Raw genomic sequence first — 72,089 nt, forward strand, 5'->3', positions numbered from 1 at the left:
AAATGCAGAGAGAAGGAGAAACCTACCTCGCTCTGATGCTAATCACTCGATCCTTGGAGATGGCTTTGAATCTTTCGCTCTAGGCCTCGCTCCTTAGTTTTTCTTCACGTCCAAGTACTTGCAAGGAAGATCAAAGTACTATGCAAGATACAAGAGCATATATGGCATACATCAAACATAAACTACTTAACATATCAAGGAACATTAAGCTAATAGCATAAACATTTACACAATTATGGAAAGTGAACATTAGATGTATGTATTAATAAGCTAAAAAGGGAAGCATACAACCTATGCCTTGATGTTGGAGACCTCCTTTTGGTGGATGTCCAAGTCCAAGAAAAGACTCTTCAAGCACTCCTTCTCCAAGTTAGAATGGGTAGCATGTAAGCATAATCTCAACATAAAAATGCAACAATCAATGACCAACCATTTGGGGATGGAAGGGAATGAATTTATAGGAAGGGAGAGGGATTTAGGGATCCACAAAAGAGGGAGGAAGGTCCACATCTCAAGGGGAAAGCCCATGATTATAAGATCAAGAGGCCCAAATGAGAGAGCTCGACCATATCAACAACAACCAATATCTAGCTCACTGTTTCCGAAGGTTTTAGTGAGCGAAGCTTCTCCTCCAGTTTAGGAAAACCTACCAGAAGAGGTTCAGCACGGGTTTTCCTATGAAAATCCATGCTAACAGTGCAAGCGTATAATTGAGAAACCTTCCATCAACACGTGCAAGCAATGGATCAAAAAATGTTAATGGAAAAAATTAGGGTTATAGGCAACCTTCTCCAGAATCGATTCAGGGCATTTTTCCTTTGATTCTTCAGGGAGGTTTTAGTTTATATATCATGATGGATATGTTGCACATTAGTCAATGTTTTTGAACTTCGGGATATCGTATGGGAAGTGAACAAGAGATGAAAAAATACTGTGTAATAGATGCCCCCTAAAGCATGAAGGCATAACAGAGTGATGGCTGAGATGTTTTACAAGCTAGTGCAAGGACGAGAACAACACCATCGGGAGACCTGCGAATCAAGCATATACAAATACATATACATATCTGACATCTCTGATGATCATGCCTAATTAGACATGAATAAGAATGTAATATTACATGAATATATGGTATGGACGCAACCATCCGAACAAAATGGATGATGTTTATGGATCCTCAGTATGGTCGCAATCATTCGAATAAAAAGGATCATGAATATGGATACACGGTGTGGTCACATCCATCCATCCAGAGGAAACATGTGTACAATCATGAATGACTCATAACTCCACGCAACCTGGACTTTATCAGACAAAATATAGGGTCTTTCGCTCTGTCTTGACTTGATCAATGTACGAATTGTAACATGTGAATAGGTGTGTCGAAGTAGAGCATGATAGAAAACCAGCTGATTTTTGATCAATGATGTAAACTATTAATAGGCATGAAAGAAACCACCAATAATGACAATGGTTCTCAAGGTACTATCAGCACAATCCATGACTATGACGAGTGAAGTTGAAGTCGAACACTCGTGGAATCATCTGACCGAAGGTAGATGATGTAAACCTGTTGTCAAATGTGAAGAACTTGCTATTGAGGAATGCAATCTCTAAGGCATTGAAAGGGACCTTTTAGATAATCTTCCTAGATAATGAGCTAAAGTCAACAAGAAGTGATCCGTCAAAGGAGGGACATAATAAATCCCACACCATCGACATGAAACAAAAGGATATAGTAGAGTAGATAAGTGTGATCCAAGATTGAAGCAGAAAGTCAGACAATGTATAAGGGGTAAATAATTGTAGATTGGACTTCTCTTGAACATATCAACGACACAACTCTGGAGTTTGATAACATTTGACTCAACATAGGATCATAGGTCATGATGACAAAATGATATAATCATATGAGAGGAAAAATGGATTTCTCAAACCTGGGAAGGGAAGTGACTAGGTGAGGATGTCCTAAACCTGACATGAGTAACAGATGAGTGTCATGTTCAGGAACGACATGCTACCTTTACAGGAATACAAGAGATGATCGCTTTCACTTTTTCCCCCACCATTTCTGGCGAGCATCCCATATATTTTTTATCGCAATCTTGAAGGGGATAGCATATGATTGCCATATAAGTTCATCCTTCAGATGAATCCATCCTAGTAAGTTTTACGAGCCCTAGGAAGGATAAAATCGGTCTCGTCATGGTGACAAGTCTTGCGTCATTTATGTTTTAAGAGTCCGATGGAGGTGAAATGCAACATCTTTTTCATGTCTAGAGAGTCTGAAAAAGAAGCAGAAAAAACAAAACTCCAAAGGGCCTTTTTCGTAAATCGTCTCTTGAACCCGAAAAGGTAGAAAACAATATTCAAGAGAACCTCTTAGCCATGTTCAACTAAGGTATTCCTTTTTTGTACAATAGTCTATCTCAGTCCGGAAAAGGGTTAAACTTATACTGAGTAGACACCATTTCATTTATTTTTACGAGTTCATAAAGACAAGTGCTCGACAATATTTTCATAATTTTAGAGTCTGAAAAGAGCTAAAAGAGGACTCCTCCTGGAGGAACACGTGGTATAAAAGGATAGAAACTAGTTCCGGTCATGATGGAACTACTCAAAACATGTCAAGGTCAAGAGGCTAGCTAATAATACCATTCATCGCAGATGTTCCTCAGGCAAGGGTAAAACAACCAAGTGAAAGCGTATGATCAACCAAAGAGATGGTGATGATGGAAAGGAAAAAATGAAGTCTCATCCAGCAAAAATAGGCTGATAAAGATGGAAATCACGAGAGGTAAAGTGGGAATGGTTTCATTTTTACACAAGCTTGAAACATGAGAAACTATGCTTGAGCATACTTGAAGATGGTTTCATTTTTTCACAAGGTTGAGACATGGGAAACTATGTTTGGATTTTGTTTCATTTTTACACAAGATTGAAATGAAGATAAACTATGCTTGAGATAAGTTTGCATGCCCCCAGCATAATGACTCAATTCGAGGCACATGACCCCCAAGCTTCATTTCATTCACCTAAGTAGACTACTGGTTACTAATAGGTGGATGGAATGAAGGTTTACTTACGAGATCAAGTGAAAGTCTCAATCGAGATTTTACGAGATCTAATCAAAGACTCAAATTGGAAGGGGATTTGTTCCATTTTTTAATGATCTTGACACAGGAAAAGAACCATGCTCATGACATCTTCTTTTATTTTTTACGAGCTTGACATAGGTAAAGGAACCATGCTCATAGGGACCTATTTCATTTTTTAATGAGGTTGACATAGTAAAAGAACTATTCTTATGGCCCTTGTTTCATTTTTTTAACGAGCTTGACACAAGACAAGGAACTCTACTCCAAGCTCTTGATCACATACCAAAATATTTCGTGGCTTCCAAGAAGTTCTCATAAGATGGGAGAACAATACTCTGCAAGGGATACATGTCCAGGGATGCAATGGAAAAATCAGGCTCCAATGCCCCCAGTACATGGCGTATTACATCACCTACTAGATCATCAGTAGATGTGGGCATGGAACAGGTGGCCAAGTAATTAACCTATGGTGGGTGTTATCACTCAAATTTACCTTGAAGTTGTTTAGAAGAGGAAAGGGGTCTGAGGTAACCACAAACCAACTTTTAAGTACAGATTCTAGCCAATCTGTACTCAGAGAGGACTCTCTCTTTATGATTTAGCTTTGTTTTTTAATGATATTAGGCTAGTTATGAAGTTTGGGAGTTTTGTTTGAATTTGGGTGGTGAGATTCAATAGCAAAGGGGTAAGACTGAGTAGCTTAGTCCATTGGGATGATGGAGTCAAAGAAAATGGCTTAGTTGAACTTGGTTTCATCACAAAGGATGGTTTAACATAGCAAGGTAGTCAAATAGGGAACAATTAGAAACTTAAAAATGGGATGGACTTAAAGGGTTAAAGGGCAACTAAGAATCCTTTAACATACTTTAATAGAGCAGAATATGACTAGACATCAATAAAGAGCAATTAAGAATTCTTTACTAAATGATTAAGAATAGACTAGGAAACAAGAGAAATTAAGAATTCACTGTTTATACTAGTTCAGAAGAAAACATTGAGAATAATAACGATTGAAAACAGAGTGCAATTAAGCATATTATGAGTTATTCTTTTTCGTTTATCATTCAGATGTGAGACATAGATGATATTCTAAACAAGGAAAACTTTAAAACACAAGGTATAGATGACTTATTGATCCGGTGTTTGATTCAAGAATTCTGAGAAAAATCCTTAGCTCCAATTCTTCATTCAGCAAGCCACAAAGTTGGTCCAAACAACACTTTATTCCAAAATAGTCAATGTTACAGCAATGTCTAAGAATCCACCCTCAATACTCCAATTGAGAGGGTATTTATACAAAAAATACTTACAAAAATATCTCATAATAGAGTGAGATATATTCTAGTGATGACTAATTATTTTTACAGAAAAATAGAGACACTTAGTCTTGAAGATAGGAGGGAAGTGAACTACTGTTGTGTTGTTCCTATTCTCACTGAATGTGCTATAGGCAGGTCCTTTTATTTGGCTTGTTGCTGTCCTCTTTAGTAACTTTGTGCTGGCTGCCCTGTTTTGACCAATACATTTCACCTGTTTTGATATACTTTGACCGGTTTGACCCCTTTTCATCTTTGTTCATCTTGCTATGGTGAAAACCAAAAATTTACATTTTACCAAGAGTAAATTTACAAAATTTCTAACATGTCTTCCCACCATTTTTTCTCTGGCAATTTGTGTTTCTGAAGCTTCCTCAAAGTTTCATCAGTCTCTGTATATCTGAAAAAATTAGGCTGGATTTGGAACAAGTGTTTTACCTCATGCTCAATATAGAAAAAGTTCTCCAAGTTGTCATAGAGAACTCGGCTTGTGGGGAGTGCTTTTATTCCTGATGCACTTGTTGATGAACTCGCTTGACTACCAGCATACTTATTCAATTTGTCTACATAATCAATGTGCTTCATTAACCTGTCATTAATCACTAAAGGACTTGGTAGCCCTTTATCCTGCAAAATGGTAAACTTCTCCATGAAAGAATTGATTTCCACCTGCATATCTTGGCATCTTCTCTCTAGGTTCTGCATTAAAGTCCTCTTGGTTAGCACCCTTTTGATTTCCAGAATGGTGTCTGTTCTGTCTGGGATGCCAAGTTTTTCCAATTGTTCCTTAGTTCTGTTATTCAAAAGATGTATAAGCCTGTTGGCTTGTTCAGGCATCTATCCTAACAAAGCTCTTGTCCTTTGAATTTCTACATGTGTTGCTTTCACTAAATCAATCTGTTCATAAATCACTTGGATAGATGGCCACACATCATTTATAGATTAAATGACGTTGGCCCAAAGGATTTTCTTAATCTCTGCGAGGTGCTTGTCAAAAGTGAGCTCTTGTTCTAAAGTTTTAACTTTACTCTCTAAAGCTTTAATCTCCCTTGTCTTTTCTACAACACTTATTTTGGATTTATCATAATTTATTTCTATCTTCGCCAATTGCTCTCTTACTTGTTTCAATTCTGCGACTTGTAATCTCAGTTCTTCCATGGCCTTTATCAATGCTTCAGTGCTCATATTAGTACTGCTGCCTGTTGTTGTTGTTGATGTACCTATAATCACCTCTGTTGTGGCTGCTGGGACATTTGGAGCTAATGCTATTCCAAGTGTAGAAGGGACTGTTGTTGAGACTGTGGGAATTACATCAGGAGGCTAAGAGGTTGACTCTCCCTACTTGTCCTTCTGTACTTTTTCTAAGGCCTGCTCTGTGTCATTCAATCTTTCATTTAATTTCAAGATGAGATCCATCATATCTTCTTCAGATTTCTGCTTAATAACCTCAACAGTCTGTGGATGCCTTGAGGGAGGCAGCTTTAGCTGCTTCCTCAAGGCGGCGATATCTTCTTCTTTTTTCTTGATTAATGCTTCTACACCTTTTACATCTTTGGGATCATGTCCCAATCCAATGATGATCTCTTCCAATGATTTTATTCTGTTATCCTTGGCCAAAGAGGAGGCTTTCTCCAAGTCTAGCTGGGCAGTAGTATTATCCAAGGAATTTTGTAGTCTGTGAGCCATCAATGCTTTACTAGTTAAAGTGGAATAAACCATTTCTCCAGTTTTCTTGTGAAGTTCAATCTGATCCAAAGGATTAATATCCTTTGCCAAGACTTCTAGATTTGTCCTGATATAGTCTGCTAATGACTGAGGATGTTGCACCTTTGGCTTGAAATAGCTCATTATCATCTTGCCCTCTTGAATGTCATAAGCTGACATCAATCTCTGCTGGTTTGTAGGGGCCATTTTCAAATACTGATTGTAAATTTGCAGTCTTACTGGATCATTCTTGGCTTTTATTTCTATGAATGTCTTCTTGATATCTGAAGTTTCTTTCCTCTGTGGCCTGGTGGAGGATACTTCTGCACTGTGTTGCTTTTCTAGCTCTTGCCTCTGTGAGCTAAGAGATGTTTCTCCCAATGGAGAAGTTTGCTGGCTCACTGCTCTTTCTTATCTGTGACTATCTGCAGTTTTTTCACTAATTTCCTCCTCTGAAAAAGGGTTTAGTCTTTGTCTTTTAGTACCAGGCTGTTCCATGGGTCCACTGGCAAGAGTAGTGGTTTCCCTGTCCCTCTTTTTGCCTCTTTCCTCATTCAGAGGAGTTTGCAAAACTGGAGTTTCTGCTGCTTTAGTTTGAGGTGGAGGAGTTGGTACTTGACCCTGTTCTTTGGACTTTCCAGGCTGATCTGTCATTGTGGGTTGTTCTGTAGTCTCTACTTCCTTACCTTTAGATTTTTCTGTGGCTGGTATGTTGACTTCTGGTGGAGGCTGTTGAGAAGTTCCAGCAATGGATGTCCCCTTTTCTGGCCCTTGAGATAGCTTGAAAAATACCTGCCCAAAAGAATCCAGGTCAAGAGTTTTCTCAAGATCTTTCATTGCATTTTCCATTTTTTCCTGCTCACTAATCTCTTCTATTAGGGTCCCTTCTACCCATTCATCCTGATTTGCAAACTGTTCAATTTCTGGGATCCTATGATGTATATAAACTGATAGCCTGTTTTTTGTCCTTTTGTCACATATGAAACTATTTGGGTCATATGGCACCCACTAAAAGCTTTTCTTCAATCTAAGGTGTTCTTCTAAAATATTTTCAGCTTCTTGCCATGCCTCCCTAGAATTGATGACAAAAGGACCTAACTAGTTCTTGATTCTCAGCTAAGCCTTTTTCTTTGTGCTACAAAAATGGACTAAGTCTGCATTTATGATCTGTCTAAAATATTCTAGTGCAAATAATCTCATGGGCACATATTTAGGTAACTTGAAAGGGCAAAGTTCACACCCATACATTCTGATTTCTGTGTGATTTTTGTATAGGTACTAGTCACCTATCCTGTACTGCTTAGAAAGCTGAAGAATCTTTTTCATGTCACCAGAGATCCTAGGAGGGGAAACTCCTATTAACAGACTGGTTGCTGGATGCACAAATAAGTCAATGAACTCATTATAGTTGTAAGGGGACTCATAGGTATGATGAAAGATTGAACTCCAAAAAATCACAGACCTTCGATTTCCTTTTGAGTCCAATTTCCTGATGGGGAAAGGAAAGTTGTCTGGCTGATGATATAACAAAAGATGGTATATGAAAGATGTGTATTTGAAAACTCCTTCCCTATCCAAATTCAGGAATTGTTCATGGATTTTGTTGGCAATATAAGTGGCATAGTCATATCTGATAGCAGGAGGTTGTCCTAGAGTAAAGATTGATAATAAAACTAGGGTGATATCATCAACGAATTCACTTGAGTTAAATCCCATGATTAGGGATATCATATCAAGAATAAGTTTTCCAGTCTTAGTGAAGAAAGCCTTCAGATAGGGAGGTGGACCTTTAGGCTGATGTTGAGGATCCATGAAGGTTTGAACAATACGAGTCACTTCTAATTTGGACAACTGAGATGCTTTTTCAAGTAAATATCCCATGGAAAGAGGAGCAAGGGGCTGAGTGGAGTGGAACTGTATCATTTCATTGATGGATTTAGCAGTTATGGGAAAAAGGACAGTTTGGGATGGGGACATAACAGCTCTATGGATGGGATCATAATTAGCACAGCAATGATGAATTATCTCTGGGAAAACGTGAACTGAGGGGAGAAAATACATGGGAAGGTTAGACTCCCACAGTCCAAAAATGTCAGATTTATTTAGATAACTGTCTCTGGCTTGGCAGAAGGCTTGAAGATGATTTATATCACCAGATAAGTCTTTTATCTGAAAATCTTTATCGGCCAGAGATAGATAAGCTAAGTCTTTGTGGGGAGCGTTGAGGGGCGCGACATTCAGAGCTACAGGGGTTTCCATATTTGGTTCTTGTGTATTCAAACTGGAATTCAAGATTTATGTGGAAAAAGTAGACTAAACAACAGTTTTGGGTCTTTTATAGTAATTACAGACTATCTTTAACTTGAATTTTGGCTTTCGCTAGTAGAATTCTCAGTGGACAACTGAAATTGCAGGTTTGCAGGGCAAAATGGATAAATACCTGGATTAAGGAGGTAAACTGTGTAATTGCAGGTTGAATGATGAACTGCAGAGCACGATGCTGGAGTTTCTTGGCTGGGTGGCGGGCTGAATGCTCGGACAGTTGACTGAACGTTAGTTTGCATGGAGCACAGTTTGCAGAGAATAATGGTGAAAATGACATTTTATCGTTTATTTAACAAAATTCAGTTTGGTGGGACTTTTTGGCATTTATCGGGCGGATGACATCAGCGTGATGGGACGCTTTGTCATTACGCGGAGGGTGGTAAGCGGTTTGCTCGCACTGCTTTTGGAGTCGGGCGGTTTTAGACGGAGGGCGAGCGAGCATATGGAACGGGCGACGCGTGGCTTTGGTACGGGCGGAAAACCGTCGGGCGATCGCGAGTTAAAGCGAGGTGGGAAGGGTGGTCACGATATCGTCGTCGACCGTCAGATGGGAATGATTTGATCGAATGGTGGACGAATGTGGGGCATGGTGGGGAGTTATGCAACGGGCCCAATATAATTAACGCAGATTTAATCGTATCGGGCGCATTATGATTGGTCAGGGTAATGGTTATTAATTAACCCAGATGGTTAATTAATCCCTTTAGTGTGGCGGTAAGGTTCTTAATAAGTTTCGAATAAACTTATTAATTCCTGTTTAAACTATGAATATGGTCGTATTCGACCGAGGCGGGATATGTATTATTTGGGTATTTTTAATATATTTATATATTACGGGAAGGGTTTTAAAATGTTTGGGATTTATATAATAATGGTGTTAGCTATTAATATGAAATAAAACGAAAGCGCTAAGTGTAAAAACAATTGACTTTGTAGTTAAACTTAGGCTCAGAATGAAAAAAGGGTTTTTATGAGGAATATTATGCATTTCCTAAGTGAAATAGGTTTTTCCACTTAGGCAAACTTTATGAAATGAAATGAATGATGGATGGATGATTTTTGAGTACTTAGGCTTTTAGATCATTGGGCCGAGGGTCCGGTCCCTCCAGAAGTCAGAGAAATGCTCTGAGCCCCTTTGATTTTCAAAGTCCTTAATACTTTTAGGGGGAATTAGTGAAATCTTTAGGGAAAAATGTGAATGGAAATTAGTTATTTAACCTTGTTTTGCTTGAACTGCATCAAGTGTAATGTATGCCTTGCACTAGTGAGAAAAGTAAAGATCAACACATTTAGAAGCATTTTTCATCACAAGTATCATTCTGCAACATCATCTACCTACCCTACCTATTTTAGCCTGACATTGTTTCTTCTTTATTTGGGTGCACTTACACTGACAAACCCTTATCACCCTTTTTCTTTTACATATGGAAATCTATCTAAGTCTAACCTTATTACATCCAAAGGCTCAGATTACACTATTGAGCTCATTTTTATTTACCCTACCTATCTACTTATCTGCCAAGATTAAACAGTTTGGTCAGATTTTTATTCTCTATCTCTGTAGCATGAAATTGAAAGATGAAAGAGCCAAGTTTGAACAATTTGATTCTTCATCATTTGTGGCATAAGATTAACAAGTTGCACACAATTACTTATTACAGAAACTGAAATAGTAGTGGCATTTGGACTTTCCCACTTTCTTGGTCTATTTTTGTTTGGGGTTCATTTCTTCTCATTTTTTGACCATTTTATTCTTTTTACCCTTTGATTTTTCTTTTAGGGTATACCCTCTTTACATTTTTTAAATTTTTTGATTTTTTAACAATATGGAAAACCTTTACAACAAGAAAAGGTATGAACATATTACAGAGCTCATCAAGTCAATCATGAAATATGACACCTATTGGTATAGGAGCATAACAGTGGGGGTGATACCGCCTGCATATAAGAACCATTTAGGGATGATGGTTGATTGAGGGTTGATTTAGGACCAATGAATGTAAGCTAATCAATGATCACAATTTTCCTTCATGCAGGAAGCACATCACACGAAAGAGAGAAGAGACAAGAGCTCCCATGACATAAACATAGTCACAACCAAGCAGAATATTAAAATCTAAAGTGCCTTGGACAACCATCACATCTATATAGATAATATTTCCTCCCAAAATAATAGGTAACTTAGGAAGGATCCGTAACAATTGACTGGTTCTTTTGTTAAAAGCTAACAGATTTTGGGTGACGTGGACAAGCTGAGGAGAACCTAAAGCTTTCCAAGTAGTTGAGGACAGAATGCTAACAGATGCATCTTCATCTATGGCTATGCTTGGTGCAACCATATTATAAGCCTTAACTATAATTTGGAAAGGCACATAGGATGGAAGGCAATATCCTGCCAATTGAATCCAATCAAAAGAAGTGACTAAACTACTTCGAGGGGGTGTCATAGGAAAGTGAAAGATGAAGGCAATATCCTGCCAATTGAATCCAATCAAAAGAAGTGACTAAACTACTTCGAGGGGGTGTCATAGGAAAGTGAAAGATTCCCTCTTGCGCTATGGGAACATGAGAACTGTTGTCATGCACCTCAGGAAAGGGAGGATTTCCCTCCAATTCATTTGAAATTGAAGAAACCAGAAGAACTTGAGCAATATGAGGTTCACTCTCTACCGGAAAGGTACAGTTAACTGAAGGTGGAGTCAAGTCTATTGTTTTCTCAACCAATGGTTGGTCGAGAATGGACTCACGAGACTCACTTTCAAAGAGAGCAAGGTTGACCAAAGATGGATTTTGATCAATCACTTAATCAACTAGAGAAGGATCAGGGGAAAGCTTCTGATAACCAACTGAAAGATGACGCTGGGAAGCTATAAGGTTTTCCAACTCTTTGGAAGCCTCATCTTGAAAAGGACAAAGGTGAATGGGATGATTACCTTCACACAACCTACAGGGAAATTTGAATTTTCCCTTATTATTACTAGTTGAAGGTTTATCACCAGCATCATCTCCAGAGGTTGATGACAAAGGTTGATGTGAACCCATGGACCACACCTCTAAGGCCTTGGGAATACCAAGAAAATTTCTAAGAAGGTGGTCACCCTTACATAACATGCAAGAGAATTTTACTTTTCGGGGATGGTTGGAAGATTTTTCTACATCAGTTGCATCCGTAGCAATGGTTGATTGCTTGCTCCCTTGCTTATTTTTCTTCTTCTTCATCCTCTTCTTCTTCTTCTTAGCTTCCTAGTTACTAAAATCCATACTTTCACCAGGCCAAGGGAAAGAATGAGGTGAAGAAATAGGTGAAGAAGGTGAGGGGTCAACTTTAGGATCAACATGAGGTTGATTTTGTTCAGGTGGAGGATAACTTAGTTGAAAATCAGTTTTGACACTCAGAATCACTGAGGTTGAAAATAACCAAACTGGCAGACCAATGGTCAATCCAAGAAGGGACACCATTGCCATATAGGGAGCACCAATATTTCCAAAAGAAGGAAAATAACTAGGATTTCCATGAGAGGGGTTTCCTTGACTGGTAGAATAAGGAAATGTTGCCATCACTATCAACCTAATATCTTCTACGGAGTATTTCCATAGGAAGGATGTTGTTCCGCGATCAATTAATTGATTTTAAAAATTAACAAAATAAAATAAAAGAGGGGTAAGCTTGGAAAGAGGATTTACCAAGTATTTGTGAACCACAATATACACCTTAGCTGAAACCAAGGACTTAACATACGACGACCAATATTCCTGAATAATGTGTTCGGTGTATCACGTCTACAAGGCAGTTGACTCAGTTACCAGTGGCTAAAGGATAACAACCTAGTGGGGTCTCCCAATATATATGCGACGGTATAGGGAGCACAAGTCTGTGTTAACACTTCCTAATTCATAACCGTTCGGTGAGAGTGTTCCCATATATTTGTCATACTGGAGTGCCTCTGATATACCCCAGAGTAATGGAGAACCTCCTATATACTTCCGTACTAGAACGGATTTCACCCGTGAGAGACAATGCAGGGAATTAACGACAGCAGTTAGGTTTATAGACGACAGAACATGTCTCTAGCCTAGACCTCTAAATGTTTGCTTTAAGTTCCAAATGCTCCTTAGGTCAGTTCAGTAAATTTTAATATTGTTCTTGAATTATGTTTCAATTTTGGGCTCAAACGATGTCCCCTGAATTTAAAATGCAACTATATGAGAAAATGAAAATTGTTTGTTTCAATGAAAGCTAGAATAATCAAAGGAAGAAATTTCAATCAATAATGCATCAAGCAAAATGCCTTTCACTAACTTTCACTTTCGTCTTCCAAGTGCAATGCCAAAAGTAAAAATTATTTTCACTTTTAGTAATATGCACTTATATGATTTTTTGTTTTTTGTTTTTTTGAATGATTTGATGCACCTAATACAGTCTTTAGCTTTCAATCACTAAAAAATGTGATCTATTTTCAATCATGAATCTCAAAAAATAAATTTTCAATGCAACTAATCTAATGCATTTTCACGAAAAGTAAATTTTGAAAGACAAGCTAAAACAAATGAAAAACGATGTTTTCAATGATTTCCACAAAAAAAACATCAATCAGCAAAACCAGCATCTCAATACACCAACAAGCAGCAAGCAATGACCAATTGACTAGAAACCCTAAAACTCAATCGGATTTCACTTCAAAGCCAATGAGACAAAATTTACAAATTAATCAAGACAATCAATAAAAACCACCGATGAATCCAAGTATACAGGATGGAAAATACCTCAGGGGCCAAGACACACTCGATTTTGACAGAGAAACCCTAAAAATTCTCACATTCAAGGATCAATGCTAATTTATATAGAAAAACCCGTGCTGACAGGGTCATCAACGCTACTTTTCATAGCAAAAACATGTGCTGTCAGTGCTACCTTTCATAGCAAAACCCATGGCAGTCTTCAGTGCAGGTAAAGAGTGGAAGACAAGGTTTCTAGCGCGACTGTACAGGTAAAAAAGGGCATTGCCAACACGACTATTACTGATAAAACTCACGCTGAGCAAGGAATATGGAAAAAACAAAAAAGATTTCACAAACACTCCAGACTTCGCACTATAAGGTAGAAATCAATGATTGTGCAAACCTATACAGACTCAAACTAATTGAGAACTTGACGGTCGGTCAAAATAATCATGAGATCAGATCGAAAAAGAGAATGAAAAGGCTATAGATTCCCTAGTCGAGTTTCCATTTTGTCATGAAGGAAAATCCCCTCTGCAGACAGAGGCGATCCCTCTAGCCCAATGAGTTGGCCTAGTAAAAAACTAAACAAACTAACATACACTTTCCTAGCTTATGTTCGACAAATGCAGAGAGAAGGAGAAACCTACGTCACTCTGATGCTAATCACTCAATTCTTGGAGATGCCTTTGAATTTTTCGCTCCAGGCCTCACTCCATAGTTATTCTTCACGTCCAGGTACCTGAAAGGAAGATCAAAGTAATATGCAAGATACAAGAGCATATATGGCATACATCAAATATAAACTACTTAACAAATCAAGGAATATTAAGCTAATGGCATAAAAATTTACACAATTATGGAAAGTGAACATAAGATGTATGTATTAATAAGCTAAAAATGGAAGAATACAAACTAAGCCTTGATGTTGGATACCTACTTTTGGTGGATGTCAAAGTCCAAGAAAAGACTCTTCAAGCACTCCTTATCTAGGTTAGAATGGGTAGCATGTAAGCATAATCTCATAATAGGGATGCATCAATCAATGACTAACCATTTGGGGATGGAAGGAAATGAATTTATAGAAAGGGAGAGGGAGTTAGGGATCCACAAAAGAGGCTGGAAGGTACACATATCAAGGGGAAAGTCCATGATGATAAGATCAAAAGGCCCAAATGAGAGAGCTCGACCATATCAACAACAACTAATATCCAGCTGATGTTCCCGAAGATTCTAGTGAGCAAAGCTTCTCCTCCAGTTTGGGAAAACCTACCAGAAGAGGTTCAATGCAGGTTTTCCTATGAAAACTCAAGCTGGAAGTGCGAGTGTACAACTGAGCAACCTGCCATCAACACGGGCAGGGAGTGGAGCAAAATGCATTCATGGAAAAAAATTAAGGTTTTAGGCAACCTTCTCCAGAATGGATTCAGGGCATTTTTTCTTTGTCAATTTTTCAAAGAGGTTTTGGTCTGTATATCATGATGGATATGCTACACATTAGTCAATTTTTTGGCACTTTGGGATATGGTATGGGAAATGAACATGAGAAATAAAAAAATATTGTGTAACACATACTAACATGTGTACTCTATCCAAAAATAAAACATAATTACATATATTTCTGTCTTTCATTGAAGAATAAAAACACTATTTTTACACTAAATTTATATCAATGCTAGTTATCTTACCATTGCAAAAACTTCAAAGACAACACTAACAACACTTTTTTCACATCAAATACTAACAACACTTTTTTTCACACCAAATTTTATCAATGCTAGTTATGTTAGAGTTGAACAAAGCAGGGAAACTACCAGCAACTGCATCAACTGCGACAAATGTTTTTATTTGCAAGCCAATGGAAAATATGACCAGTTATGAAGCTCCCAAAGCCAGAAATTGCAACGTAGGTCTGCCTACCAATTAGATTTGGTTGCATCAACTAAACTCGGAGTTGCACATGAAGACGACTCATGGGTTTCCACCTATTTCCCCATTCTGATAACCAAATTTAACCATGGTTACTGAGTCAGCCAACCAACGGAACAACAAATAAAACCCACACAATTACACTTCGATGCCCCTGATGGGAAAAACAAGTATGTATGTGGTCGCTACCATGATTTCCATTAGTGGATGTGCAAGTCTCTCTACAAGCTTGGTGGCAAACACCGTTAGTGTTTTGACGTTGAGCCCTCAAACCAAGAATGATGTGAGGCTTCCATGTTGGATCCGGCAATTGCATTAAACCATCCATTAAATGCTGCTTAAAGCCGAACCTCATCCAATGTACATGCCACATCAAGCAACCTGCAATTCGTATGATACACTAAATGAACACAATAATGCACAAGAGCACAATGTTGTCCACCTCTTAGGAATGAGTATAGTAGTCGACATGGCCTAATGCACATATGCCCCAACATTAAATGCTCTTCCATGAAGTTATTTCCACGTTGGGAGGATGGTACAAACCTGTTAATCAGCGAACTACGTTACATAATACATAAGCATCATTGTCAAATAAGACCCAAATTGAATCAACCAATCAAAACTTGAAAAAATAAAACTAAAATATTTATAAACATAAATGTTTTCTGTTTTATAATGTCAACATTATAGTTTACTTTTTATTTTTTGGTCAACCACATGTTTAATAGCCAATCGAGCAATAAATCAAACGCTTATATGTACTGCCAACAACAGGATAATAACATAGTAAAGAAAATGCCTAGAATGTTGAAAATTTTGCTTAGATTTCTTTAGGAGCCTAGGCATAGAGTAATAAAGAGACAACAAATCCAAGAGTTTAAGAACCATGGTTCAAAAGATCATTTTGGTAAGAAATAAAATTAAAAAAAAAAAAGAACCATGGTTCGAAAGATCATTTGGGTAAGAAGTAAAATTAAAAAAAAAATTGCAAATAAAATTGCAATTCAAGACTTCCTCACTTAGCCCTAATTTCTAGGAATAGTAAAATCTAGAGCATAGTGGACTAGCTAGGTTAAAAAAAAGTAGTTTGAAAGAAGTAGCTTAAAACGAAGAACTTAAAAGAAAGAGGTAGCTTCAAAGGAAGAAGAAAGGCATTTAATATCTTTTTGATATAGATTGTAATTCTTTTTAATATTTCAAAATCTGACATGATTGCGGATTCCCTGAATATATGATTGAGGATTCCTTGATATTTTGAAATCTGGGATGATTGTGGACTCTCTGAATATTTTAAATCTAATGAACGATTCTAGAATCTAAAGTACGAATATAAGGGACATGAGCGAATGCGCGAGGTCAAATAGGTCAATTATTTGAGCTATCAATCTGACAGACGACACATATTGACATTGTTGTTATTGATGTATCAGTTGCTATGACTTGCAAATATTCCCAAGTTTAGCAATCAAATTTAATTATAGCTTCACATCTTATTATCATGAAGAGTTGTTATGCATGTGGATAATATTTCTTAGCAAGGCACTATAATCCACCTTGTTTGCGTTGGAAATAATAATCCCAATCACCGCAATAAACAACCTGACAGCAGCCATACTTGTCAGAGGTATTTTTACAGGTTGTGTATCTGTTTGAAGGTGGAAGGATTGAAGCCAGCGTGAACCATTCCAAAACGCAGCAAGGAATTTAAAGCAGTCAATGTACTTTGGTAAATAGATATGGGCAAGCATTCATTCAACGACTATTGCCCACACTCCAGAAACACCTGCGCGATTCTGATCACACTCAACAACAACATCATATTAATTATTTTTGCTCTGTCATGAATTAAATGTAAAATTGTATGTTGAGTTAAATATGAATGTAAAATTCATTTTGATAGGTTAGAGAGTAAGAGAGTTAGAGAGAAAGAGAGCCCAAGTCTCTGGGGAGAAAATGGTGGAGCAAATTTTGGTGGGCGCGTGAAAACAACAGTTACTGTGTTTCACTGTGTGTTATTCCGCGTAAGTGTAAATCACTATAAAACCTTTGTTTTACTTGGTGAATGAGCCGCAGTCTCATGTAAATGTATTTTCATGTTTAAGAACTCAATACTAAGTTTTAGTGTGTTGCTCCAAACCTACTTTGTTATTTTTGCGTGAGTGAATATTATTCATTAAGTCTCTGAAATAGCTCTGCGAGATCCAGGTCCGCGAAATCCAAGTCTATGAAATAGCTTCGCAGTGCGCGAAGGTCGCTGCATGAAATTAGCTTCGCGGTGCGCGAAAGTAGCTTCGCCAGAGTCATAGCTCTCTACCCCTCCGCGAAAATTAAATTTCCTAAATTTTTCTAACATGGTATCAGAGTGGGTTAAATATTGTTAGTGTAAAAACAAGTGTTTTTACTAGCAATAAGAATTGTTTTGAAGGCAGATTGTTTTTAGCATATTTACCAGCAGGTAGAAAGTTTTTTTTTATGCTCAGAAATGGCAACATCAAGCACAAGCTTGACTAATCCTCAAATACCTCAGTTTAATGGCAAAAATTATGATTATTGGGCTATCACAATGAAGACTTGTTTTCTTCTCAAGACATTTGGGATTTGGTGAAGAATGGTTTTCAAGAACCAGCAAATGTAGCAGCATACAATGCCTTATCTCAACAAGAAAAAGATTTGTTAAGGGACAACAGGAAGAAGGATTCAAAAGCCCTGTTTTATATTTTCCAAGAAGTTCATGAAAGTATTTTCCCAAGGGTTGCAACAGCAACGAAGTCCAAGAAAGCATGGAACACCCTCCAGACAGCGTACCAAGGCATGGAAAAAGTCAAGACAACAAAACTACAAATGTTGAGGAGAGATTTTGAAACACTTTGTATGAAAGAGTATGAGAATATAGACTCACTTTTTACACATGTAAGTGGGCTGGTTACTCAAATCAGGTCTCATGGTGAGACACTTGAGGAAAGAAGAATAGTTGAGAAAGTTTTGAGAAGTTTGCCAGCAAGGTTTGAGGCCATTGTTTTGGCCATAGAAGAGACAAAGGATCTCTCACAGTTCTCAGTGGGTGCGCTTAATGCATCACTGATTTCTCATGAACATAGACTGAATACAGTAGCAAGCTCATTAATGGAGCATGCCTTCAAGACACAAGTATCATTTGGTCAAGGTCGAGGCAGAGGAAGATCATATGCTAGAGGAAGAGGAAGAAGCCCACACAGAGGTGGAAGAAGCAGCCCTTCAAGCTCAAATAGAAGAGGTAGCAATCAAAATCCAAGTCAAGGCCCAAGCCAAAATCAAGCACAAGGTCAGAGGTATGATAAATCTCAAGTTCAATGTCATTACTGTAAGAAGTATGGTCATTATGCAAATGAATGTAGAAAGAAGAAATATGATATTAGTAACAAACCAAGTGTAAATTTCACAAGAGAAAATCAGAATCATGATAGCATGTTTTTAGCTTGTAATGTAGCACAAGAAAAACAGAGTGATATATGGTATCTAGATTCAAGGTGTAGCAACCACATGTCAGGAAACATAGAATTTTTTTTTGATCTAGATGAAAGTGTGAAATCTAAAGTGACATTAGGGACTGATAGCAAAGTCTTTGTTATGGGAAAAGGAAGAATTAATATCCTAACAAAGAAAGGGGAGAAGAAATACATCTCAGAGGTTTACTTTGTCCCCGATCTGAAACATAATCTCATGAGCGTTGGACAACTCATGCAGAAAGGCTACAGTGTCTTCTTCAAAAATGATGTGTGCACAATTTTGGATAGGCCACAGCTGATTACAAAGGTTCAGATGGCAAACAATAGAATGTTTCCCCTAAAAATAATATCAGATTTGCAGAAAGAAGGTGCACAAGTACAACTATCTATGAACTCACAAGAAGATGGAAGAAAAGAGGCAGCTGTCACACAAATAAACTTTCAAGCACTGGCTATGGAACTTGATATTTGGACATCTCAACTTTGGAGGTTTGAATTTGCTACATAGGAAAGACATGGTGGAGGGTTTACCACTCATAGAAAAACCAGACAACATATGTGAAAGATATATCTTGGGCAAGCAACATAGAGAGACATTTCCAGCAGGAAAGTCAGTGAGGGCAAACACACCTTTGGAGATTGTCCACTCAAATTTATGTGGATCAATGCAAACATCATCAATTGGTGGTAGCCACTATGTATTGACCTTCATAGATGACTACACAAGGAAGACATGGGTCTATCTCCTAAAACAGAAAAGTGAAGTGTTTGAGCACTTTCGCCAATACAAGTCTCTTGTTGAGAAGCAAAGTGGACACTACATCAAAGTTCTTCAGACTGACAGAGGTAGAGAATACATCTCAAGTGACTTCCTTTGATTTTGCAAGGACCATGGAATTCACAAGCAATTTACAACAAGATATACACCGCAGCAAAATGGTGTGGCAAAAAGGAAGAATGGGACCATTATGGAGATGGCAAGGAGTATGTTGAAGGCAAAGCATTTTCCAAATGAATATTAGGCTGAAGTTGTCGCTTGTGCAACATATATCTTGAATAGATGTCCAATCAAAAGCGTCCAGAACATTGTTTCTAAAGAGGCATGGAGTGGAAGAAAGCAAAATGTCACTCACATGAGAGTTTTTGGATGTGTGGCATATGCACATGTCCTGGATGAGTTAAGGAAGAAGTTGGACAGCAAGGGGGAGAAATGTATATTTGTTGGATACAGTGATGAATCCAAGGAATACAAGCTCTACAATCCATCAACCAAGAAGTTCATAATCAGCAGAGATGTGCAATTCATAGAAGAGGAAGCATAGGATGGAAGTTCAGAGAAGACAATCAATGTCAAATCATGCATACCACATGAGGACAAAGAGGAACTAACAACAGCAAGTAATTCCTCAACAGTGACTCCCTCTACTCCTATTCAAGCACAACAAAGCAGGCAACAAGCAATGCCATCAACAAATAATAGGATAATTTCGCACAGCCAAGCAAGTGCTTCTTAAGAGTGAATTTGAAATGAAGTCATGAAAAGTGAATTTCAAAAGACTAACTTGGGATTGTTAAGATATTTTTTGAGCATAGAAGTGAAGCAAACAGAAAATGACATTTTTATCTCTCAAGGAAAGTATGTGGCAGAAATTTTGGAGAGGTTTAAAATGCAGAACAGCAAGTCCGCATCGACTCCAACTGTCATAGGGTTGAAGTTGAGCAAAGAAGACTGTAGCAGAAATGTCAATCCGACATTATACAAAAGCATGATAGGCAACTTTATGTATTTGATTGCCACTAGGCCGGATATAATGTATGCAGTAAATTTGGTGTCAAGGTTCATGGCGACACCCAAGGAGACACATTGGCAAGCAGCGAAAATGATTCTAAGGTATGTCAATGGGACAAAACGGTATGGCGTTTTGTACATGACAACAAGTGATTTCAAGCTGGTTGGTTACACTGACAGTGATTGGGTAGGCCGTGTCGATGATAGAAAGAGCACGTCAGGATATGTTTTTCATTTGGGTTTCAGAGCCATTTCATGGGCCTCCAAGAAGCAGCCAATAGTGTCATTGTCAACAGCAAAAGCCGAATATGTCGCAGCAACAACAACAATGTGTCAGGAATTTTGGATGAGAAGGATGTTGAGGATCTTTGTCATGACCAAGAGTGTCACGCCCCTACACCTACGGTAGTCTTTCAACCGCTTATAGCGAGGTGCGGCACTACCAATTGTTTTCTTTTCACCAATACTTACGATTGTAGACTACGCCTAACATTCCACTTTTCCTACTTAGTTTGTGTTTCGCAACCAAGTATTATTAATGTGTTCCTTTATACCAATGAATACCCATACACATTCATTATCAACAACATTATACAAGAGAAATGCACAACAGTATAAAGGGAGGGGAAACTCCCTGCAATATGAGTCTGCCCGAATCAATATATTATACAATCTTCACTTTTACAATGTACAAGTTAAATCTTGGGAAACCCCAAATTTACACTTAGCCAATTTTCAACTTCGGCAAACTCGGTTGCCCAGCTTGTCGGCACCTCTGCACGGTCGCCGCACGACTCACCAACCCTTCGTTCACCTCATCGCACGATTGTGTTGTTTGCCCAACTTGGGCGCGCCTCCAAGTCGCCACACACAGGCGCCTCTGCTCGAGACACACCTCCGTTCACAATCTCAACACTTCACCAAGTCAATGTGCACACTTGCACGCCGGGCGGGCGCTCACTCGAGTCGCCAAGACACCCACGCCAAGTCCTTGCACAAAACGGGCGCTCCTTCGTTTCACCGTCGGGCACCTTCGCACATATCGGGCGCCACCCCCGTGTATGCCCCAACCGACCGTCGGGCGCCACACACCTTCGTGCACGCCTTCCACCCAACTACCGGGCGCACCTTCACCCACAACCAAGTTCAGCGTGTCTCCACCGTGTAACTAGCCCAAGAATGGGCGCATCCAAATCTGCGCCTTCTCCTTAGCAATGCGCACTTAGATCTGCGCTTAACTCCTTAGAGCGAAGATGTTCATGCGTTGGATGATTGTTGAAATGCCATCTACGCACTCCCAATATATACACAAGGTTGGAGCGAACTCTCGCTGCCCAACCGACTTCCCCAACATACTTTGCACACCCCTACTTCATTGCAAACTCGCCCAACGCACCGTCGGGTTTTCTTACATTGTAGGTTGGCCTCCATAAGTTATAACGCATGCCACCATGCCTATAAACATGCCAGCTCTCCTCCCTTATGCGCATTATATCGTCGCACTTCAAGAGAACTCGCATATCGTTCAAACCGCAGCTTCGCACTTCGTTCGTTCATTGTTCCAACTGGTCGCTCGAACGCGGTCGCACTTCGGGCGGAACCGCAGGTCGTTACATCCTCCTCCACCTAAAGTCGTTGTCGTCCTCGACAACATATCATCCTGGTAACCATGCACCAAGATCAACAACAACTGTCTCATCCATGATGTCAACTCCTCCACATACTGCAAACATCCCTGCGACATATGTAGAACCACTGTCTCCATCATGTCTCATCCCGGCAACCATCTGTCACCAAGATCACCATGCCAAGGTATACATCCCATCGGTATGTCATACATCGGAGACCATCTCAATCCATGATCATCGACCATCTCGTCGCAATCTCCACATGTTGCTCTCCATCGTGGAAGGTTGGCCCTTCCATTGTAAGCTACATGCTTCCTGCAACATCTCGTGTCGACCTCATCATGTGTCGTCCTCATGTGAACTGCTGCCATGATACTCCAACATAATGCTAACACATCTCTGCACACTGCTAGCCCTCATGTCTAAACTAGTTGGGTAGCTAATCCAACTGTCACGCTCAAACCATGAGAATGCACATCCTCATGCCACCATCAGTTGTTTCTTAGAACATCCTGTCACATCATCAACTCGATCAAGAATCCATCTCCATATAAGCCATGCTCAGGTCCATGAAGTAGTCCTCATCTCATTCGCAACATGCTGTCCATGATGTTTGGTGTCAATGTGCTGCATGAAATCAGCCGCATCTACCCCAACATCATCATCCATATGTGTGCCTCCTCAATATGAAGAGACCATCTCATCAAACTTCGACTCTCGATGTGCCACATCCAGGTCCATGAAGCAACCTTCATCATATCTGCAATGTGCCATCCCTCAAGTCTGCCATAGAAACAAGTATCCACCTGTCTCATCTATCCATGTGCTGCCCATGATCATAGATCAATCAGCGCCCATGTGTCAAAGTGGTTAAGTCTCGGCTCAACCCATGCCCAAGTGTTGCCACCAAGGCATCATCATCGTTGTAACTCCATCACTCCAAAGTGTCTCATATCAATCCTCCACATCAAGTCACTCTTTCAAGCCATTCCCATACATGTACTCGAAAGTATGCACCCCATCCTGCATCAAAGTCTCTGACCTCAGCTCCTCAATGTATCAAATCCTCCAGGTCCACCATATATGAAGTCCCCAAGTCACAACAATCTCATGTCATCATGAGCTCCATGAGTCATCTCCAACTATCACTCTAGCAAGCATACAAGTCTTGGCCCAAAGGTCTTTGCAAGATGCCTCAGCTCTCCATGTAGTAAGAATGCTCCATAGTCTACTCACAACTCCATCCAAGTCCATGGCCTTGTTGTACATAAGTGCACAACCTCTCCATCGGCTCATAAATAATAAGTCTCCATGTCACATCAGCAAATCCACCTGCACAACATCCCTGCCTTGGCACTCCTCATTGGATGCCCATAAGTGACACCTCTACAAGTGCTCCTGCACAATGTCCCTGCATAAGACTGCCATGCTCCATGTCTCCAACCTGATGTCCATGACTAAGCTGCCCATGTAGTCCAACCAAGTAGACCCATCACAACAATCGATCATCCTCATCCAAGTCTGCAATCTTCAGTCTAGTGAACTCGGTCACCCAACCATATCATCATCATCACGAGTCTCTTCCATCATAGCTCCCCACTAAAGGTTCCACCAAGATTTTCTCTTGGTCTCGGCCATGAGAAGTCCACCCAAGTATCATCATACCTCAAACGTGTGCCCTTCAATCTGTCCATGAGTCATGCTGGGCACTTAGCCAATTCTCCATGTGGCTAAAGCATGACCCAATCCTCCGCAATGATCATCATGTTCCTCCCTTGTCACGGGCCTTTGTACCTTCTATCACAAGGTCACAAACAACCCCAACAAGTCCTACAACAATCAACAATCCTTGCTTCTCCATACAAGGTCTCATCCTAGTCATCCATGGTAAGATCCTCCCTAGCATCGGCAAACTGATTTTGCCCTTCCCTGCATACGGTCCATCTACCAAATGCTCAAATGAAACACAAGTATCAATAGTACTTACATCATCATGAGGCTCCTCCATGTGAGTATCCTCATCCATCCATGTCTGCAAACTGCACGATCCTGGTCCAACTTGATCAATCTCAAGTTCATCCTCCATCATTGTCATGTCTGCAACATCCTCAATCATCACGGCTTCCTCTTCCTTGTCAGCACAATCTGCAACTTCATCTTGCTCCATTGTCCAACCAAGTTGAAGAAGTTCGTCTTCAACATTCTTTTCCAAGACTTCAAGTTCCTTTCGAATCCAGGGATTCTCTTCTTTCAACCACTTCAACCTGTATAAGGTAAGCAAGAGCTTCCCTTCGCATTCTTCCAAACCTGCCATGCCTTGTCGTTCAGCTTGGCCCAAGCATTAAGCTTCACCTCTGCTAAACCTATTTCACCATTCACCTGAATCACCCTGATATTCCACTTGTTACCTGCAAAACTTGAACTCCCTGCCAAGTCTTCGGTCTTCGTAGAATCAGCTCCTTGATTCAGTTCACCAGCTCTGATACCAACTGTCACGCCCCTACACCTGCGGTAGTCTTTCAACCGCTTATAGCGAGGTGCGGCACTACCAATCGTTTTCTTTTCACCAATACTTACGATTGTAGACTATGCCTAACATTCCACTTTTCCTACTTAGTTTGTGTTTCGCAACCAAGTATTATTAATGTGTTCCTTTATACCAATGAATACCCATACACATTCATTATCAACAACATTATACAAGAGAAATGCACAACAGTATAAAGGGAGGGGCAACTCCCTGCAATATGAGTCTGCCCGAATCAATATATTATACAATCTTCACTTTTACAATGTACAAGTTAAATCTTGAGAAACCCCAAATTTACACTTAGCCAATTTTCAACTTCGGCAAACTCGGTTGCCCAGCTCGTCGGCACCTCCGCACGGTCGCCGCACGACTCACCAACCCTTCGTTCACCTCATCGCACGATCATGTTGTTTTCCCAACTTGGGCGCGCCTCCAAGTCGCCACACACGAGCGCCTCTGCCTGAGACACACCTCCGTTCACAATCTCAACACTTCACCAAGTCACTGTGTACACTTGCACGCCAGGCGGGCGCCCACCCGAGTCGCCAAGACACCCACGCTAAGTCCTTGCACAAAACGGGCGCTCCTCCGTTTCACCGTCGGGCACCTTCACACATATCGGGCGCCACCCCCGTGTATGCCCCAACCAACCGTCGGGCACCTTCGCACATATCGGGCGCCACCCCCGTGTATGCCACAACCGACCGTCGGGCGCCACACACCTTCGTGCATGCCTTCCACCCAACTACCGGGCGCACCTTCACCCACAACCAAGTTCAGTGTGTCTCCACCGTGCAACTAGCCCAAGAATGGGCGCATCCAAATCTGCGCCTTCTCCTTAGCAATGCGCACTTAGATCTGCACTTAAGTCCTTAGAGCGAAGATGTTCATGCGTTGGATGATTGTTGAAATGCCATCTACGCACTCGCAATATATACACAAGGTTGGAGCGAACTCTGGCTGCCCAGCCGACTTGCCCAACATACTTTGCACACCCCTACTTCATTGCAAACTCGCCCAACGCACCGTCGGCTTGTCTTACATTGTAGGTCGGCCTCCATAAGTTATAACGCATGCCACCACGCCTATAAACATGCCAGCTCTCCTCCCTTATGCGCATTATATCGTCGCACTTCAAGAGAACTCGCATATCGTTCAAACCGCAGCTTCACACTTCGTTCGTTCATCGTTCCAACCGGTCGCTCGTCGCTCGAACGCGGTCGCACTTTGGGCGGAACCGCAGGTCGTTATAAAGAGGGAGCGACAACTATTTTATGTAACAACAACTCAGCCATTGCATCGTCAAAGAATTCTGTCTTCCACAAAAGGACCAAGCATATTGATGCTAAATATCATTTTATTAGAGAGTTGATTAACAATGATGAAATTGTGTTGCAGCACTGCACGTCACAGGGACAATTTGTTGATATTTTCACAAAGCCATTAGCAGGTGAAAGTTTTGTTTATCTCAGAAACTGCTTGAGAATTGTCAATGGCGGCAATTGTTATTAAGGGGAAGTGTTGGAAATAATAATCCCAATCACTGCAATAAACAGCGTGATAGCGACCATACTTGTCAGAGGTATTTTTGCAGGTTGCATCTCTGTTTGAAGATGGAAGGAATGATGCCAAGCGTGAACCATTCCGAAACGCAACAAGGAATTTAAAGCAGTCAATGTACTTTGGTAAATAGATATGGGCAAGCATTCATTCAACCACTATTGCCCACACTCCAGAAACCCCTGTGTATCACACTCAACAACAACATCATATTAATTATTTTTGCTCTCTCATGAATTAAATGTAAAATTGTATGTTGAGTTAAATATGAATGTAAAATTCATTTTGATGGGTTAGAGAGTAAGAGACTTAGAGAGAAAGAAACCCCAAGTCTCTGGGGAGAAAATGGTGGAACAAATTTTGGTGGGCGCGTGAAAACAACAGTTACTATGTTTTACTATATGTTATTCCGCATAAGTGTAAATCACTGTAAAACCTTTGTTTACTTAGTAAAAATCTTAATACTAATTTTTTTAGTATGTGGCTCCAAACCTACTTTGTTATTTTTGGGCTGAGTGAATATTATTAAGTCTCTGAACCTGTGCAAAATCAGCGTCGCCGTGCCCCAAGCTAGCTGCGCCAAAGTAGCTCCGCGAGAGTCATAACTCTCTGCCCCTCCGCGAAAATTAAATTTCCTAAATTTTTAAGAGTTTCTCTCGAGCCATGGACTGTCCAAACACATCTTCCATCGCAATTAAATTTCCTAAATTTTTAAGAGTTTCTCTGGAGCCATGGACTGTCCAAACACATCTTCCATGGCACCCTACGAGGACACAGCGTAGATTGACCTCATAGACCGTTCCATTTAATTGATTGGGCTAACATGCGAGGGTATGGAATACCCCTACTGCCTACTATGACAGAAATACCCAAACCTGGAGACTCGGTATTTTTGGTCGGCCATGGCAGACTACAAAGGGTTTGCTAAACGTGTCAATAAAATTTCGAGAAGAATCGGTAGTTAACAGGACAGTACAATCTTATTCTGTTATTCCATATATAAACTCTGACTATGTTCCTCACAAGGATTCAGAGTCCAAATATAAACTCTAACTGAGCATGCTGCTCACTAGGATTCTGGAATGACTTGCAGTTGCTTGTTAGAGCAAACACCTAATAGAATTTAACAGGTCCTGCAATTCCCACTCATAATAACATACTCAGAAAGGAAATAAAAGCGTTATAATAAATGTTGCAACAATTTATAGAATAGCAAAGCAGCGTATACTAATGCTCTGAAACCGCAATTGCAAATACGCTGACTACTTTCAGCAAATCAAAAGCAAAGAATGCTTTATAAAATATTATAAAATAGCGGGAAAATCTTTTTGACCCTGCCAGACAAGCTATAAGAAATGCAAGAGAGGGTCCCTCCGTGGATTTAGAGTTGAAGTAGGTCACATAGTACCTGACACTCACACAGTACCTGATTTTCTAGCTCATTAATTTGATATTAATTCACTTTGAATAGACTTGGCAAGAATTACAATTAATTGTGACAGAAAGCTGATTTATGAAATATATTTCATTCAATGTCTTATAATTGATTTTAGTGAGGGTTTTTATATATAAGTGCCCCTTTGAGCTAGATTGATCATTATTACTGACAAGCACACAGAGTGCCCAACTTTGTTCAATAAAATGATCTCTAACGTGATATTATGTTAAAATATGCATCTACCTGTTGTTAAACATTTGAGTAGGATTCCGGAATCTAACCTAGGCTATAAGGTAATTTGGTACGACCAAGTTCTACCAAATAAAAGAACAAAAGAAATGGAAAACAAAAAGAAAAATAAAGCAGAAAAATCTGGGAGCATATATCATTTGCCTATTGTTTGCATGTACAGCTTAGTATGTAGTCAAGGTATTGGTTTGTATCCATATAATTTTTCAAGTACTAGTGATGAAGACATAAAACGTTGTGAAGGGGCACATTGTTTCTCCCGTCACTCTTAAAACGTTTAAATTATAAATTATATAAATTTCTCCACTCAGTTTTACAAGTACAACATATTCATTCGTGACAAATTTCATGCAAAATTAAACACACAGATACTTGGAAAAGAATCAAAATTCTTTACATGTACAGGAAGAACCAAAATTACCAGAAAAAATGTATCATAATAATAAATTTTAAAAATATTTTATGAATTTAACACTTTATTCATTAAATGGAATTACCATGTCAACCTGGAAATTTCAAAACCAAATTAGGACTCACCAACTCCCTTATCCAATGGACTGAATCAACTGCTGCATCTGTTGTTCGCGATGTATTCCCCAGCTTCGAGTTGTTCGCTTGCTTGGCGTCGGTGGGTTTGATTCAGTTCGGATGGTGGTAAAGTCTGCATACGCAGTTTACGAAGCAGCAGTTATGGTTCCAAGTGTAGGTAAACGACGCAGTGACCACTCCGGGACACATTGATTTATTTCCCCGTTGACTCATAATCAGCAGGCACTGCTTGATTTAGTTCTCCCGGTACTACTTGATTTATTTCCCCCATTAATTCGTAACCACGAGAGACTGATTCATTCATTTCCCCTGCGCCGGGGACTACTTGATTTATTTCCTCCGCTGATTCAGAACCACGGCGGACTGCTTGATTTATTTTTGCGTGGACCACTTGATTTATTTCTCCAGTTGATTCATAACCACCGTGTGACGAGATCAGTTCGTTCGCCTGCCTGTCAAGAGCTTCAGCCTCCGACCGCAGTAAGTTCGCCCTCCTGCGCAGTGCTTTCGCCCGCTTGTGCTTTAGAACGTTGCCCCGCCTGAATTCATTTTCAGCTTTTAAACGTAGTCTGTTCTCCCGCCCCCAATCCACTCCATGCCCCACCCGCCGATCAAGTCCAGTCCCCAACCACACATCGCTTCCCTTGCTGAAATCCTCACCTTCCATCCACAGATGATTTCCCTCGCTGAAATCTTTACCCTTCACCTGCAGTTCCTCTTTCCACAATTTCAAGTCTTTAAACAATTCCACTTCTTTCAAATCGCTGTGAGGAGCTTCGGAGCTTGATATTCTAAGATTAGTTGCCCGCACCAATCCCCTTATGCTCCGAAGACTGCAACATCCAGAAACCCGGAGATGCACCAAAGATATCAACGTTTCAACACCTGGCAACTCCTTGACTAGTCCACATTTTCTCATGTCCAGTTCTCTAAGTTTTGCTAGACCGCAAAGTCCCGTTATTTTCTTCAATGCAACACACCCATTCAAGCGCAGCGATCCTAGCGTTGTGGGCAATGCTCCAACCTCCACCAGTTCTAAACAATCGCTGATGTCCAGCTGACGAAGGTTGGGGCAAATGCCTTCAGCAAATGACAATGCCTTTATTCTTGTGCCATGCAGGTCTAACTGTTTGAGTCGAAGAAGCATGTACATGTGAACAGAAGAGTCTAACAATCTGTGCCCACTCCGCTGTGCTGATGCATCTTTTCCTTCAACATTTTCCACCCTTCCAAATGGCACCTCACGCAGTGGACATTCTATCACTTTCAAAATTTCAAGACTGTTGAACTCTGTCAGACCTGCTGGCAAATATTCTAGTGTTCCACAACCAATAGTGAAATCTGTCAATTGTTTCAACTCTGCAAAAGATTCTGGCAAACATTTCCAATTCCCTCCAAAGAGTGTCAATTGTTTTAAGTTCTTTAGCTTTCCAAGCGAAAGTGGCAGCATTCCCATAGAGGATTTCTCAAAGGATACTGTCAGAATTTCCAAGTTATATAGGTTTCCAATATCACATGGCAATTCTGTGCAGTTTGTATTCCACAAAACAAGTTTTTCCAGGGACCGCTGACGTGTGACCTCGGGAGGCAATACTTCCATTTTCTGACAATCTGAAAGGTCTAACCTTTCGAGCGTTCTGATATTTCCTAGTGTTCCCGTTCTGAGGGTCAACCGGGAGCAGCCTTTCAAATAGAGATGTTTAAGTCTAATTAAACTCCCGAAGGAATGCGGCAGCGTTTCCAAACGGGAGCACCCATACAAGTTCAGATACTGTAGGTTTGTAAGATTCCCAAAAGAGTTTGGCAGCGTTTCCAAATCGCAGCTACCAGTCAAATTAAGATGTTGGAGGTTTGAAAGATTCCCAAAGGCACTTGGCAGTAATTTCATGCTAGTACACATTCTCAAATGTTTCAGCGAGTGGAGAAGAAAGAATTCATCTGGCAAAGCTTGGATAGTGCATCCCAGTTCAATCTTTTCCAGGTGCTTCAGCTTCCCAATAGACTTTGGCAACTGGCAATGGGCTACATCAATATGCAGCTCTCTCAACTGCATAGGTGCCTGCAATGAATTGCTCATGTTAAATTTAAAAACCTCTACCTGCTATGAAAGGAGAAAAACACACAAACTTTTAATCACTGAAAATAACCATAACGCAACAAAACAATTACCTCACTGTCACTCTCCCACAGTGTTTGCAATTGGATATTGCGGCCAAAGATTTCTAAAACTCTCAAATTCTTTATCGGAATACAGGAAGGCAGAAAAAAATACCGACACGGCCGATCAGGGGAAACAACTTCTGAGCACCCAAGAAGTGAGGAGGAAGTAATTCCCGAAACACTTTCTGAGAATCCATGTGAAAGAGAAATAATTTCCGAAACATGTTCCGATATCGGATTGATGGAAGAGAAATCGCAACGGAGCCATAGAAGATTTGACAGTCTCAAGTGGTTGAATATGCTTTCAGACCCTTCACCTTCAACCATCAGCAGCTGCAAGCCGCCCAGATGAAGAAAAGGATGCCCCATGTCCAGATGATTTTCCAAAGACATGCGGCCTGATGTTTGTAAGTTAATTCCGCGTACCTAAATTGTTTAGTGAAGACAGTTAGAAACAAGAGACAACCTTCAAAATTTTAATAATTCAAAAGATGAAAAACACATTTCTCTGACGATAAATTTAAGAGCAGTACCATTTTGTGTAGAGCTTCAAACTCTTACCCATGATTGGTGGGACACATTATAAAAGGTGTTGTCTGTTAAGCGCCAAAGACGAAGCTTTGCTTCTTTCACTGCCAAAGCTCTCCCCAAGTCTCTAAGGTGAGAATGAACTCTTATACAGTTTCTGTGGTCGACCTCTACAAGGTACTTGTTCTCCAGGTTCCGAAAACCGATGGATCCTTCCCAACCAGATCCCTCCCATATTTTGATGGCCTTTTCTCTGTCTTCTCCTATGAAGAAACAAGTAATGTCTAAGAATATCTCTCTCTCTTGTTCATCAAGGCTATCAAAGCTAATTTTAAGTCTTCCTTGTATATCCGTGGGAAGTACATTGGATATTTTTTGTAACTGGGCTCTCCAATACCCCAAGTCCTGGCTTTCCGAGTAAAGAAGAGATCCTATCACTTTGAGAGATAATGGCAATCCTTGGCATTCATCCAAAAACTGGTTAACAACTTCTTCAAATTCTACAATAGGGCAAGACTGCTGAAAAGCGTGCAAGCAAAAAAGCTCTCGAGAATCTTCTCTATTCAGACCTTTCAGATTATAAATGGACGAGCTCTTCATTCCACAGCTTTTAAGAAGAGCCTTATTGCGAGATGTAACTAAAATTATGCTACCTGAACTAAGGGTGTCCTTCAGCGGTGAAAATAATGCCCACAGCTGCTCAACAGAATCCACATCATCAAGAATTACGAGAACTTGAGAAGACGGGACATGACATTTTAACATCGCTATGCCTTCATCAATGCTATTCACTATCTGAACCCGTCCAGTCAAGTCCTCATAAAGTTTACTTTGCAAGGATGTTAAAGAACCCCTACATGCAGCTTCTCTCACGTCAAACAAAAAGCAAGATCGATCATACTCTGATCTCTTACGGTTAAAGAGCAGTTTCGCAAGAGTCGTCTTTCCAACTCCACCAATGCCTGCTATCCCTGCAATCTTGGCTTCGTCGCTGTGATGTTGTGATAGCACCGTCCATTCAAACTCTTCTAGCTTTTCCTCTAACCCAGTTTGATATGTGGCCACCTCCAAAAGGGGTTTTCTGGCTCTTTTCTGCACCAATTGCAAAACCCTTTCCACGAGCTCCCCCTCGTCCCTGATTATTTACAGAAACATAACTAAAGATGGTGAGAAACATGTTTAAAGAACAAAAAGGTCAATAGGAGAAAAGGAGTTAGAAATCTTACCCATTACACTCCTGCAGTTCCAGACCGCTTATATCTGCAACGCTAGAAAGCGCCTGTCTCCACTTTTCAACAGTGTTAGGTTCGTATCTCTTCTTCTTTTCTAGCTGGCGAAGGGCTTCAGCATACTTTCCGCAATTGCCTTCATGCTGGGTCCTTCGAAGCTCAGAGGGCTTAACATTGTAAAAGACAGGAATAATGGTCGCCCCCGACTTCAACATCAACAGGAGCTCGTCGAGACACCACTTTGATTCGGCGTATCGCGGAGAGAAAATAGCCACATGAACAGAGGCCGTTGCAATAGCTCCTTCAATTTGAGAACTTATATTTTCCCCTTTCTGCATTTCTTCCTGGTCTAGAAAGACTCTGAATCCAGAGGAAAGAAGCCGTCGGTAGAGATGGATGGCGAATGTTTTCTTAACATCAGGCCCTCGATGATTGAGGAAAACGTCGTAAATGTAATTGCTGTTGGGAGTTGCAGAGGACGAGGAGGAAGCGACTGTGTGATTATTCGCCATTTATTGTATTAAGGACTGATAAATTTCACTGGGCACGGAGATGAGAAGGTGAAATGCCAGAAGGGGCAGACTCAGAGTGACAAGAAGATGGTATTTGAGCGATCAGCTGATCTGACATGTACCAAACTGCTTGCTAACAAAAGTTAGTTAGCACATCTCTCATATTTATTATTGTTTAAATATTTAACGTCGGTGGGTTATTGACCTGTATTTTCATGGTGCGATGACATAGGATATGGGCTGGGTGTCATCTTTTAACAGGCTATTGGATCCCCCATTAGTAAAATTAACCAATGATTTGAATGTATACTCCGGATTTAAGTGTCTAATGTATATTATGAACTACAACCTTAATTAAAATGTTTAAATATCCACTAGGGTTTGCATTCGCCGTGGTAAAAGGTAGACTTTGCTGCTTGAGTTAGCATATCACAACTGCATCCAAGAATATAACTCAAAACCTTCCCAAAAAATCACAAATTTTATTTAAATATGTTTTTTAAATATATTTTTATCGGACCACCCTGCCATTCAAAAAAAAGTTCAGAGTTTGACTGAAATATAAGATATGTACCCTTAAATTTGACGTATTATCAAAAAATGTATATTTTAATTACTGTATTATTGAAAATACTTTTCTTGGAATTGCAAAAGGTTCTCATTGTTCTGCTTTTAAACACTCGGTTATAAATGCAATGATGCCACTGAGCGGACACCAACAAATATTTTTACACGCGTTTCCAATTCTCACTGTTTCTTACCTCGAGGGATACATCGAAAATAATTTGGTGGAACAAAGATGCGATTATTGCTCCAAGGAAAGAGCTCGACAATGACATTCACAAAGCTTCAATAAGTTTTTGCTCTTTCCTTCAATCGAGAATGAGAAAAACCTTCCTGAGTAATTGACAAAGTCATCAAATATTTTAAATTTTTATTTATTTAAAATTCCAATAGATTTTTACACATAATTAAATATTAAGAAAATATTTATTTTTATGATAATTTGGTCACCAAAAAGTTTGTTGATTGTGAACAAAACCTTACACAGAATTAATGTGTGAGCTTTGTTCGTAACTTTAACACTACTGATAATAATAATTTTGAAAATTACTTGCTTATTTCACTCAGGATTACAATAAAAATTTATTTGAAGGTAGGAGTTGGCTTCCGTGTAAAAGGAAAATTTGAGAAATCATCTTAATGAGATTTTATAGGGAGGGAAAACTATTTAAGTTATTTACGTGTTAATTTCAATAAATTTCTGGGCTTGGAGCTGTATGTTTTAAAATTGTTTGTTTTCTTCAGATTTAAAGAAACAGGTTAATGGTGCAAGACCAAGAAATGTTTGGCAAAAGTAAATACTTGACCCTTAATGACCACCAACAAATTATTCTATAGGAAAAAAATTCCATACTCAAATTAAAATACAAAATATTCTCGCATCGGATGAGGTTGTACCAGATATTGATAGCGTAATATTAAGGAACTATGTTTTTAAGAAATTCTTCACACTTTCTTTCATGTTATGAATTCCTGCCGATTTCTCTTTTCAGTACTTGTCATGATTTTTCTGGACATTTTCTCATAGTGGAAGACACTCTTCTTTTTCTCTGGGTCCACATCCGCTTTAATTCATTTCATACCACACCTAAGAATTTCTCAAACGCTTCTTATCCCTCGTACATGGCAGAATTTATTCGCACTTTCTTTCATCTCTGTGCCGCACTTCATATTGCAATTTCAGAGTGTCTTTCAAATTTGCCGCTAACTTCCCTTTTCACACTGTATTTCATTCATGCGTTCTACATGTGCCAGAATTTCCCATGCCTTTCTTCACATATATACTGCATTTCCTAATGGTGGAAAATTACAGGATTTCTTGTCAATGACCACCGACCATCACTTAATTTTTTCCTTTCCATTTCTCCTCCTATCGGATTTCTCCGCACTTCCTTCCCCGACTTTTCTTTCTTAGTCATTCAATTATTTCACCTTCACTTTTCATGAATTCTACAAAGGCATCGTGACTTTCTTCACATTTTCTTTATTTGTATGGCACGAATGAATCTTCCATTTACCATCCATCCATTACCTTGGAGCAAGTGATCTTGGTGGACCTCTCTGGTTAATGATGACTATGTTGCTTATTTACGAAAATTGTAAAAGTTCCATTTTTCTTTCGATTAATTTATTTCATTGACCGGCTAATCACAATTCACATTCCACTGTGTTATACATGGCTAACAGTGCATGACAATACTTCATGCAAGGTTTTGTTTTCCGATCATTTCAACTGCGCGGTGGATATGACTAACCACTTAAACAGCTGAAAGCAGAAAATACACGCAGCCGAATCAAACGGTATAGGCTAATCTTGAGCTTAAGGTTCCGGTCATCACATCGGTCCTAACACTCCGAAGTCATCACTCTAGTGGGAAGGATCAGACAATCCCTGTGAATCTTGGCGGTGGAAGATCTGTTGAGTGACTAAGTATTATTGTTTCTGGTTGATTTTTTTTTTTCCAATTTCTTTTATTACAATTTTTTTTGATGTTATAATAATTGTACTGATTTTTATATAAATTTGTATTTATATATATATATATATATTCTTTTCATAAATCTGTGTTTAAAATGAATTTAGGGTAGTTTATATATATTCCATTAAATATTTTTGTTTAAACAAATTAAAATGTTTACATAATCTAACATAAAATTACAAAAAATGAATTTAGGGTGGTTTATATATATTTCATTATTTATTATTATTATATCACTTTACATTTTATTATTATATTTTTTTCATATTGGATTGATGTATTTTTATGTAATTGAGTTAAAATGTTTAACATAACATAACATTACAACATCTCTTTCATATCTCTGGACACATGTTAGAAAATTGAAAGAAAAGAAATGAATTGAATTAACCAGTGGTTCATAGGTGAGCAAGTTGGGGGCTGCACAAACTGGAGTGTACCCTCTATTCAATTAATCAAAGATGATTCAATAAATACATCACAACAGAATAGGGAGGTGAGAACAAACTCCTACAACCTAGGAACTTATCTTAACATAAGGAGTTATGTTACAACCATGTAACCATTTCTCCATTAATACAATATAATATTAATTATTCTCAACTCTCCCCCTTAATGGAGAAAGGATTATCCTGAAGTCCTAACATCCCCCTAAACAATTCAAACTTCACTTTTTCAAGAGGCTTTGTAAAAATATCAGCCATATTGTCACATGTTTTACATTATTCAATAAAAATTTATTTTGACTCGACCTTTTCTCTAACAAAGTGAAACTGAGTATCTATGTGTTTCGTGTTCTTATGAAACACTGGGTTGTTCACCAGTTTAATGGAACTTTGGTTGTCACATTTGATGATGGTCACTTCTTTTTGCTCTTCTCCTGAAGATAAAGACATAGTGCTCTGCTTTCTACTGCTCCATGCTATGACACCAGAGCCAACACTAAATGCATAACCCACAATAGATCGTTGATCATCCAGGTTACCTCAGTACACTTTTTGCTGCTACCCAATGACTTTCAAGAGGTTTAGACATAAACTAGGTCAACACACTAACATAGTATGCTAAATCTGGTCTAATTGTAGTCAGATATATCATGTCATCCACATATAAGGAAATCAAAATTATCTACCCCTGTTTATCATACATGGTATATAGATTTGGATTATTCTTACTCCTATGAAAACCATGTTGTAAGAAAAATGAATCAATCTTCTCGTACCAAGACCCGGGTGCCTATTTTAAACCATAAAGGGTCTTTTTCAATCTACAAACTAAATGTTCCTGCCCTTGTTTAACAAACCCTTCAGGCTACATTAAATAAACCTCTTCCTTTAAATCACCATTTAAAAATGCAGACTTAACATCTAACTGTCGTATCTTCCACTCATGTTTTGTACTTACTGCAATTAACATTCTAATAGTCTTCAGTTTGGCTACAAGAGCAAAGGATTCTCCATAGTCAATTCCCTCTTTCTGTGAATAAGCCTTTGCTACCAGTCTAGCTTTAAACTTTTCTATACTCCCATCTGCATTAAATTTAGGTTTGTAAAGCCACTTGCAACCTATGGGTATTTTTCGTTCAGGAAATTCAACTAGTTCCCAAGTATTATTTCTAATAATAGATTCAAATTTTTCATTCATTGTGGCCCTCCACTCATGAGATTGACTAGCTTCTTTATAATTTGTGGGCTCTATAACATTTAAAATGTTTGACATTAAAGCATAGTATTTTAATCTGGCTGATAGTTGAGTCTGGCTACTGATCTTCTCGGTAAGGGACTCTCCTCAAATATGTCTGCTTTAGACCTTAACAGGCTTGACTTATTGATTACATCACCTACTTCTTGCTCTTTCTGTTTCTGTTGTTGTTGTTGTTGCTGCCGCTGATTCTCCTCACTGCTTTCTTCCATCAACAATGGAATGTGCCACTCTTCAAGGATATTCTCCTTATTTCCTTCCTTAGCCTGCTCATGAAATAGCACATCTTGACTCGCAAAAACTTTATGAGTCAAAGGATTAAACAACTTATAAGCTTTAAACTCAGTGCAGTATCCTACAAAGATGCATTTCATGGCCTTAGGGTCTAACTTCTTCCTATCATCCTTGGGAATATGGGCAAAGGATTTTGACCCAAAAACCCTTAAATGATTCACTGCAGGCTTATATCCATAAAATGCTTCAAAAGGAGTTTTAAAGTTAAGACATTTAGTTGGACTCCTATTTTTCAAGTATACTGCAGTGTTGATGGCTTCAGCCCAAAAACCATTGGATAGACCCTTACCTTGAAGCATACTTCATGCGCACTCCACAAGGGTTCTATTCTTCCGTTCAACAACTCCATTCTGCTATGGAGTCTAAGGTACTGTGAATTGTTGAATAATCCCATGATTCCTGCAAAATTTCATGAACTCTCCCAACTTTTATTCTCCCCCTTGATCAGAGCAGATGATCTTAATGAATTTACCTGTCTAATTCTCCACCATATTCCTAAATTTTTTAAAGCATTGAAATGTCTGGCTCATTTTTCTGATAAATTATACCCAGGAGAATCTAGTGCAATCATCAGTAAAGAGTAGAAAATAATATCCACCACCTAGCGACTTAGTCTGCATATATCTATATGCACAAGCTCCAGAATATCTCTTTTCTTCCTATCGGCATTCAAAGCAAACTCTTCCCTATGCATTTTCTCTAATGCACATCCATCACAATCTAAATGAACATTCTGAAAAGCAGGAAGTCCATCAACCATACCTTTTCTTTGTAGTAGCATGAGATCTTGTAGGTTAAGATGACCGAATATCTGATGCCAAAGATTCTCGGCTTTTAATCCTGTTGATGCCAGAGCTTGGTTTCGTATGATATTGTTGTTCAACCTATACTGGCCTCCCACACGCACCCCTGATGCAACTGGTCCCTTCTTGATGTCCTTTATGACACATTGTGTTTTGAAGAATTTGACTTGTGGGTCTTGATTTGCCATCATTGAAACAGAGATCAATTTCTTCTTGATCCCGGGTACATACATCACATTTTTAATATATCTGATATTACCATCAGGCAACATCACCGAAATATCACCGTACCCCTTAATCTGATAACCTTTGTCATCACCTAGATATATGTTAGCTCCACAAGTAGTTTCTTCAAAATTTTCAAACCAATGCCTATTACCTGTCATATGTGATGACGTGCTTGAATCTACGAACCATGTTTCAGGCTCATCCTTCTCAAGAGCTGAAAGAGCATAATCAGCTATAAATAATCGAAGATCATGACTATGACCTTCATCGACAAAGTTCCCTGTGTGTTTTCTCTATTTATTTCTAGCCTCATCTGTGTGTCTCTTAAAACAAAACTTAGCTAAATGATCGGTTTTCCCACAGTAAAAACATTTAATGTTAGATTTGTTACCATTGTTACTTGGAGACATAGCTCTAAATGATCTCTTCTAAAAAACACCACCACCTTTCTATCCCTGTGGTTGTTTCCCTTTGTATGGCTTCTTATTCACCATCAGAGCAAGATTGGCACTCTATGGTCTCAAATTCTGCTGCCTCTCTTCTTCCTGTATCAAGATCCCTGTTAGCTCTTCAAATGCAGGGGATTTGTCCCTTGCAGATAAGCCTGTGTTGAACATCTGGTATTAATTTGTCATCTCATTCAATATAATTGCAACAAGATTGGAATTAGACACCTTCTCCCCGATATTACCCAATTTGTCCTTCCGGTCCTTGACCCGTGCAATGAATCCAACAACATAATCATTCTCCTCCATCCTCATGGAAATAAATTGCCTTTGAGTGACAAGATGCGATTTGTGTTCTGCATTTGGTAAAGGTTATTGAGTGTAGTCCATATCTCACTGGATGATTTACAGTCTCTGATATGTGGGATAATGTTGTCTTTAACAAACATATTCAATAAGACTTTCGCCTTATTCTCCCTTTTATCCCAATCCTGTATTAGTGTTGTCGTACCACTTGTCGAAATGGTCAACTTCTGCTCATCGCCACTAACGATTGACCATGCGCTCGATCCCTCAAGCAACGTCTATAGCTTGAATTTCCAATTGGTATAATTGGTCCCATCGAGTTTGTTAGTCTCATTGAGATAAGCTTTTGTGAAATTGTTCATTTTCGACTGATCAGATTCCAGATCCCCTGATCTTCAGTCGATTCTAACCAAGTGAACAATTACAAGCTACAATAAAAAAAAAAAAATCTCAACACATACCAGAACCTTTGAATTGATCACAGATCTGCCACCATTCTACCACGATCTTTGTGTCTGCAACTTAGATCCACTACCGATCTGGTAAGATCTCATGCACAGAACCCTACAAACACATCAACGCTACTTCACACTGAACAACTGTGATTTTTAGGTGCAATGATCCACATTGATTTAAGGAAAGGTCGATCATCGTCGGTTGATGCCAAAATCCGTGATGATCATCGCTTTTGTTACGCCAAAAAATGTGATGATCGCCTTGTGCGTAGCTGGAAATACGCTGAGACCTGTGAGAAAGAAAATTTCTCCTTTGAGTAACGCATGTCACTCCCGACCACCTAGACTCCGAAATTGTGAGCACTGAGGCTCTTATGTTGCCACTGGGGCACTGTAGCCACTAGGGCTCTAATGTAGCTAATAAGGCTTTGTAGGTAGATGAGGCTCACCAAATTTGAGCTTTGATACCATGTCAGAAAACTGAAAGAAAATAAAGGAATTGAATTAACCAGCAGCTCACAAACGAGCAAGCTGCACATGGAGGCTACACAAACTGGAGCGTACACTCTGATTCAATTAATCAAGGACGATTCAATAAATACATCACAACAAAATAGGGAGGTGAGAAAAAACTCCTACAACCTAGGAACTAATCCTAACTTAAGGAGTTACGTTACAGCCATGTAACCATTTCTCCATTAATACAATATGATATTAATTATTTTCAACTACACAATCATTGCATACTCATCACTTAACTCAGTAAATATTATTGTTTCTTGTTATTACAAGAATGATTTTTTTGTTTAAATGCCATATCAATTGTAATGATTCATATATTATTCTTAGATTACATTGTTGAAATTATTTTTATTTCATGCCTTTTCTATTTTTTTAGTTATGGAATGCCTTCTATTGGTTTTTAATTTCTTGGTTATGTGGTTGCTTTTTGTCTCTATTCTTCAATGAATATGACCATTTTGCATGCATCATTTAAGTTCTTTGCTTCAAAGAGGGCTACTTAGCTTTCTTTTAATGTCTCTATGTAAGTGCCTTTGGCATTTCATTATAGTTTGATAATCCTCAAGGGCTTTATTTCTTGCACTTTATAATTTAATCTTGGGATTTTTCCTTTGTTGTGGCAAGAACATTGTCATTTGACAACAAAGCATTTTCATTTCATCAAGGCACTATTTAAACTAGCATATACTTTTCCCACCACATTAATGCATGTTTAATCCTTTAAAGTCTTGCAAATATATCTACTGTTATTAAATACCAAAGTATACCTCTAGTTATTAAAACTAGACATCAATCCTTTCATCATCCACTTTTCCATCATAAGAAACAATGTAAATATTCACTTCAACCTTAAATGGAGTGGCAAAAGATGTAGAAAAAGAATTTCCATTAATCAAGACTTGAAGCTTTGATCCCTGAATCTTCTTCCGCATTCCTAGATTCTACTACTAAGGATTCTTCCTTTTTCATCATCATCTTAATGAGATGGGTCATATATATAAGCATGGAAATGAGTTACTAAGAAAAAGAATGAATGTCAAAACGTCACATAACCATATGCCATATTTCCATGATTGGGCATAAGGTGTCATTTTTTATATTGGGTATGCTATGCCATTTTGTTAAAAATACATATAGTTGAGACAATGTTGACTCTCTCTCTCTCTCTCTCTCTCTCTCTCTCTCTCTCTATATATATATATATATATATATATATATATATATATATATATCATGGCACAACATCTATGAATTCAAGATTTGCTTATTTGATGTTGGTGTTAGATTACTGGGTTGAATTTGCATATATGTGGTGATGATGAAATATCACTTATAGTGAAGTGAGCACCCTCCCACCTCCATCTCTCTCCCCCCCACCCCTTCTCTTTCCTCCAACTCTATATCTATCTACCTCCCCCCAGCTTCCATGCTATTTTCTAGTAGTGCAAGAACTGATTACTAGAAGAAGCATTCAAAATCAACCTTGTTCTTTATGGTTGTTGACTTTGGCCATATCACTTTTCTCTAAGCTTGAAATCCAAGACACAATGAGAATGACCATAGGACATATAGTGAAATATTAAGAGGGTGCATGGTGGTTTATATTAGAGGATGAAATATAGCACTGTCAAATTCCCCCAACCAAAAATATCTAGGATTTTGACATATTTTCAGAGACTCCAGCATTTTTTATACAATGGCCAACAACAATGGTAATGCCACTTATATTTATTAAATCCACCCATAAAGGAATATATCCATTACTAAGAAATGTATCCGAGTGCTTGCCCATTGTATTTTTGTTGAAATCATATATACAAAAAAAAATGACATGAGGTTTACATGAATAGGTGAATGGATGGGTGAGTGATGGGTGAATGGACTAGTGTTTACATGGATGGGTGAATGGATGTGTAACAACCTCAGCGATAAATGTGCAAATAAAAAACATAATAGGAACAGAAATACAATAAACATATCAGCCATCAAAACCCATATATATATATAGATATATATATATATATATATATATATATATATATATATATATATATATATATATATTAGTACATTTTCACATGAAAATCAAGGGAATGAATTTTTCATTAATAAATGCAATGAACCAACTGGTGATGGGACTACCATGTTCCACCCGACCATAGATTGGCTAAGCCAAGTCTCTCTTCATCTAATCACCCCCGTGCCATATTTCAAGCATGAATGTGGGACTCATAGAACACATCCGAAAACACCAATCAATGTGGATTCCACCGGAGTTCTCTGCCTACACCATGAGGAATTTGACTGCCTCCTAGTCTCTTAGGATTTACCGTGCATCCGCAATCTGATCCAGGGATCACTAGGCCCTACATCGAGACATACTATCTAGGCTTTACCGTGCATTCCATCCCGGAATCACTAGGCCCAATGGAGAGAAAATCCACCTCTTGGCTTTACCGTATATCCCGCCATTCACCGACAAGGATTCCTAGGCCCACTGACGCACACAATCTGGCTTTACCGCAACCCATAGTCTGGTTTAGGGGTCACTATGCCAGTGGCTTCGTGCATCGTCAGTCTAGTTCAAGGACCACTACAACCATGTGTTTGTCAATTCGGAGATCCACCCCACTCAGCTTCGAATCCAACCCGACCATCCCCCACAAAACGCATGAGAGAACCCATCTCATCAAAGCTACCAGGAAATGGCAAGGCTAGGCTGAAAATACTATCACACCTGGAAAAACCCATGCCATGGTATAAAATAAACACATGTAATCCCATGCATGCCAAATCTAGCAAGGAAAATACACATACAATTTGATACCTGCAATGGACCCTGTTGTAGCTGCTTGATCCTACCTTTCTTTGCTTGATCTTTGCTTCCTCTTGCCTTCATTCCCTTTCTTGCTCCAATGTCAAAGTGCTCCAAGAAAACTCTAAGTGACCAAGAGTATGAGAGAGAGAGAGAATAATGAGAGAGCTCCAAAGCTAAACTGACCAAGTCTTACCCACTGATCCTCAAAAGCCTTTTTATTAATGAGGCCTCTATTTTCTTCATTTTCCATTAGTTTCCTTCATTTTCCTTTTCACATGCAACCTATGACCTTTCACCTCCTTTTTCTCCTAATTTCCATTATTTTTCTTCATTTTCCTCTTCACATGCAACTTGTGACCTTTTACCTTCCTTTTATCCTAATTTCCATTATTTTCATAAATAAATGTGCCAAATAACCTCTTTGCCTCTTTAATGCCTTAGCCATTGCCTTTTCCAATTTCATTAGCCATAAACAACCAAATGAACACCTCGTATGATGTATTGACCACCATTCAGCTTGGAATACATGTCCCATCATCCGTGGTATTTATATATTTTTACATGGAATTTTCACAAAGGTTGTCAGTAGCTACACACTAGGAGTTACATAGAATTTCTCTCATCAATATCCCATCAACAATCCATATCTATAGAGGCAATGTGTGGGACTCCTTGAGGCTATATTTATTGGTCCCAAATTCATATCCAAATGTTAACATGTTCTTTCCTAGGAGTTACATTTGTCCCTCAAACTCATAAATACTTTCTAGAATGTTCTCTTCTGAGAGTTTCCGAGGAGATACATTTGTCCCTCAAACTCATAATTAGTTTCTAGCATGTTCTTTCTTAAGAGTTTCCTTGGTCCATTATTATTGTTCATCAAAGAGTGATACCAATGACCCTAAAATTGGATCACTTTGCTCCAAGACCTACATGACAAGGAAAAGACTAGTTATTTCATAGATCCTAATTCTAGCTATGATATGACTAATTAACTCCCATAATTTCCATCATTGATATATGCATGTAGGCACATGTACTTTTTTGAATGAGATATTTGTGGATTATGAGCTTCAGTTGGTTGATTACTCTAAATCATGCTCTTCGAATAAGACAATTTTGTCCCTTATGGGCCTCATGATGTCATGGTCTCTTAGGCCATGGAAATTTAAGGAACTAGAAACTTTACACATAACAAAGCTTTAGATAAGGGGGTTGTGGTCAATAGTCCTAATAGAATTGTGTTGCACCCAAGTCCTATCTTGTAGGTGAAGTATAGCTAGAAACAATAGGCCATTTAGGCTATAACCTGGTGGCCATATTCAAAAAGGGTGATGGAATTCATGTGACTATAGCCAATGTAATTGTAGGAAGGAGTAATGGGGGCATCAATGGACTCAAGGAGAGGGTTTTCTTATAACTATCTAGTCTTTTGGAGGATTAGGTTAGATGTGATGTTGTGCTAGAACTAAATAGTCTATGGTTAGGTTTCATTAGAGCAAACTTGTAGTTGCAAGATAAGTAAGGTGGTGGGATTATTCATGCAATGGATCAACAAGGGAGGAAGAAGCAAAATTTGGTTAAATATTAGGAAGATGGTATTTGTTGGGATGTTCCCTCAAATATTTTGTTATGGATTGAAGGATATAGGCATAAGAACATGCATGTGCTCATACAGAAGAACATGTGCATGCTTCTACTTAGGGACACACACATTCTTGAGCACATGCATGCTTAACATAGGATTGCACATGTTTCTATGCAATAACACACATGCATTCCTGAGCACATGTACACTCAACTCTCAACTGAGGAACAACCACATGTTTCTTAAAAAGTTGAATTGGCAAGTGTTTGTGGTGGTTTGGTGAGCACGAAGGTTGTAGAATTAGGAACACACACGTTCATGTGTATGTGCATTCCTTAGCACCCCATTACCACTCTTTTTACCATCATCTTAGTGTGAGTATTCTACTAACTTTAAAAGTATTATATTATGATACTAACTGTGTGTGTGCACACATATTATGTCCATATATATCAACATATATGTATACTATTCCATTATATATAGTAACAAATATATATTGCCATTGTGTGTGTACACAGAGCAATGTAAACTTTAAAAGGGGAACTATAAACTCAAAATGAGAACTCTAGCAAAAAAACCCAAAAAAAACATGAAAATTAAAAGTGTTGACGGTGGAATAACTTCTTTTTTCCTAGGGTATTTTTTCAATATTTTTTAAAAATGACAGTGAAAACCCATTTTTTTGTACAAAAAACACCCTGAACATGAAAAGTGTTTGTTGAAATAATGTCTTTTTTTAGGATAAATTTTCAACATTTTGAAATAATGGTGTAAAATATAAAATATCATGACTCCCAAAAACATTAAAATTTCAAAACAAAAAAGAAAACAATTAAAAAAAAACAACAAAAACAAAACCTTAAAATTTCAAAATAAAAATGAAAACAATAAAAAAAATAAAAACAAAAAAACAAAAGTTAAAGAAAATAATAAAAATATATATTAGTAAAAAGGACAAAAAAAAATCAAATATAAAAAAAAGCAAACATAAAAATGTAAAACAAAAAAAATAAAATTAACCCCCCACACATGTATATTTTTCAAAAAGACATAATTAAAGAAAAAAATAACTAAAGAAACAACAAATAAAATAAAAATAAATAAATAAATATTACAATTAAAAAAAAACAACCAAACAAAATAAAAAAGCATTAAAATTAATAAATATATAATATATTTAAAAAAAACTTATTCTTTAAGAAATAAAAAAATTAAAATAACAAAAAAACCATTAAAACAATAAAAACAAGGGCTATATAGTAGCTAGTACTTGTGCTTAGTTTAAATATAGTTTGGTTAAATAAAAAAATAACAAAGGCAAAAATTTCGTCCCATAAATAAAACAACTAATAAAATATTGTATTATTGAATGCCATCACCAAAAATTAAGAAATACGAGTAATTAATATTGTTTATATTGACATACATATACATATATCTGTGTCTGTTTTTTTATTATTAATATATATAATTGTTTATAATTAAATTTATTAAAATGTGATTTAAAATAGTGTGAAAAAATTATATTAAATAATAGAAAAAAAAACAAAAAAAAATCAAAAGGTTAAATAAAAAGGAAATAAAACTAAACACAAAATTAGTAACTAATAGAAATAGAAATCACTAAACAACCCATAATAAGACTTCAACCAATCACCTTACAAATAAACAAATTTAAATAATAATAATAATAATAATAATAATAAATTAAATTCCCAATATTAAACTATGGATAAGTACCATAATTTTTGAGTTAAAGGCAAACTAATACGGAGGGAAAACTGAATGTGTTGGGTATAATAAAACATAAAACTAATTAAAATTAAAAAATAGCAATAATTAAAAAAAAAACACTTAATAAAAAAATACAAAATATTAAAACTGAAAACATTATTTTTTTTAATTATTGTTATTTTTTTAAAATTTTAATTAATTTTATAAAAACAATATAACCCATTACAAAAAAAATTATGCCCTCGAGCCTTGGGCTCGGATAGAGCCGGCCCACAGGGCGCAATGTTTGTTTTCATGGCTTATATTGTTTTTATAATTTTGTTCTCTATAATGCTTTCTTTCTTTCTTTTTATTTAATTTAATTTTTTTTTATTATTGTGTAGGTTTATTTTTAATTATATATGTTTCTTTTATTTTTTTAATTGTTTTTTTAAATAGTGGTTTTTTAATGTTTTTTTATTTATTTTTATTTTTCAAATTTATTTATTTTTCAATGTTGGTTTGTTTTTTATTTTTTATTTTTAATGGGTTTTTTAATAACTTAATTATATTTTTTATTCTTATATTTTTTTATGTTTCTGATTTTTATTGTTTTTTTAAATGGTATGTTTTTTTTGTTTTTTGTTTTTTGGTTTTTTTTTTGGAACTTAAAATTTTATGTCAATCAATTTTTGTGGAATTTTTATTTTTCAAATGTCATCATTTTTTATATAAAATTCATAAAATTTGTTATTTTTCCTTTTTTTTTAATTAAGTTTTCCATAAAAAAAATTATTTAACATGTCATTTTTATTCGAATTCAAGCTTCTGTGATCCATAATTAATATGTCATTTTTAGTGAAAATGTCATAAAATACATATTTTTTTAATTATATCTTTGCAAAATGTGCATTTTTTGTCGAGTTTTTAAAATTATTATTTTTAGTGACAATTATTTTATGTGTATTGAAAAATTAATTAATGATATATAAATATAAAAAAAATCATATCCTTAATATATTATTTTTATTATATTTTTTAAACTTTGCAAAAAAATAAAAAATTTCATTATAAAAAAAAATTGAAAAGGAAAACAAAAATCTAAAATTTGGAAAATCCTTAAAAACCAAATATCTTAGGACGAAAAACATGAAGAGGAATAAGGCAACTTGAAAAATGGTTAAATAATCAATATTTAAAAAATAAAATTATGTATACTTAGGAGATAAGAAAATTTAGAATGTCAAAAATATGTCTTGAAAAAAATTATTGATGTTTTTCAAAATCCACATGAAAATCACCAACATTTAAAAAAATTTACCCACACTTATTACATTAGAAAATTTAAAGTGTGAAAAGAAAGAGGTTGACACCACATCAACATTCTTCAAAATTAGCGTGAAAATCACTAACATTTAACAAAAATGTTCATACTTATACATAAGAAAATTTAAAGTGTAACAAATATGCTTAAAAAAATGTGTTTTGCTACCTCAAAAAAGCAGGTACTTGGTACAGTTCCCATTTCAAAGTTTACATTGTTACATACTAATAACATATATATTGACATATATCTTATTGTATATACTAATCGGTTTATATATATATTTTGAATGCTTTCATCGCTATCTAATGAATACAAACTTCATAAAGTCCACTCTAATTTGCAATACCTTTTGAACCTCTCATGCCTCAATGTTGTTAAAATATTAGGCTCCTTAATCCAACCTAGTTGATCAAAGAGAAAGATATAAGAATACATAAATAATGTTCAAAGCCGTCAAATTTATCCCTCTTTAGTGTTTGAGAGAAAGAAACTCCTCCTATTAACAAGGTATGACCTTCAAACAATCGTTATTATGTGCTTTGTTTTCCCTTCTTTTACTTATAATTTGAGATGTTTGATTAACCATAAGAAGAAGATATCATGGAAGCACGAAAAGGATTCGTGTGCTCTTAGGGAGTTGCGAGAGAATCTACAACTTTTCCTCATATGAAGGAAATGGGAGGGGGAGAGACTGGGGGTAATTAGAGGGGGTGAGGAGTGAGGAGATGATAGAGATGGAGGGAGAATGTGGGAAGTGGGGAGATAGAGAGGCAAAGGGAGAGAGGGAGAGAGAGAGAGCATACATGTGTCAATATGTAGGTTGAAATATAGACTACTATTATAGTATTCTAGAATACATATCTAGTTTAGTATACTAGTATAGTATATATACTTACATATGATGTTAGTGTGTGTGTGTGTGTGTGTGTGTGTGTGTATTAGTATATATGTTGGCATATATGCTAGTATATATACTAACATGTATGTCAATATATATCCTAACATAATATGTTAGTATATATATTATACTAGTATACTAGCCTTGAGGGCTAGCTCAATTGGTTGAGTTTCCATCGAAAAATCACCTCTACGATTGAGAGGGCATGGGTTTAATTATCCCAACACTATTGAGTTCAAGCTCTATGATTAAGCCTATAGGATGTGATCCTTTCGGGTGGATCTTCCTAGTACAATATTCCTTGGACATACCAGTCGTCAATCTTCGTGGATAGCGAACCACATCGAAAAAATAAAATAATATATATATAATATGATGGTTTATATAAATCTATATACTAGAAAATTTTCAGTATATATACCACACATATGTTAGTATATAGTATGTCGATATATATAACAATATAATAATGTAATATTTTAGAAGTTCATAGAGAACTCACACAAAGATAGGTATATATGCTAGTATATGTACATATGTTTGAATATATACTAGTATATATAGCATCATAAAGGTCAGTATATATGGGCGAAATCATGGAGTTGGGTTAGAATTTTTGGTAAGAGAGGGCGCTTTTAGGTAGAAAAAATGATGCCTCGATCAAGCCATTTAAGTGCTTGATCGTTCCTTTTTTAAGAAGTTAATCGAGCTCCTAAAGCGCTAAAAAAACCTCTCGATCAAGCTCCTATGTAACCCCAGGTTAGGAGTTCGATTGAGCTTTATGGGTCAATCGAGCCCTAAAGCTAAAAAATTTAAAATTTATGTAAATATCAATAATGATATGAAAACTTTAAAAGTTTAAGTACTCAATAGTTAAAAAAAATTTATAAAAAAAAAAAATTTATTAATTACATTTGAATAGGTAATTAACAATGGTGTGGATTAGTCAAGTCCCACTAGCAAAATCGATTGAGGATAGGCCTCGTTAGCAAGGCGACCTAGGATAAAACCTCACAGAGGCTGTTGCGCTCGTGCTAGGGGGAGGAGACATGTTAAAATCCAGTCAGCTTAGGGTTGGTGTGGCCCAGGTCGGGTGTTATCCCCGAGTGATTTTGATGTTTTATATGCCCCTGAGTCGAGGTTTCACAAGCAACAGATTAAGCCTGGAGGAATACAGACAACTTGACAAAAAAAAGACAATGGTGTGGATTAATTTCTCATTGCATTTCTAGACTTTTTGTGTATAAATTTGAAAAAGGATTGTATCCCACTTGCAATTGCAATTGTAATATTCTTATATTTATAATTTGGTAACTTAAAAATTTGTTTTTAATACTATTTAATTTTTTAATGTTATAATTTAAATAATAAATTGATTAAACATAAGAAAATTTATCAATTTAATTTAATAAATATTATAATTTTTTAAATAAATAAGTGTATTTCAAAAATGTGAATTGTGTTGCTGGAAATGTATATTTTATAAAATTCACTGAAGAGTTAATAAACACTATTCCCTCGGTCATAATAATATCTATTAAAATCACACACACACACACACATATATATATCCACTTGTTTAGGAAAATAAATTAGTGTAGTAATAATTAACGTAGTTGTAAGTTATAATTAATATAGTTGTAATCGATGCAATGGTATAAACCTCTCTCAATCTATAAAATGTGATTGCACTCAATTATGTCATCACTCTGCACAAGTGTGAAGTATATATAGAATTTTTTACTCTCTTAGGTTTGCAATATATATTTTTAAAATAATAAAAACATAAGAAAATCATAGATTTTAAAATATTATTTGACTAATTTGAATTTGACTAATCTAAATTTAAATATGTGTATGAAATTATGTATGTGTATGGAAGCATTGATAAATACTAGAAAAGGGTTGTGGCCCAAGGATTCTCCCAAAAAGAGGGAGAAGATTACGATGATATATTTGCACTTGTGGCTTGATATACAACCGTTGTTTGATAGTTTCTCTTGCTGTGAATCAAGGATGTACCCTTCAAAATATGGACGTGAAGAAAACATTCCACCATGGCATGTTACAAGAAGAAGTGTACGTCGAGCAACCACAGGGATTTGATGTAGAGGATTGAAAGACACATGTTTGCAAGTTGAAGGAGGAGTTGTATGGTTTGAAGCAAGCTATTAGAGCATGGTATTCCCACATATATAGTTATTTGGTGAAGTTGGGATTCACAAGAAGAAATTTCGATCCCAACCTCTACTTTAAGGTATTCCAATGCATGTCATTGATTTTGGTTTTATATGTTGACGATCTATTCTTGACAGGTAGTGAATCCCCAATGATTGAGTGTAAGAGGGACATCCTATGAATTCGAGATGGAATATCATTGAATCATGCACTACTTTCTAGGCCTTGAGGTGTGGCAAAGGCCCAATGAGATTTTTCTTTCATTAGGAAAATACGTCGTGAAGTTGCTGGAGACATTTGGAATGACAAAATGCAAGTCCCTGCCCACATTGATGGAAATGAATTTCAAGAAGTTATGTGGAGAATTTGTAGGATCCGATTTGGAAAATCCATCTGAGTATAGAAAGTTATTGGGGATTTGATGTTCTTAATGAACAACCATTTGGACATATGCTATGCAGTGAACACATTGAGTCAATTTATGAATGAGCCTCTCCATGCACATTTTTCCCAAACACAATTTGAGATATTTGCATGGGACAATCACCCTTGGTTTGAGATATTCTGATGGGGATGTTTGAATTCATGGATATACCGATTATAAATGGGTAGGAAACATTGTTGACAAGAAGAGTGCGTTTGGATGTTGTTTTAGCCTTGGATCTTCCATGATATCTTGGATGAGTAGGAAGGAGAAGACCATAGCATTGAGTACCATCGAGGCAAAATACATTGCCACTAGCATGGCTAGCTACAAAGAAGATTGGTTGAGGAATCTCTTTGGAGAACTATTTGAGTAGGTCCTAGACACTACAATGATATATTGCAATAACAAAAGTGGGATCTGTCTGGCAGAGAATCTTGTATTTCATGACAAGTCCAAGCACATAGAGATTCAATATCATTACATCCGAGACATGGTGCAAAGAGGAGTTGTTAGATTCCATCATCTATTAATAGATGAGAAAATTGCAAATATTCTCACCAAGGGTTTGCCGAAAGGAAGTTCTTGGTCTTCAAAGAGCAGCTTGGACAACACTGAGATGGCTCTTCTAAACAATTTGAGCTCTCAGTGTGAGGAATTGAGATGGAGGGCTATTAGGATTGAGGGATCTATGGACGATGGGGTCATAGACGTTTCTCCCCTATCTATCACACATAGGGTCATATATGTTAGCTCCCCTATCTTGGTCTATGCAAAGTATACCCCAATTGGCATCATATCCATAAGCTTGGTGTGTTGGGAATACCGCTCCTCGTCTAGCCAACAGGTTGAGAGAGTTATTGGAGGTGTACAACCCAAGTTGATTATGATGAAAGTGTGCTACCACATGAGTATTGAGGGCCATTTTTGGGAATATCAGTGGGAAATAGGATGATTCTATATGTGCTCCCCTATAACTCCTATTGTTCAATATGGGGTAGAAGACATTTTTCTCCCCCATGATATTTTAGGTTGAGATGTGCTCCCCGATGTAGTTTCAAGTTGAGATGTGCTCCCTGATATTGTTTCAGATTGAGATGTGCTCTCCAACGTTATAAATGGTGGTAGATAATGCTCCTTGATGATTCTTCCTCTTTAGATTTGATGATGTTTCAGGAGATAGAGTTGAGCAAAGATGGGACATGATATGATGACATGATACACATGATTATTACATGATGCAGTTGGAATTTCTCCCTAGATGAGAAGGAGTGTTAATTAGGAAACTCAGTGACAAATTACAACCATGGGACTAGATTCCTCTTTTCAAGAGGACCAATCTTGACTATTGAAGTGCTTAATTTGGACAAGGGAAAGTGTATTTTTGAATTGAAGCCCGTAATGTCACATTTGATTGGGTCGACCATAACAAGAAATTGGATACCCTTGGAAGCCTGTAAATACAAGTGACCTCAAGCTTATTTGTAAATCACCAAGCATATTATTCTTCTCTTCTTCATTAATTGGTTTGCAGAGGTTTGAGGTTGGGTCAAGGAAAGTGGTTCGTACAGGTTCGATATTACATGGTCCAAAGATCCCACATGTTTTAGGGTTTTGGTTTCCAACTACACGCTACACACAAGAAATTTTTGGCTATAACTGCATGATTGTAGGCTCAACAGTGCGATTGGAAGGTCTTAACTGCACACATCCTTCTTCCTCCACCCGCTTGGGCTCTAGGGATGAATTTTGACATTTGACCGCAGACAAGAAAAGTTGTCTCTAATTTATATTGATGTTGTGAACATATTTCTGAATTTTGTTGGGTTAATTTTTCGAGATGATTTTGTATTGGGCTCATTGTACTCTCTGTTGAACATTTTATGACAATCTAACAATAAAAGAAATTCAAAGTGTTTCCCCGATGTTTGGTTTTTCCCTGTTCTTTGACCAAATCTGGTGTCTCTTGTTGATGTGTTGATTGTCTCCTTTGGCATTGCATTTACTATTATATCTTCAATTAGTGATTATTGGAAATGTTAATTTTTATTGAAAAGATTGCTAACTGAAGAATTGAATTGGGCTAAAAGTAATTGAAACAACATAGACTAGTGTGAATTTTAACGATTTTCTATTAACATTGATATTATAATGGTTACAATGATTGTTTAGATCCTTCCATAGATGTGCGGTGGTGTCAATATTTTGACCCTTTCCTTTCAACTTTTTTGTTCCTCTAGAACAAAATACTTGATTTGTTTGCTTGGAACAATTCAACTGACCTTTATTCTTGTCCATCTCCTCTTCAATTTTCTTTCATGATAGCTTAGATATATATTTTTAATAATCAAATGTATCCATACCTTTTATTTGGTTTCTTAATATGTATGAACACATACGATTACTTATGATTATATCTTATTTCTTGAAATATATTTCTAAATATATAACTTATATCTTAAATTCAATAATTTAAATAATTGTATTAAGTACTCAATTATTTTACTAAATTTTTGTTTTATATTTCTAACTATTTTTTTTTAATAATATATTGTTTTAGCATGCTTAACTAAAAGAAGAAAAATAATATATATATATATATATATATATATATATATATATATATATATATATATATATATTCTTTTAATTAAAATGCTGAAACAATAGATCCTGATAAAAAATTAAAACATATTTACTTCACTTTTACTTAGTTACCTATAAATCATTCTTCCCAAAATTTGAGATAATTGACATAATAGGCATGTACTTCAGATTTAGGCATAATCTTTTCATTGTTGCCATACTAATTGACATAATATGCATGTACTTTAGATTTAGGCATAATCTTTTCATCCCTGCTTTGCAAATTATATAGTGATATGTGATTGTGTCGAGAGGCATATTTTACAACCTATTATGAGGGAAATGTGTAAGTATACTTGTGATCGACATGGAATTGACACATGTCGTGTTATAACTAAAAAATAAAAAACTAATCGTCTACTCAAACAAAAATAATAATAAATATATAAACATACAAAATACAATTAATTTTAACTCAATCTTTGGAATTCTTAAATCTACAAGCCACAAAATGGAATCGATAGGCCAAACCTACCTGTTTGTGGTTGTGTGCAGGTGATCAATATAACAAATCTTGAGTTCATATAAGGTGCTGATGAGAGCCATTCACTAGTCTATTCTCTTGCATGAACTCTGACACGAGATCAAATCTCAGGGGGTCATCCAAGAAATTTTCTTCGGGCTAAGCACAATTTGCTGGTTGGGAATTATAAATTACATCGTTGACCTTGAACCCTATATGTGGCATGTGTGTCCATAGGGAATTTTCAATGAAAATTTGCTTCCCCGACAACAAACTCAACATATTAAATTAAATTAATTTTAATATGGTTTAATATTAACTTGATATAATATTGATTCATGATTGACGATGTGCAATATTGATTCAACACCTCAATATGTTTCTAAAGCACAACAATGATTTCAAATAAGCCAAAATGAGTTCCCTATCTATATTTCTTTTCATTATTTTCATTATCTACTACAGATTCATGTTTTAATTGATGGGAGAAAAACCTTTTTTCAATTTTAAAGCAATAAGTGAAACACTTGTGATCCTCTACCATTAAATGTAATAAAGTCTTTTAGTAAATATTCTCTTCTTGTCATTATACTAATACATAGTTGAGATCTCTATGTAAGTAAAGATGATCTGCATTGAACACTAAGTGACTCTTGGGAACTGTAACATGTAGTGTAATTGTACATTTGCAATGAGAGAAGGGATGTGCCCTTACATAAAAAGGGTATGCCGATTGCCTTTGTCTTCTAACTAACAGTGCAATATTTCCTTTTGATTTTACTTCCACTTTTTAAATAACTTCGATCCAATTTTAAACAAGAAGAGAAACATCTAGGGTATTACGTGAAAAGTATTAATTACATTTTCAATGAGAGAAGGGATGCACCCTTACATAAAAAGGGTATGTCGATTGCCTTTGTCTTCTAACTAATAGTGCAATATTTCCTTTTGATTTTACTTCCACTTTTCAAATAACTTCAATCCAATTTTAATCAAGAAGAGAAACATCTAGGGTATTACGTGAAAAGTATTAATTGCATTTGCAATGAGATAAGGGATGTGCCCTTACATAAAAAAGGTATGCCGATTGCCTTTGTATTCTAGCTAATAGTGCAATATTTCCTTTTCATTTTACTTCCACTTTTTAAATAACTTCAATCCAATTTTAAACAAGAAGAGAAACATCTAAGATATTATGTGAAAAGTATTGATTAATATGTTTGGTGTGTGAAGTTTTATTTCATTATTAGGATTTCGGTTGAGCAAACAGTGATTCAATATGAATATTGTTTAAATAGTAGCCAAATAGAGGTTGTGATAATTGCACGACTTACATAATTAGACCTTACATCGCTTCTACTTTCTAATATTCATCCACAATGATATTAGGCTCGATTACAAATATTTTAGGTTTAGGAATAAACTTAAAACCAAGCTCAACTGACATCCTTTAACCATATAGAAAGAATAACTAGCATCCAATTCAGGCATTGAAAGCCACCCTATGAATTTCCAATTGCGATTGTATTATCCAAAACCCTAGATAATTAGACAACGTGAAGATACCATCCACTATATATCTCAAAGGATGTACATTGTGATTATGCCATCACCAGGTGGTGTAGACAATTCCATGAGATTATCTCGATGGTGCAGAGACATTCTCAAAACATTGCAAATTAGAATAATGGCAATGGTAAAGAAGATTGAAAAATGGTTGAGTAATGACAATGATACCACATACGCAGTAGACCAAGTGGAACACTGTTGGACATATATATTATTGGAAAATATATTTTTAAATTAATAATATAAATTTTATTGAGGGTGACCAAATCTATTGCATAAAAAATGGTATTATATAAAAAGATAAATTAAGTGGAAAATTTGTATTTAAATATTATATAAGTTTTCAAATTTATGAATATATAAGTAAAAACAAAAAATTAAGACTACAAATCTTATTTCAAATTTATCAATATATAAAATAAAAAATTAAAATTTAAGAGGAAGAATTATATTTAAATAATATATTAGGTTTTCAAATTTGTCAAGTATAATTTTTTACTCAAGTTTTCTATTTAAAAAAATACGTTTTCATAAATTTATTCTCTATTATTATAATAACATTTTCATAAATTTAATCTCTATCATCATATTACGAATAATAGATTAATATAAATTTGAATTGAAGATATTTTTTTTGTAACCTTAGTATAATGTTTCATTCATTCATTTTCAAAGAAGGTTACAACAAAAAAAGACATTTCGTAACCTCAACCTGCTCATTGCGAATCCCAGTCTACTAGCCATTAGAACGCATTATAAGCCATCCAAAATATGAGGTTCTTAAGTCTCTCAAAATTAGCCTTATAGGCCGGAATTTCTAAAAACCAGTTCACCCTTAACAAGCCAACATAAGTACTCATACTCTACATATACATACTGAAAATGTAACATAAGGAAATAATTAAAACTATTCATGGGAGGAATCTATGGGAGGTGGGTCCTTTGCAATGGAACCTGCAAATTCGGATTGAGGAAGCCACAAAATGTGCTTCTCAATACGACCCAGATGGACATTTTGTTGTTGAATTTGAAATTGAACAAGTTGGAATTATTTCTGAATTTCTTGGAATCCAAGATCAAATTTGATAGACCCTGTTGCATGCATGATAGTTCTAGATACTATGCTCTTCATCATCCAATAAAGTTAAATTCTCTTCTTGTACTGGGTGATCCGACCACGGGTATGGCCAGGATCAGGTACCAACAAGTGCCAATCTTCCACCTGGATTTCCTGCTCAGCTCATTGGTTAAGTTCTACCTCCCAACCTCTTGAAAACTTGGTTTTATTGTATCATGTATGATGAGGAGGAGAGGATTTAATACCACTACTATCAGAGGAGAAATGGAAAAGTATACAAAAGTGTATTATAAAGTTTTGAAATGAAGTCATCCAATTTGGAATAAATACCAATACAACATAGTTGTAAATTAACTCAATGAAATTCACAACAACATTAGGAGGAAAGTTTTTCCATTGAAAACTATGAATATTGACGATGCATATGTATAACTCCTATCCATTTAATCTAATACATATAATGGGTGGAAAATAGTTCTAAGTACTAGAACTAGTATTGTGCTTTCAATAAGGGAGTGGAGAAGAATGGAAAAGGGAAAAATAAGAATATTTTTGCAACTACACATGTGTGCAAGGAACATCATAGACATTGTTATCATTACAATATTAATAGTCATACTAAGAAAAATGTTGGAAATTTAATCCAAAGATGAATCGCACGAACTACAAGTAGGAGCAATGCAAGAAGAAAAATCTTCTAACAAAAGCAAGAAAGGAGATAGAAAGAAGAAGAAAATGTGGGAATTTTTTTCTAGAAAATGATATATAAGTGACCCTAATTATCCTCCATAACAAAGAGGAGAATGATATGAGAAGGTTATTCCATATCAGTTCTAAGACAAAAAAAAATGGTAAAGTAGATTTGTTCTTTGATTCCAATTCATAGGAAAACCTCACTATGAAAGACATAGTATGTAATCTTAGTTTAGAAATGCATGATAACCTTCATCCATACCATTTGGGTTCAATGAAAAGGGATGCATAGATAGTTGTGATCAAGCAATGCAAGCTTAGATTTGCTATTAGTGAAACTTTTATGGATGAAATACGCTAGTATAGCATCCCTTGATGTCTATCATGTAGGGTTTAGTAGTCCCTATATGCATATGAGAGATGTTTTCTTCATCAAAAGGAAAAAAACCAATACCTCTTAATCAAGTTTGGAAAATATTTTATCAGCAATGCATAGAATGGAAAGTCGAAGATATCTCTAGTGTATGCACAACAAGCTAAAAAATCGACTAACTCAACCAATAAGTATATGCTTCTTTTTTTGAGACAAAACTATAAAGATAAACTTTTAAGAGTTTTGAAGATATCCTTCAAAGAATGTATCAAATAATAAAAGAGATATTATAGGCATACAAAGAAGTGATCCAAGAAATAAAAGAGATGCCAACCAATAAGGAAGTGGAGCATGAAATATAGTTATTATTTTACTATCTTTTATAGAAATAAAGGAGAGTAAAAAAAATCCATATTAGAGTAGGATGACATGAAGAAAAAATTACAAGAGTTGTTGGAGTAATGAATTGTAAGATCAAGTACCTCACCATGTTATTCCACTACCATTTTAGTAGACAAGAATCATGAGACTAAGAATGCGTATTGATTATAAATATTTGAACAAGATCATTACCAGAATCAATAACAATCTCCCCATATCAATGATTTATTAAATCAAGGACAACATATAAAGTAATTCATTAATATGGATTTGAAATCTACATATTTTATGGTTTGGATCAAGGAAGAAGACACTTGAAATGTTGCCTTCAAGGCAAAGAAAGGTCTATATGAGTGGTTAATAGTAATGTCTTTTGGTTTGAGTAATGAATTGAATTACCTATATGTGTTTAATGAATGATTTGTTATATACATATCTAAATTTATTTTTCATTTATTTAGACAACATTTTAGTCTTTCTCTCTATTTGGGAGGAGAATGTTGAAAATTTAGAAAGGGTATTGGTGACCCTAAGCCTAAACACTACCTGCTAGCAGAGATAAGGAAGTGTGAGTTTTTGAAGTGTCCCTTGGCACACTAGGGACTCGTGACTAATGTAGGTGAGTTAAATATTGATCCTACAAACATAGATGCCAATATTAAGTGGCATGTTCCTACTAATGTCATTGGCAATAATTTTGTAGGAGAAACACAATATTTAAGGAATTTCATGACATCATTTTTAGATTTTGCAATATTGGGTGAATCCATGGATATGTTTCCTACCTTTTAGTGAAATGTGATGATGAAATTTTTAATTTTAGATTTTATTTTTTATTTTTAAATTAAAGCACTCAAAACTCATATATGTGCTGTGAATTTTGTTGTATAGTAAGAAACAATTTGTAGAGAACTGCATTGTGCTTTTAACAATATTTTTTTCTCAAAATATTAATATCATTTAATATTTCAATTTTGCATTTAATTAAATAATTTTCCTTGCAAATTTTCAACTGATAAAGTTGCGTGTAAGTGGATATAGGATTCAACGAAGAATCTACATGCAACAAGTCCATCACGTCCTATTGAAGAGATGAATGGATTTCATGTTGTAGAAGTTGTAACTACATGAAAACCTACATAAATGGGAAGGATTATGGAATCTCGAGCCCTAGATTAAGGGTTTAAAATAAATTGATTGATGGATTTAAAAGCCCTCGATTGAGGTATTTTTCTATAAATAATTTTTTTTGGTTGAATAGCCTTGATCGAGGTTCTAAGCTTTTAAAACTTGGATCAAGTGTTTGCATGAGCCATTTTCTTATTCTTGGCTTTCCATAATATGATACTAAGATTCATCAATTCATTTACTTCATGCTATAACATCAAGTGGTAAGACTTTGCAGTAAGCTAAAACTCAACCCTAACATTAACTAACTTGCAAATCAAGTCGTTCAAGGTAGAAATTGACTTGATCTTGTTAGACCATGTCTTATAGTTAAACATGAATAAATTTAAAAAATGTATAAATATTTTTCTTTGATTAAAGATGATAATCAACTACTTTTATTTTATTTTAATCTCTTCTTTCTTATAAAAAAAAATATTCATTATTTAGCATGTATGATAAAAATTGCTTTGTGATCTTTACACATTTTACAAATATACATAACTCATTCATAATCATAGATATTCTTCTCTATTGATGAGATAAAAAAATATTGTACAAAATATTTATAATGCAAACTTTACCCATTAAAGAAACTTTGTAAAAGGGAATGAGACTATAGATAAAAGGTGGAGATGAATTTTAAAACTATTCTCTAAAAGCAAATTTAGATTGTAAGTAAATTTTACATTTTCTTATTTAAATTGTTAATTTACATAGAAATAATTACATCTAATTATTATATTTATTCAATTAAAAGAGTTACAATATTATTAAAATTTCTAAAGTTACTCATGACATAATTTTTATAAAAAGAATTAATGAAACAACATTAGATAATCTAGCATTGTTAGAATAAAATCTATCTTTCCTAATATAAATATAGTAATTAAATTTTACATTTTCTTATTTAAAATGTTATTTAAATTATTAATTTATATGGAAATAATTATATTTAATTATTATATTTATTTATTTGAAAGAGTGTAAAAGTTCCCATATTACTCCTCGCATAGTTTTCATAAAAGATAATCTAGCATTGTTAAAGTAAGATCTATATAAATAAAAGATAATCTAGCATTGTTAAAGTAAGATCTATATAAATAAGATCTATCCCTTTTTATATAGAAAAGATGTTAGGAAGTTGACGTAATTTTCTTTGAAAAAAAAAAACAACATATTTATAAGTGAACAATTAATAACATTCAAATGTTTAAAAAATTGTAAAGCATGAGTGTATCCAGCCAATGTTCTTCCTTCTCAACCTTTCACAACCCTAAATCACGTTTAAATACTTATATTATATTTAACATTATAATCGTCCCAATTTCCTTCCACATTCTTTTTCCGGATATGTTCATTTTCTGTATCCAATGAAAAAAACCAGAATGTCCCAAATAATACACCTGAAACGACGAAAGAAAGGACAGGGACCCGCTGTGGAAAATAAGAGAAGCGACGAAAGAAATGACAGGAACCAGAGATATGACTCTTCCATTCTACACGGCGGTACGCCTCTTCCATTCTACAAGATGGTAGAATGCTCCTTTCATCCATAGCTATTCAATGCATCTTTCTAAACCTTCATTTGTTTTATTTTATGGATTAGAGAAACACCGACTTCACAAGTGGGAAATAATATCTTCCCTTCTTTGACTTTGGAACCATTTTATCCTTATTGTCAAAAACATTATCTTTGAGTGATCTTCATCCATCAAAGTTAGGTAATGAATCTGACTTGAAAATTAAAAGAAATCTTTTCCTCTCGTTGATGGGTTATAGTGTTATGTTGATGGGTTATAGTGTTATGATTGTGATAGTTGTTAGGTCCATTTACATTTATGGTAGAAATAGATTCAGCACCATCAAGAACCTGTGAGGTATTCAAAATTTTGAAGTTTGACAGTTGTAACCAAGATTTTTAAAAATTTCTACTTGATTTTGTCATAATCTTACAAGAATTTACATTATTTTCAGGGCTAATTTGTGAGCTCTTTAGACTACGCTTTCCAGAAATTTGGATAAAAAATATCCTTTTTTTCCATAGTCATTCAATGTATTTTTGCAAAGATTCATTTAACTAAGTTATATTTATATAGGTAGGTTATGGAGGTTGAGGAATTGCCCAGAGTGTTAAAAGTGGCCAGAATCCAGCCAAAAGAATTTCAAGAAATCTTGCACTAGCAATGTTTGAATCATGTTTTTGATGGTGGAAATGGATTTAGTACCATCAAAAACCTCATGGGGCACCCAAAATCTTGAAGTTTGGACACAGCTTTAACCTAAATTTACAAAAATCCCGGCAGGATTTTATAAAAAACGCAATCGCAATCTGGTTAGACTAGGGCAATCAATTTTAGTAAAAAAATGTTTGACTTTCCATTAGTTTTGAAAATTTTAAATAGATTTTACAAAATTTTAAGAAATTATATTAAATTGAATATTTTGGAAATTAAAATTAAATTTTGAAAAATTTTGAATTTAAATTTCTATATTTTATTGGCTCATCTAGATGAAATGAGTAATTTAATGGGATTATAAATAGAATTTGTAAAAAAATGATATATATATATATATATATATATATATATATATATATATATATATATATATATATATATATATATATATATATATATATATATATATATATATATATATATGCCACCAAGTGTCATAATAGTACACACATCACATTCCAATATACATAAACATTCAATATACACATAAAATAAAATTAGCTTTAATAATTCCATAAATATCTCATCCGATTTTTCCATGCTTTACATAAATTTCAAAAAGAAATTTAAATTTGGTTAGTTATTTCCTTCATATTATATTTAGGCGAATAGACCTTCCTTTTGAATCAGGGCACCTCACATTTTCTTCTACCCTTTTGTTGTGCCTGTGACATTTGTTTACCATTAAAATTAGTTAAGTTATGTAGGATAGCCGAATTTAATTGCACTTTATTGTGAAACATTATGTTGGGAAAACAAATTCGCCTTCACATTTGTTAGGCCGACGTTGGGAGAATGTAACATTTGTGATATTTGGCAAGAAAATAGGACTACAGTTGTGATATTTGATGAGAGAAGAGGTCATGGGGGTTGTATTTGGTAGTGTCCATAATGACTATAGCATTACCTTTGTTAGCCTTGAGAATTTTCATGTTAGGAATCTTTCTGTGTTTCTTAAGGGTTTCTTCTTCATCTCTGGTAATCCAACACAAAGGACTAGGCTCGATACAAACTCAAACATACTTTTCTTCAAACAGATTGACACCAGGTGTAGGGAGAGACCTAGAGAATCCAGTTGTTACTGAAAGAGCGCGAGACAAGAGACAATAGAGGCATTGCTGGGGAGATAAAGCATGGATGCATCTCTCAAATATTGAGCTATGCCCATGTTGAACAAGCTTAACAATGTCTGGCAGCAAGGGTTGTCACTACCACCGATATTGGTCGATTTATAGAAAGACTTGTCCGGCTGCAATTTACAAATGTAGTGTAGGTCAATCAGACACTCTGCATCAACGAACACCATGTATGATAACAAAAGCAGCATGGGCAGTAGGAGAGTCTACGTCCTCATTGTTCTTATCTGAAACTAGTTATCACTAAAGAATGGTCGAAAATTTCAATGCAATACAAGAAATTAGGGTAATGCATAGACCAAGTTGTAGTGTAGGTTCGCCGAATTTAATTGCACTTTATTTTGAGACATGGTGTTGGGAACACAAATTCTCCTTCGCATTCGTGATGTTGGCATTGGGAGAATGCAACAATTGTGATCTTTGGCGAGAGAACAGGTCACAAAGGTTGTATTCGGTAGTGTCCATAATGACTATAGCATTACCTATGTCAACCTTGATAATTTTCATGTCAGGAATCTTTAGAAGTTTCCTAAGGGCCGCTTCTTCATCTCTGGTAATATTTATTTTTGGTACCTTTTCCCTTCTTATTAGCACAATATATTCTTATTTGATTACCTAAGCAGTATATATAGGTAGATTTTTGACAACTGGTATAACAGATTAACTCTTCAACAAGAAGCTGGATACTGTACTCCAATACATTGTAGGTGGTATCATATAGATTTTTCCTTGATAGATTAACAATATTTGACTTTGAGCCATTTTCATTTGTTCACCTGTGTTGTTTTAGTTTGAATCACTCAAACTTCCTGTTTTGTTTATTTGTGGTATCCTCGAGTGCCTTGTCACATCTTTGATACATCGTTGTATCCACTCCATTCTTCAGATCCACACATATTTCATTCACTTATTTTAGGTGAAGCTTACATATTTTAGACAACGATTGAAGGTTGATCCAACTTATTCTTATTTCTGCTCTTATTAAGGACAATATCAATGCTAAGAAACTTGTTCTGTTTCTTTGGATTAAATTTTCATTTCCTATCGTCTTGCATGCCCCCTGTGCAACACTTTGGGGATTTTATGAAACCCTTATCCATAACTATAGATATAGGTTTCTGCGACAAGAGTTCATAGGTCACATGTCACAACTAGGGTTTTATGTCTCAATAACTTTCTTTTTTAAGAAAAACATGAGACCATCCTTAATTGATACTGATATTCCTTTTTGTTTTACACGGGTTTCTTTCTTGAGATACTCGAAAGCCTTCTTGTCTTCGGGTCGACCTAAGGCACAACTCTTTTCTTTTGGGTGTCATGGAACCATGTTGGCCTCAGAGTAGATAATACCACAAATTTGGGTGTTCTTGCCCTCAAGACTCATAACATCTTCCCACAATTATATTGGTATTGGCTAGGAGTTACTGCTCTATTGGGATTTTGAACCATTTTCAATGTTATTTTTACATTATTTCATATTTTTTTAACCAAAGTCTGGCCATGTTACAATTCTGTTGAATCTAATTATGTGAAAAGAGTTACAGTTTATTTGTACACTCTAAACCATTTTTTCGATGTAAATCTTATTTTCTGCTCAAACAATCTGGATCTAACTATATTGAATGGGTTAGTTATTGTTGACTATTGTTGCAAACTTTTCTTTGTTAGAGGAGCCTCTATGAACTCGCAATTGCTCGGGAATAGTCATCTACAAGATGAGAATTAGTTACCTAGAATCCCCTGAGATAGATATGCCTTTCACTTGAACATGTGTTTTGGATACCTCAATAGGATACCCAAGGGCATTCGCTGACAAAGCACATAAGAGCGAAGCTAATGGGAAACCTATCAAACAGTACATTGAAGAATTATTTTTGGGAAAATCACCCATCGACACAAAATTTTGGCTACAGATTTCCCGAAAGAAGTCCTTATTATTATGATAAACTAATTTCAATGCCTAACCATCCAAATATGTTCGAAATAAGTCTGGTAAGATATGACCAAAGGCTTTATCGAGTATATATTGGGAAACAAACCTCTTGGATCAGGTCCTTGGTCCATTAGAAGGATTCTACACAACAATCAAATTGTTAAGGGATAAATCTCCTTTCCAGTGATTAGAGAGACCTTTTGTATGTATTATGCCTCATCAATATACTGATGATTTAAGGTTCATAATTGTAGTTACAACATGTTTCAAGAAATAATTATTGGGGTTTTGTGTAGAAACATATGATAATTCTCTGTATTCTTCACTATCAGAATTGAAAATTTGTCCCAAGAGCATTTTTACCAATACAAGGATGACCATGCAAATGAACTTGGTATCTCAAATGGCTAAGCCTACACTATATCATTTTCCAATATGTCATACAAGAGCACTCTTGTCCATTAGAAGATGGAGATGGTTAGCATGACTCATAACAATTTCTTATGTTATAATACTCCAGACAAATATGGTCTAGGGAGTCACATCAACTCAAATATTCTTCATAGCATGAACTGTCATCCCAGGGGATGAGTTTATAACCCAAATATAATGAAAAACTTCTCATCGTAATAGTAAAAAACCGTTCCTTTTGTTCTTCACCCATATAAATTTGGCATGATATGACATATCATGTTGCTTTCCATGAGTTAATGACCACTATCCCTTGTAACAATTTGTTGTGGAAATTTTGGAAATGAACTTGGTCACAACATGATGGTCAATGAAAGTTATTGACAACGTGAAATGGTGATTCTGAATGATGAGTTGAAATAGTGAAAACACAATTTCTATTTTCTCAGCAAGGAAGCAAAGAATCTGTTATTTTTACTCTTCATCCAAATCACTCATAATAATATTGTATAAGAAATGTACTTTAATTCCTCCGTCTACCTAGAATAGCTCTCCCACCATGAATGCATATACCTTTTTGTGGACCTTAATCCAACTGCACCCATCCTTCTTCTCTACCTTGTTGTCTTTCATCATTTTCCCGATCCTTTCAATATCATCCCACCTACCAGCTACACCATATATGTTACATAACAATACATAAGGCACACCATTTTTAGAGTCCAACTCAAACAGTCTTTGTGCTGCAGATTCTCCAAGTTCTATGTTGTTATGAATTCTACAAGCACCAAGCAAATACGCCACCATAGTGGCACCAAGTTTCATTGGTATTTTGTTGATAAAGTTGTGTGCCTCATCCAAGTACCCAACTCGGCCAAGAAGCTCAACCATGCAACTATAGTTCTCCATTATAGGTGTTATGTGGTCATGACGACTAATACAATTAAAGTAATGTTTTCCCTACCCAATAGGCCTACATGGAAGCATGCAAACACAACAACAACTAAGGTGACATCATTAGGTTTAGTACCAGAATGCAACATCTGTTTGAAGAGTTTAAGGGCCTCCATGCCACAACCATGCATAACATAGTTTTTTTTATCATCGTTGTCCATGAGACCACATCTTTGTGATGCATATTTTCAAACACATTGTGAGCACTCTCTAAACTCCCACATTTCCCATACATGTCCACAAGGGCACTTCCAACAAAGACATCATATTGAAATCTACATCTAACTATTCTCTACCATTTTGTGTGGAATTGACGTAATTAGGTTGAACGATGAGGCTATATTTCATAAGAATTCATATGAATGCATGCTTATGCAATCTACTTGCCATGGCATCAAAACAAAATTGCAAATGGTAGATATAATTTGGTTGGTGAGATGCATGTAGTCAAAATTCACATACCTGATCTTTTAATATTGTATGCATACTGAAATTTCAATGTTTATAAATAAATTTATTTCCAGTATTTAATGTTCAATTATTAAAATTTATAATTTTATGAAATTTAAAAAAAATGGTATAATAATAAAATATTTGATAGAATTTATGGGGCAAAAAATCTATGTTATTTATTCAATAAATTAATTAATTAAGATATTAAGTATAATCTGAATAAGTTTAATCATTAAAAAGGTTACAAACTCAAATTTAAAGGTGATAGAAAGAGGTGGAGCATCTACACCTTAACTTTAAATGTTTTGGAACCCTCAACTTGGATATCATTGTCTCAAATTATTCCCTCTACCATTTCCATCTTTCTTATTTTACATCACCATTGTCTAAATAAAATTCACCATTGTTGCTTAAGTTTTTTTTTTATTATACATTTGTTTACTCCTCTCTTACAATCAACCCCATCCTACATCTCCACTTTCGTAAATAGTCATACATATTCTTCTCTAACTCATTCCTAATCATAAATTTTACATAACTCATTTATAATCATAGATATTCTTCTCTATTGATGAGTAAAATATTTATAATGCAAACTTTACCCATTAAAGAAACTTGTAAAAGGGAATGAGACTATAAATAAAAGATGAAGGTGAAGATTAAAACTATGCTCTAAAAGAAAATTTAGATTGTAAGTAAATTTTACAATTTTTTATTTAAATTGTTAATTTACATGGAAATAAATACATCTGATTATTATATATATTCATTTGGAAGAGTTACAAGGTTGGTAAGATTTCCAAGGTTACTCATGACATAGTTTTCATAAAAGGAATTAATGGAATAACATTAGATAATCTAGCGTTGTTAGAGTAAGATCTATCCTTTCTTATATAAAGATTGTAAGTAAATTTTACATTTTCTTTTTTAAAATGTTATTTAAATTATTAATTTACATGAAAGAACCTGATCATAAACCTGAAACGACGAAAGAAACGATAGGGACCTGTTGTAGAAAATAAGAGAAACGACGAAAGAAACGATAGGGACCTGTTGTAGAAAATAAGAGAAACGACGAAAGAAATGACAGGTACCAACAACTTATATAAACCAGAGGTACGACTCTTCTTGTCAAAAACATTATCTTTAGTGATCTTCATTAATGCAAGTTAGGTAATGAATCACTGACTTGAAAATTAAAAGAAATCTCTTCCTCTCTTTGATGTTGGGGGCTATATTGTCATGATTGTTATAGCGGTTAGGCCCACTTATACGACCATGGATAACCCAAGTTAAAAGCCAAAGTTTCAGGCCACTGACATAATTTTCAGTCCCAATTATGGAAGAACCTGATCATAAACGAATCCTCGAGGTCGGTTGATGTATCGATGCGCTTAGTGGAAATAAGAAAAGGCGATGAAAAATCTGACGAGGGCGAGAATCTTCTTTTCCATTTTTTTTTAATGGTAGAAATGGATTCAGCACTATCAAGAACCTATGAGGCAAACAAAATCCTGAAGTTTGACAGCTATCACCAAGATTTTTAAAAATTTCTCCCTAATTTTGACATAATCTTACCCGAATTTACATTATTTTCAGGACAAATTTGTGAGCTCTTTAGAGTAAGCTTTCCAAAAATTTGGATAAAAAATATCTTTTTTTCCATAGTCATTTAATGTATTTTTGCAAAGACTCGTAGGGGAGAAATTGCCCAGGTTAAAAGTGGTCAGAATCCAGGCAAAAAAAATTCAAGAAATCTTGCAATGGCAATGTTTGAATCATGTTTTTGATGGTGGAAATGGCTTTAGCACCATCAAAACCCTCATGGGGCACCCAAACTCTTGAAGTTTGACAACCTTACCCTGAATTTACAAAAATCTCAGTGAGATTTTATCAAGATCTTGCCAAATTTTCCATGATTTTCAGCGAAAAAACATAGTAAGGTTAGACTACCGCAATCATTTTTAGTAAAAAAATGTTTGACTTTCAATTAATTTTGAAAAAATTAAATAGATTTTGCAAAATATATTAAATTTTAAAGAAAAATATTAAATTGAATATTGTGCAAATTAAAATTAAATTTTGAATTTTTTTTAATTTAAATTTCTATTTTTTATTGGTTGAGATGAAATGAGTAATTTTATGGGATTATAAATAGAATTTGTCAAAAATGATATATATATATATCTATATATATATATATATATTGCCATCAAGTGTCATAATAGTACACACATCACATTCCAATATTTATAAAAATTCAATATACATATAAAATCAAATTAGCTTTAATAATTCCATAAATATCTCATTTGATTTTTCCATGCTTTACATAAATTTAAAAAAGAAGGTTAAATTTGGTTAGTTATTTCCTTGGTATTATATTTTGGCCGATAAACCTTCCTTTTGAATTAGGTCACCTCACATTTTCTTCTATATTTTTGTTGTGCCTGTGACATCTGTCTGCCGCTAAAATTAGTTAAGTTATGTAGGATAGCCGAATTTGCACTTTATTATGAGACACTATGTTGGGAAAACAAATTCATCTTCGCATTCATTAGGTTGGCGTTGGGAGAATGTAACATTTGTGATATTTGGAGATAAAATAGGACTACAGTTGTGATACTTGGCGAGAGAACAAGTCGCTAGGGTTGTATTCGGTAGTGTCCATAATGACTATAGCATTACCTTTATCTGCCTTGAGAATTTTCATGTTATGAATCTTTCTGAGTTTCTTAAGGGTTGCTTCTTCATCTTTGGTAATCCAGTGCAAAGCACTGGGCTCGATACAAACTCAAGCATACTTTTCTTCAAATAGATTGACACCAAGTATAGGGCGAGACATAGAGGGTCCAGTTGTTGCTGAAAGAGCGTGAGAAAGGAGACGACATAAGCATTGTTGGGGAGCTCAAGCATGGATACATCTCTCAAATATTGAGCTATGGCCACGCTGAACAAGCTAAGCAATGTCTGGTAGCAAGGGTTATCACTACCGTCGATATTTGTTGATTTATAGAAATACTTGTTGATAAGCCTCATAAATGGGTAATTATATGGGCTCATTTTACCTCCTAACTTAGTCACATCAACCATTCTCTTAGCTTATTGTATGATTTTCTCATTATATTTATCCTTATAGGGTGAATTGAGTTAGTTATTATGCCATGTGGTCTAACATGTATTTAATGCAGATTATTGATGGATTTCGAGGTCAAAGTCAAGGATCCAGTGGTCAAATTACAGCAATAACTCGAAGTAGACAGAGGAGAGGACTTATAGGAGGAAATCCCACTCATTTATTACTCCTCACTTCGAATTGCCCTTGATTCAACTCGGATTACAAGCAGCAGAATCATGCACTAGAAGGCAACCGAGCAAGTGGAGGATGATTGATAGTTATCTCGAGTTTTTGGAGCCAAGCCTTCCTGATTTTAAGGACGCTGTTGTTGGGTGTGGAGCCTGATTATCTTCTATATTCAAAGGTATCACCACATTGGACCCCAGCTCGAAATGGGGGCGGCAACGCCACCCGTAAAATATTCGCTGCAGGGGGGGTCCAGGGGGCAGCGCCCCCGAAGCTAAAAACAGCTGTAAAATTGCCTTGTAAAAGTATAGTAATTTCTAGTCAATCTGGGCCGTTCATTAGGCGGATGATCTGACGGTAGAACTTATGTTTAGTTTAGGGTTTTTTGCCCTAGAAGGCAACCCCTCTCTTTGTATGAGGGCATTGTATTTGAGGCTGTGTGATAGATGTGTATTCTATGAGCGGGAAATAGAGAGGTGAGACTGTGAGAGAAAACAGAGGATATTACAGCGGATCTGCTGTAGGTTGTGTCTCTTCATTTTGCTGGATAATAGAAAGGAAGGACTGGCTGTTCGGGGTGGACGTAGCCCAAACTGGGTGAACCACGTATATCTATGTCTCTCTTGTTTTATGCGTTTTCTGTGTTTATATTTCTGCAATATTTTATGTATTCCATTGCTCCGTAATATATAATTTTCTAACAACTGGTATCAGAGCCGAAGGTCTATTTGGCTGATAAACTCGCAGGAAAGAAGGGTTCCTGGTTCGAGTGGGAGCAATGGCGGAAGATGGTAAGTTTAGGGTCGAGAAATTTAACAGCCAAAACTTCTCGCTGTGGAAGATGCAGATGGAATATTATCTGTATCAGAAAGATCTATACCTACCATTAGGCGGAAAAACAAAGATGCCGACGGGTATGAAAGATGAAGAATGGAACCTTCTCGATAGAAAGGCACTCGGAACAATACGGTTGTGCCTTGCTGCGTCAGTCGCCTTCAACATTTCGAAGGAAACCACGACAGAGGGTTTGATGCAGACGTTGTCGAAACTATATGAAAAACCCTCGGCCTCAAACAAGGTATTTCTTATGAAACGGTTATTTAATATGAATATGTCGGAAGGTGGATCTGTTGCAAACCATTTAAATGATTTTAATACAGTTACAAGTCAGTTAAGTTCTGTAGGGGTAAACTTTGATGATGAAGTTAGAGCTCTGTTATTCTTGTGCTCATTACCAGAAAGTTGGAATGGTTTGGTAATGGCCATTAGTAACTCCGTTTCTGGATCTAGTACTTTAAAGTTTGATGATGTTGTCGGTGCTATCCTTAGCAAGGAAATGCGACGGAAAAGCTCTGGTGAGACATCGGGAAATGCTTTGAGTGCAGAGTCTAGAGGAAGAAAAATGGAAAGAGGAAAGAGCTCAGGATATCACAGTAAATCAAGGAAAGGCAGATCCAAGTCCAGATCGGGGATAGTGTGCTGGAAATGTGGAAAGAAAGGACACCTAAAGAAAGACTGTAGATCTCGGAAGGGAAAAGAAGGAGATGCACAACAAGAAAACAATCTTGAAGCAAATGTGACAGGTGAGGTGTTACAAGATGCTTTGATTCTTTCTTTCGAAAATATTACTGATTCCTGGGTGGTAGATTCAGGGGCTTCATTCCATGCCACACCTGATAAGAAATACTTTCATGACTATGTTCAAGGAGATTTTGGACAAGTTCGTCTGGGTGATGATAAATCCTGTAAAATCGTTGGAATGGGTAAGGTTCTTGTAAAACAGCAGAATGGAAACCAATGGCTATTAAAGGAGGTAAGGCATGTTCCAGATGTAAAGAAAAATCTGATTTCAACAGGGCAGTTAGGCAGTGAAGGTTGTGTGACAACTTTCACAGATAAAGCTTGGAAGGTCACCAAAGGAGCCCTGGTAATAGCAAAAGGCGAAAAGGTTGGTACATTGTATTTATGCAATGGAATTTCTAACTCTGTTAATGATTTAACTTCCAAAGGAGCAGATGCAGCATTATGGCATCATAGGCTCGGACACATGAGTGAAAAGGGGATGAAGATTCTTCACTCAAGGAATTTGTTGCCGGGTTTGAAGAATGTTGATTTGGACTTCTGTGAGAATTGCATTTATGGAAAACAGAAGAGAGTCAGATTTCTCAGAGTTGGGAAAGAAAAGAAGAATGAAAAATTAGAGCTTGTGCATACAGATGTATGGGGACCTGCTCAGGTATCATCTCTCGGTGGCTCTCGTTATTATGTTACTTTTATTGATGATGCAACT

The 72,089-nt window shown here is 36.1% G+C and overlaps 1 protein-coding gene across 1 annotated transcript; it reads right to left on the bottom strand.

The window, feature by feature from the left end:
- Nucleotides 1-28,244: 28,244 nt before the first annotated feature.
- On the bottom strand, nt 28,245-32,830 carry LOC149214021 (disease resistance protein RPS4B-like). The gene is made up of 4 exons (XM_089390838.1): nt 32,237-32,830; nt 31,044-32,145; nt 30,492-30,908; nt 28,245-30,381 (listed from the first exon to the last, which is right to left on the bottom strand). Exons 1-4 carry the CDS (start codon nt 32,749-32,751, stop codon nt 28,516-28,518), a joined length of 3,900 nt encoding a protein of 1,299 aa, XP_089246964.1. The 5' UTR covers nt 32,752-32,830; the 3' UTR covers nt 28,245-28,515.
- Between the last annotated feature and the right edge of the window lie 39,259 nt (nt 32,831-72,089).

The sequence above is a fragment of the Pinus tabuliformis genome, chromosome 1_1, assembly GCF_031772625.1.
Source record: "Pinus tabuliformis cultivar Carrire ecotype Pingquan chromosome 1_1, CPIR1, whole genome shotgun sequence".
Classification (NCBI taxonomy): domain Eukaryota; kingdom Viridiplantae; phylum Streptophyta; class Pinopsida; order Pinales; family Pinaceae; genus Pinus; species Pinus tabuliformis.

Excerpts from the sequence above, each read along its gene's own strand:
- LOC149214021 (XM_089390838.1), bottom strand. The coding sequence starts at position 32,751 with ATGGCGAATAATCACACAGTCGCTTCCTCCTCGTCCTCTGCAACTCCC. Across the intron at positions 30,909-31,043 it reads ATGTGTCCCACCAATCATGG|GTACGCGGAATTAACTTACA; the intron begins GTAAGAGTTTGA and ends TAAACAATTTAG. Across the intron at positions 30,382-30,491 it reads TGTGGGAGAGTGACAGTGAG|GCACCTATGCAGTTGAGAGA; the intron begins GTAATTGTTTTG and ends AATTCATTGCAG.